The sequence below is a fragment of the Spodoptera frugiperda genome, chromosome 13 (assembly GCF_023101765.2).
Source record: "Spodoptera frugiperda isolate SF20-4 chromosome 13, AGI-APGP_CSIRO_Sfru_2.0, whole genome shotgun sequence".
Taxonomy (NCBI): Eukaryota; Metazoa; Arthropoda; class Insecta; order Lepidoptera; family Noctuidae; genus Spodoptera; species Spodoptera frugiperda.
In genome coordinates, this window is record NC_064224.1 from 5,117,448 (window position 1) to 5,179,527 (window position 62,080).

At 34.9% G+C, this 62,080-nt stretch overlaps 2 protein-coding genes across 2 annotated transcripts in view; one reads left to right on the top strand and one right to left on the bottom strand.

Moving 5' to 3' along the window:
• Positions 1-25,891, bottom strand: part of LOC118270289 (lateral signaling target protein 2 homolog) — a 58,954-nt gene extending 33,063 nt beyond the window's left edge. The window contains exons 1-2 of the mRNA XM_050698159.1: positions 25,653-25,891; positions 9,790-9,930 (exon numbers count right to left, since the gene is read on the bottom strand). Of these exons, the coding sequence (XP_050554116.1) occupies positions 9,790-9,930; positions 25,653-25,715 (204 nt within the window). The 5' untranslated portion in view covers positions 25,716-25,891. The remainder of the gene's footprint in view (positions 1-9,789; positions 9,931-25,652) is intronic.
• A 12,844-nt stretch (positions 25,892-38,735) lies between these two features.
• On the top strand, positions 38,736-50,245 carry LOC118270481 (pro-corazonin). The gene is made up of 3 exons (XM_035586077.2): positions 38,736-38,882; positions 49,115-49,341; positions 49,649-50,245. The coding sequence occupies exons 2-3, from the start codon at positions 49,123-49,125 to the stop codon at positions 49,739-49,741; spliced, it is 312 nt and encodes a 103-aa protein (XP_035441970.1). The 5' UTR covers positions 38,736-38,882; positions 49,115-49,122; the 3' UTR covers positions 49,742-50,245.
• Positions 50,246-62,080: the final 11,835 nt, after the last annotated feature.

The window sequence follows — 62,080 nt, forward strand, 5'->3', positions numbered from 1 at the left end:
AGTATAATTTTGGGGATTTTTGGTTTCCAATTCTTTAAACTGTTTAAGTACTTGTAATTGTAAGTAACTGACTGATTAAGTTATTACTGGTAAATTAACATAATGAATGAATCATTGTAGTATTAAGTACTGTTTCTTGCCTTGAATGATAATGGCAACATTTAGTGCTGAATAAAACAATGTAAGGTATTTTAGTGTTGTTTATATTGACACTTTTTGTACATAACTGCCCCTGTTTAACTATTTAAACAACAGAATACTTACATATTCATAAAACGAGTTAAGGACTTACACAACAAAGAAAAAAAGACAAAGAGATGTATGAAACAATTTTTGCAGAAGTTTTGTAGCTCATGGTATTGCGTATACACGGCTGCATATCAACCTACACAAAAACCAGTTTATCGTGGTCCCTCTCTGTATGATCTTTCCGCACATTCGACGGTCAGTTTACACTGGTTATGTGTAGCTTGAAGTGTTGCTGGTGTACAATGACGCTACCGTGGCCTCCATGCATCGTGCGCATGAGTCATATGATTCATTCGAACAAGAAAAACTACGCAAATCCCCATTCGGAACGCACGATTCAAGGTACCTTACCTACACACTGCGCGGCGTGCGTATCACACCGTAGCGTAATTATAATAATGATTGTAAAATGTAATGTAATTAATTGGTGGAAGTACTGTTATGATTTTAAAAGATACTTATCGATGTAAGTACACCTTGGAAAAGTATTTATATATTGTTACTCATTTTTAATAACAGGTTATAACTTATAGTGATAACATAACATTAATTACTAAAGACTTTGTTGATGTTACAATACGCTAATTTTAATGGAGATGGATGAATTTCGCAGTTGATATTAGGTACTAGATGGACGATTTGATTAGTTAGTGATTATTCATATCCGATATAGACAATGTATATTTTTTAAGAGGGGAAAATCTTCCAGTGGCTTTTCTTGCCTTGCGCGAGGCAAGAGGGAGTGACTCGTACTGACTAAAAACCACCTCGTTCCTACTCCTGCATTTCGAGCTGGAGCTCTGGTAAACCCGCTGGTAGTCCGCAGCTCCGGATAGACTATATAGATACTTATGTCATAGATTCGTTACTTAATCCAAAAGTTTATCTTAAAATTATAATAACAACACGCCCTTGATACGATGATTGACTAACCGAAATAAACAATTACATAATTAGATAAGTTTTTGCTTCGTTAGTTATTTTTATCAACATGTGAATATTATCTCGTTGTAAATCATTATTATCGTGAATTTTGAACAGGCTACAGCTGCTGTACGTCCCATATACCATGTGTTACATATATTGATGAGCTGTAAGTCACACCCTCTAATAGGTAATCCACATATTTGGTATCATGACACGTGCTATAATAATTAAGATTGACATTGTTTATATTGCTCCATTTGATATAACGGTGTGATAAATTTTATTTATTAATGTAATTTAATGAATTAATCATAATTTATTCAATTTAATCAATTTAATTTCCAAATGAATATTTTTTATGATACTTATATATGTAATTTTGATTTTTATTGTTTTCTAAATTGTTATAATTTTATTTATTAATGTAATTTAATGAATTAATCATAATTTATTCAATTTAATCAATTTAATTTCCAAATGAATATTTTTTATGATACTTATATATGTAATTGGTAATTTTGATTTTTATTGTTTTCTAAATAATTATACACTTTTTTTTGTTGTATGTTATAAGTCCGTTTTTGTGCATGAGGTGTTAACCTTTAAGTAATTGTTGCACTTATCAATGTCACCCTAGCCATTAAGTTAGAAATGTTCAGTGTAAACAGTTGTTGGTTGACCTAAATAAAAATAAAAAAAATAAACGGCCTTCAGGGGCAAGGCGAGACTATGTATTAAAGAATATGTATTTTTGTTGATTACGTATACATCAAATTATGAATAATTTATCACATAATATTACACTATTTTGCATATGTAAAAATACCGTAATCTTCTTGGATTTAACTATCGCAAGTTTACTTGAGCAGATGGATCACCTGATGACAAGCAACACCAAGAACTTACTAAGTACGTTGTCGGTCTTTTCGGAATACGAAGATTGTAGATATGTCTGGGTTTAAGGAGTATGGGTGTCTTCTTCCACTTCCCCTATCAAACATTTATTGTACAATTTGGAAGTGGGCGACATGAGGCGGCAGCGGACGACGTTTTGTCACTTCATGTCGCCACGAAAAGTCGTTACTACCTGTCACTGCAGTCATGATTTCGACCTATAACAACACTACCGAGTGCCAAGCACGAATAACTATCGCATTCGTAATGTAAACGTATCGAGATGACGATACGTCATGAGACGTTAACGGAGTGTGGCAGCACGAAGCCTATTCTTTCAACTATCGAGAGCTCGAATCCAATTCGATAGTGACGTCATGCTAATGTAAACTAGAGAAGCAGCCAAGTGAACGATTTGAATGACTTGTTGAGCATAAAGATTTCGTCTAAAACTAAATTAAATTTATATATATATTTCAACCTCTGTGTACACGTTTTATGAAATAATATTTATTAAATAAATATTAATTATGTGCAAAAAGTTCTTAAAGCGAGTTAAGAGAAATATAACGTGACATTATCTATGAAAAAAAATAAGTACTTAGTTTCATAAATTTATAATTTTTTTTATGATTTCCGAACGTCGTATTTGACATCACATTTGTCATGCCGGTTGTTTGTTTGTTATTTTATCTTATGTAAAATGTAAATAAGATAAAATCACAATTTTAACATGTTACATTTAAAATGAGGACGATTCAACTCCAATATGAGCTAATGGTGGAATTTATACAAAAGTAAGTAAAGATTTCTAAATGTTTCTTTGATTAGCCCCTTTTTTATGTGATGGACAATAGTTTAACGGAGATTTGTCTAAACCCTCCCCGGGGTGGTAGTTACTAGTGGTTTGCACCGGAGCGAAATCTGGCGTACTGGCGAAATTCACCTGTGATTTGCCGATCTCCGGAGATTCACCGGTGATAACCGGTGATGAAAACCATTAATTTCAAATCAAGTTTTTATTAATTGAAAAACAAAACAAAATAGATAATTGGACTTCAACGAACCCTGAACTCTTTGGAAAGCTAGTAGCAAGTGAATTGTGCCACATAAACTGCCAGGAGCGCTTTGATTTGATGACCGAAATAAATAATATAATTCGAAAGAAGCAAATCAGTAAATAAATTATCTTAATTATGTATTAAATTAAAAACTGATGGTTAATAAATATTTCTATTATTTTAGTAGTATTAATATAGTATTGAAAAATAATATTATTTACATAAAAATATTCCAGTTAGATATAATACAATCACCAGAGTTTAATCGGTTAACAACCAATTGATTTCAATCGAGTACTTTTACCGGTATATTACCAGTTATTCTCCGGTACTCACTGCTCCGGTGCAAACCCCTAGCAGTTACATTCAGGCTAAATGGAAGGAGCCATTCAGGCAGCAGCGGATACTTAAACAATATTTGTAATGTAATATTTGATGTATTATCTTTTTACAGATTGGAATTTTTGTGGGACCAGTCCAATATTTCTGGGAGCAGTGGGCCTACTGTATTCCTACCACACCACTCACTGTTCCTCACGAAGCCTACCCTTCGCCAGCGCCTCCACCAAAACCACCGATCCTCCATCCGAGGAAGATAGCTGGAATCCTCCACCAGTGAAAAAACCTAAAGCGAGTTTGATTAAAATGTGTATAGATAATGACAAGAATGCTATGCTAAGGAGCATGAGAAAAGTTATTATTTTTTATTAGTTGATTATTTTTTATAACTTACTGTTAATTTTATATTTATTTGAATTTTTCTGTTTTTATGTTATTTTAAAATATTATCAAAATATTGTTAATGCCATTGTATTTATAATAATTATTCTAACTGTGTCAATACTGTGAATGTGGTGCATGTCTATAATTGGCATAAGCACATGATCTTGTGTCTTCATCTTGTTTTTCATTAATGTCTTATAATAATAAATAAATAAATTATATATTATTGGGATTAAGATTAGGATAAAATAGTTTTTAAGTTAGTTAAATAATAATAAATAAAAAAATAAAAATGTGTTTATTGACAAAAGTTAGTACAATAAGTTGCCGGGGCTACCCAAAAAGTAATCCGAAGATACTTGTGTTGGGATAAGCCTCACTCTTCCTTGTTATACAATTGTTTCGCTAATTATAACTACGTTATTAGTTACATATGTATATACATTTTATTAACTATAAAAAGAGGATTTTGTACTAAAAAGTAATAAAACACTTGAAATAACTATGGAGTCTATTTATTCTGTCCACCAAAATGTTTTTTAGTAGTAGTTTTCTTTACTTATTTCCTATTACTGTGGATTACATCCTTCGGCATGAATGGGCTAGCTCGACCGGAGTGATACCACGGCCTCACAGATAACCGATGTGAAACAGCGCTTGCGTTGTTTTGTTGTGTGAGTGAGGTTATCGGAGGCCCAATTTCCCCCTTCCTAATGTTCCCAATCCCCGATTCCCCAACAACCCTTAAACGTATTCGTTGTTGTTGGTACAATCGTTGTTAACGATCTTAAGTACTTGTTGTAGGTACTTTGTTGGTACAACGACGGTCTTGGCATTTTATAAAAATCACTGCAAGCACTCACTGACTTCACAATATAATAATTTTTGTATTATTACAAATTTCGATACCTTTCTCACCGACAAATTCTCAGTGACAAATGTGTCGAGTCGTTTCGATAGCCAGCTTTCGAAATTTACGTTACCGTACGTCAAATGCTCGTTCGTGCTTCCAATTTGTGTCAAAATGTTCTAGGTTTCGATACCAATACGATACGATTACTATACGATAGTTATCAAAAACATTCGTGCTTGCGATATTTAGTTCCTTTTACGCACGGTAGGGGCGCTGTTCAAATCCCATAGAAAATTCTTTCGATTGCGATACGAATACTTTCTCGATAGTTTTCGTGCTTAGCACACTGATCCGCAGTCGTGCAACACCATAGATACAATTTTTTTTTATATAAAGTTTTTAATATGTCTGTGGGCGATACTATTATGCTTATGGGGCTGTCGCTCAACGAGGCTTCGCTAGCATCGTTTCGCTAACAACGGAGGTAATAACTATCATAGAAATACTTAGAAACCAGTATCCTTAGTACGAATTTGGTTTACGTTTAACGAAATCGAAACGAGAACGCATTCGGTGATAGGCCGGCTCGAATAAACTAACAAATAAGAGCGCCGAACGCACTCTCGTTTTGATCACGTTAAACATAAAACAAACTCGTACTACGCCCTCAGTAGTGTCGCTGCGACACGCGACTGCCTCATATCGCCTGCTTCCAACTTGTACTTTTAAACTCAACACTCGCTTTGTCACAAGGTTTTCATAACACGAACTTTGAGTAATAATGTATAATATTGAATAACTTAATGAAAGATCAACAATAAGCAACGAATAATATACCTAACCAAAACTCCTTTTTTCATTATTTCTGAATACACTGACTCATTGACATAGCGGTGTTATTAAAAGACATAATATTAATATATACTACGTATGCTCAGACGTCAATTTTAAAAATAATATCATTGCTGTTATTTTCCTCTACGTAGGTTATGAATATATTAATTCGTATTGGGCTTTTATGATGTCACGAATGTAATTAATACTTACGTCTTATTGGTTTTTTTTCCTTTACAGTAGCGAATAGTAAACATTAAACAAGCCAGTTTACTTGTGGAGAGTTAATTAAAATTGCGATTTATTTTATTTCTAAGGTAATGTTATATTCTCACATCAAATGAGACATACGTTGGTATTCAATCAAATGAAATATGGGATTTAATACAAATATAAATGTTCCAAGGATATTTAGCGTATTTACCTATACTAGTGGTCGCCTAGTGGCCGAAATTCGACCATATATGATTTAATTTACAATACCACTTAACGTACGTTGAAGGATAATTTTTATTTAATTCAAACTCTTTTATAAAACTCTTTTCATATGAGACGTGAGAATATCATCGCAATGTCTATCGATTTTGACGTTTTGTCAAATACGATCAGATACTATGCATGTGTGTGTAATGTTTTATTTATTGATTTAATGTACTTTATAAGCATTATTTTTGAAAAATATTAGCGCTATGCACTTCTCCTACACATAAACTATAAGTATACCAAATTTTATGCTCCTACGTCCGCGCAATTTTCGTAAAATGCGGTCCAAAGTTTTTGCATCACGTATTAATATATAGATTAAGCGAAAATTTAAATGTAGATGTATAGGAATTAAGTGGTCCAAAGAATTGACTGCACGGTTAGCGCGGTGGCTGAGCAACTGGCTGCCGTGCAACGTGTAGCGAGTTCGATTCCCGCACGGAGCAATTCTTTGTGTGATCCACAAATTGTTGTTTCGGGTCTGGGTGTCATGTGCATGTGAAATTGTATGTTTGTAAACGCACCCACGTCACAGGAGAAAATCCTAATGTGGGGAAACGTTTTTTCAAAAGAAAAAAAAAAAAAGAATAGACATTAATCCGTAATAAAGAGAATCAATGACGTTTAAGTAGGTCATTAGATAGTTTAACGTTCACCATGTCGGTTGTCTTGGTTATGGGCCCCTGTCGTGACTTGAAACTAGTCGAGTAACTGCGTCAAACAGGTACGTCAATAACAACTTAACTAAGTAATAGTGTCGCTTACAACGAACAATGTGGCAATAATAAATGCGATTAATTTATGAGAACCTAGACCGCAATTTTCGTCATAAATCCTTGAGTCACGTTTATCAAAATACAACGCACATAATGAAATATCGATATAAGTAACTATGTAGACATTTATTGTACCTATGGAATTCTTGTCTCATTTAATAATGAATTTATTAAGAGTCCTATCATGCCGGCCGTTGCTAAGGTCCCCTAAAACATGGGATAAAGGCAGACAGAACAGAATAATAATTACTAATGTCTTAATAATTACATATTTCTTTGATACACCATTTTTTTTGACGGGGGAAAATCATCCAATGACTTCTCCCGTCTTGGGTAAGGCGAGAGGGAGTGTCAGACTCTTACTGACTAAAAACCACCCCGTTCCTTCTCCTGCTTTTCGACCCGGAGCCCCGGTAAACCCGTTAGGTAGTCCGCAGTTCCGGATCAGGATTTCATACACCATGGTCTCATCATGCAACCGTGATATGGCATGTGATGTACAGAGAGACACTAGATCAAATTCTAGGGTTCCTAATCCTCCAAATCTTATAACTAGTTACTATCAGCTGAAAAGTTTGTTTGTTTAAACGCGCTTATGGTGCGATTTTATTTTAGTTAGTTAGTCCATTCATTTCATTAATCGAGGAAGGTTATAAAACATCACGCTACAATCAAAAAGAGCCGAGCAGAGCTGGTGAAACCGTGCGGAAGTAGCAAGTTATACATACTATAATACATTTTATTAATTGCGTAACCGAATTGAATGAAGTCGAAAAGATTATTTTTAATTACGTACTTTATCCAATAAACACCATTCACCAAGTACTAAGACAATAAAACAAAAATAACTTCTCACATTACAATTTCTGGGTTAACGGTTATTTCATATTTTTATTACAATCATTTTTATATTATTTTGTAGTTACTCACTACATCGGACGGTCGATCTTGGACATAATTACGTCACACAGTTGTTATTAAAATCGCTACCGGTTACGTTTTAAGTAGGTACTTAACTTATGTAGATACAAAGTAACTTGTACTGAATACTTTATTAAATTGCGCGGTAGGTATTAACAAATAGTAAATTTTCGATTCATTAAAATTGTAAATCTTCGATCAATTAAAATTGTATCAAGCAAGCATAAGCTTGCTTGATGCAATTTTTCAAAATAACTATGTTGATTCTTAATTTCTTACTGCGATAAACTAATTTAAGTATTTACAAACATACGAAAGTAGCCACGCTTCGACCAAAATAATACTTGAGAAAGTTTCTCCCCTCTATAGTAATGTTCCTCTTATGTCTGCCATCAAAACATGAACGTAAGATTTAACAAACATAATAAGTACTCGCCACACGATATTGCCTTATATGCAGGTATACATATTACGAATCGCATGTAATCAGCATTCATCACGATAACTTTGATATGTTCAGTTCAAGTGGAGTTGAAACGTCCGCCAAAAGGTTCCGTGCATGTTAATTTCTTTGCATTATATTGGCCGATGCTTGAAGGTGCCGATGCACGATTAAAGTCTTAGGTAGCCGCTGGATAGGTAGTACCCTTGCATTAGTATGAGTTTGCTTTACATTATTTAAAGTAATCGAAACGAGAGTGCGTTCGGCGCTCTGATTGGTTGGTTTATTCGAGCCGGCTACGGCTTCCAACTTGGCTTTCAAATCATTGGGGAAGACCTATGTTCAGCAGCGAACGTCTTGTAGCTGATATGATGATGGGAGATGATATAGGCCGATGAATAAAAAATTAAACAATTTAACATAACAACGTCACGCTTTAAAATCCCCCGAATAGGGTAAACCGTTCCAACACTCCACTTTTCACCAGTAATGTTACCTACTAGTCCCATATGAAAATACCTAATATCTAAATCCCAATTATTGCATAATATAAACCAATGTAAAATAACATTAAGCACAGTCCACAGCATATCACTCTTGCGAGCAGAACCCAAAAAAAATAACTCTAAAATTATCAACGATCTTGGACTCATAACATAACGCGATTAACATTACATAATACATTCATTAACTTGAACAACGTCGATTTTTAATTCAGTAGTAGAGCGAAGCAAGATAAATATTAATAAACATTGTATAATAAGAAAAAACTCGTGGAAGATAACACATTAATTAAATATAGTGATAATGCCGTACGTAGATGTAATTATTATGCCTTGTATTTTGTTATCTGTGGCACCAAAATGACAGATGTCAGATAGAATATGTTATGACAAACGCAAAATATAGCCAAGGTCGATTATGTGGATAACATATGTTAGCCGCAGTGGTTAGATAATCACAATAGTTGTGGAATAGTCGACGAATCGATAAATTGTGCTAGTTGTATTTATTTTTTTGAATAACTATAAAATATATTCCTTAAGTAGTAACTGTGGAATATGTTTTGACAACGAAATGAATCATAGTATTTATTATGAGGCTGAACAGTGCCAAAAGTCTGCCTTTCCCATATTTATGATGTCAACTTTTCTATGGAACAAATGGGTTTTATTTTTGGGATCACACTAATATTATAAATGTGAAAGTTTGTTTGTTTGTCCGTCAATATCGCAGAAACTACTTAACGGATTTCGATGAAATTTGGTATCCAGACAGGATATGAAATGACTTGGGTGATATGATACTTTTTATCCCACGGGAAAGCGGGCGAAAACGCAAGCAGAAGCTAGTGTGTATAACTAACTATAAAGTCAAAGTCTATTTATTAAGATAGGCAATGTTTTACACTGATAACGTAGCAATAAAGTTCCTTATCTACTGTTCCTTGTCTGATATCTGTTCAAACCTAAATATTGTGAAGAGTCATATCAAAGATAAGTCTTAGGACTAGTTTTTGCTTAATCATAACTGTTAGTAAAATTGCCGAAGCACCGTCCACTAAAATAAATTAAACATGGTAGTTACTTAATTTATTCCCTTCATTAGTGTTTCAGAAAGACCAACCTGTGCATGTCTCAGCTGATTGACGAGTGTGGAGCACCTCTCCGGGTCTTTTCGGCCGTCAAACGAGTCCAATTCTGCCGCGACCATGTTGAGTGCGTCATCGGCGAAGAAGAACTGCGCTAGAAGCGACCGGTCGTCCCTCTGGAACAAAACAAAAAGATTTTATAGATTTTTTGTAAAAAGTAACACTCTAGTAAGTATATGTATTTGGAACAATTGTTTAATTTATTTTCATTTAAGAAAAACACTGAGCTATAACCACAACCTGCTGTAATAAGGGGCAAACGGATCGCCTGTACCCTTAGTACGAGTTTGCTTTACATTGGTGGCCGTGACGCCCTCAGATGGTAAATGATAATCAGCGCCACCCCTGTATAAAAATAATATGGAGGAAAGAGAAATGTCACCTACAATGGCCGAATAAAAACTTTGCGGAGGGCAAATGTTTTTAAAGTGAGTCGCACAATTAAAACCGCGTACGAACCTACTGCGAATGATATCAAGCAAAGGTTTTTTTTATAAACAGACAACATTACATAACACCTACGAAAAAATATCGTAACACATACTAACAATAGGAACATAAATAATCTACGGTTCGCATCCACATCATTAAAGCTTCATTCATGTAAATAAACATAATAACTAACTTCAGTGTATTGACAACACACAACAATGTGAAGTTATAAATGAATGAGTTGACAGGTAAATTACGGTCTTAGGAACCAGGTGTTTATGTTAAACTGACATTGTGTTGAACTTACAAGTCATGGTGGTTTAATAGCTTAAAATAAACTTGTATAAAGATGGGCAACGGTTTTAGAATTAGGTAAATAACTCAGTAGTTAGAGCCGTTTGTTTTCGTGCAAGTCGCTGCCCATTTGGAAAGTGTCTTTTTTTGAGGGGGAAAATCATCCAATTACTTCTCCCGCCTTGGGTGATGCGACAGGGAGTGTCAGACTCTTACTGACTAAAAACCACCCCGTTCTGTCTACTGCTTTGAGCCGGAACCTGACCATTTTGAAGGTGCCTTAGTTTCGTTTGCACAAAAGAGAGACTGCTCTGCACTTTTTAAACAGCATTTTCAGAAACATTAAACTAATCCCCCTCGGTTAAGATTGTCAAAATGATTATATCTTTTTAACACACCATGTATGATGGTCATGGCAAAATAGGGCTTGGTTTCGTCCAAAATTATTACAGTAAAACATGGTTAAAGCACTAAAACCAACAAATCAGTATTCGGCCTCATGGCTAATGAGTGCAAAGACCTTAAAAAAGGCCGTAATAACATAAATAAATAAACACAACCCCACCATTTTGGGCTCATTCGATCCTCGATAAAGGTGAAAATGTAAAACAACATCATTAATATGAAACCAGTAATAATAATAAAAACTTGAAAACGAGGACAGACCTTCGGCAGGACAGACCTAGGACATTAATTTGCACTTCAGCGCAAAACCAGTTTTAATTTGAATATGCCGTTTCCAATTTTTATAACTAACTACTTATTTATTTTGTCGCGCGGATGGCGCCACTGTTGAATATAATCCCATAGAGTAGTTACCACTTTACCAGTAAGAACCTTGATTGACACGGATCAATATCCTTTATTGACCATCTTAAGTTACACTGACGATTCTAACCACATTAGTTCATACTAATGGATTGAATATTCAAAAGCGAAAGTCTATTCATGGTATTTATGTGAGCTGTGTCTTAGTAAACCACTGAACCCATTGTCGTGGCACAAAGACGATTAGATAATATATTTTATACGCATTTTTAATATAGTTAATGTATAATTTTACTCTGATCCAAGGTCTTATTGTGAATATTCATTTGTGTAAATGCAAAGGTCATAAAAAAACATAACTAGTTATTTTAAAACATTGCGGGAACTGGGTGAATGATTTTTTCTCGATTACCTATTACCTAAATTAGTTATTGTTACCTCTTGTAAAAATGAAATCCCAAATAATTAGTGCAATATTTATCTACAATCACCTAAAACTAACGTTACCACGTAACTTAGCAGACTTATTATGTCATAAATTTATAATTATACGACCATCTTATCAATTAAGTAGTTTTTGTTGCATAGCGTGAGTAAATTACGTGCACCAGTGCATCAAAAGTCAAGTTACTCAACGACTTTTTACTTATGAATTCTAGTCTTTAAATCAAATTAAATTGACAAAAATAAATAGGTAGTTAATAGTTACTAAAATTACGTATGAACTCAGTTACTGGAACTAAATTATGGTATGATCTAATAAAACAAACGGTAGGCACCGCATTTAACGAAATATTAAAAACCCTAAATGGCAATGAGCTCACTATTACATAGGACTTAAAACACAAATGGTGAAATGTGGATGTACATTGTATAGCGGCATTACGTGCCGTAATGTGCACCTCTGTTTACCCCTTCGGGGATAAAAGGCGTGACGTTGTGTGTGTGTGCGTGTGTAAAAAACCACTAAAATGATGAGTCAAAAAATTGTTTCCTACATGATTGGAAACACAACTGTGATTCTCTGGCTTCTGGGGTAACAAATGTCTTATACTAACTATTCATTGAGTAGACTAGTAAAATCAACGGCCCGTAAGCTTTATTGATACCGATTTAGTATAAAAAAATCCTGAATAATAGCACCCATAGACAGACTTTTGTATAATAACAATGTTGTTTAAACACAAAATAACTAACTAAGGATTAAGTGAATGGCATGAGATCAAGGTGACAGACGTCACACCAAGTTGAGCTGTCGCCTCAGTCACTTTCATCAACCTTATGTAATCCAACTCGTGCCATTACCAACCTTAACCTCTAACACTAAAGTTCAAAATTATACCAGCACTAATATTTCGCATTTATGATGTTACACGTAAATGCAAATTGTATGGACGAACAAAAAACTGTGCAAATAAATAAGTTTCTGTTATTTTTTAGTTTCTTTGATGCAACGTTTTATTTTATTACGATAGAATTTCATAGATGTGCAATAATACGTTATCTTATTACTCACGCTCGTATTGCTAAATCGATAAAGAAAAGAAATTTTGATAACATATTGTTATATTTTGATGTATAAAATGACAATAATATGAGGAAAAATTTTATATTATTCAAATCCAGTTATAAGTTCATTCACACTGCATGTGTATTTTTTGCTGACTACAATGTAACTAGAGTAGAGTAGTTACCTACAAGTTAGTTAGTACCGTTATAAATAGGTATCGTCAACATTGTTTTCACTGGTGTCCACTGCTCGTATATCGCTAAAATATTATTCTAAGAGAGAATCTATTGCAGTTAATTCAAACGTTACATTAGATTTCAGCCATGATCGTCCCACTGCAGGGCAAACTCCAGCCTACCCTCCTTCTACTCCACTCTGTTTAAAGCTTTCTTTTGAGCTATTTAATAAATAAATAGGTACAACACTTTTAATTACGTACAAGTGACAAGGAAAGTAGGCACGCAGCGGAAAAGCAGAGGGTCTGTTTCTCATTAAGGTAAGCTCAAGCGACAAATTGAAATTGAAACCTTTTGTGAAGAAAATATAGTTAGTTATAGGTAGTTATATCAAATTATTCGTCAGTGATAGTTTAACTTCCAGTAGGTACCTTCAATCTGAAAACTTTAATATTATATCGAATACAGCATCTCGATTCGATCGTAAATATGTAGCACATTGTAGTTATTATCAGTTATCGAGAATCATTCGACAAGGGTTTCCCACTAGGTCAAGACGATTGGACGTGAGCCAAGCGAACGGCTCGGGAAAATTGAGGAGACGAAACAAAACCAAAGCGCATCAATGCACCTAACATTTCATCTTAAATTGAGCGCAAAATATATTTAATTGCACTCAATTGTGTACGAATTAGAGCGAATCGCCTTAGAATCTGCGATTCAGTACAATGACTCATTACATATGTAAACATATGGATGTCGCAATCGGAATACGCGAGCCGGCTCGTTGGACCGCCATCTGTTGCCAGACAAGTTTTTGTTGTGTGTGAAATCTTTACAAATATGGCAACACGTTCGTAATTGAACGACGAAAAAAATATATTAACATGGGTACGTAGTCTATAGGAACATTTGACTACACCGCAACTATTTGACAGGTTCTTGCTCAACTACAAATAGGTCATGGCGTATTGCGCTGCAAACAACACAAACAACAAATGCTACTGTAAGACCATTTTACTAAATAGTTTCCATTTTCCAATCTATTTAGTTACGGTTCACGTTATGAGAGTATTTGTTCTAGTCGACAAAACAATACAAAGTAGGTAGAGCTAATTTTGTTGAACTTGGTCGTTGAGCAACTGATGAAACAATTGACGGAACATTACTTGTACCTAGTTGCAAGTCTACCTGGATAGACGGCAGCGCAATTTTCCGGCATGCAGTTATCAACGGCACCTTGAATCTCCCTGTCTGAGACGAAACAAGTCTACAATAATTTGTCTCTATTAAACTCATTGCAATCTACCAATTTGTGACGTAGTTGGGGTGCGCAAATGGATGCGTGCAACTGATTTATAAATAAAGACGTCTATGTCTGACTACACACGTAACCGCAATCTTGATGAGATCCCATTAATAATAGTTATTTTAGTCATCTTGAGCAAGTAGTAGTTATTTTCTTTCTTCATCTTTCTTTCAGATGCTAATCTTTAGGTAATATTTTAAAAACACCTTCGTGTTTAGCTGCACTTTGGAACAGTAACAACATAATATTAGTATTGTTAGGTAAGCAGGTACTCTCGTTCACTATTTCACAAAATCTTGCTGAATCAAGAATCATACCAAACATTTTTATTGATATAAAAGTTGGCACAACTACAAACAATCACAGCAAAACGATACTTAAACTGAATTTGGAATCTCGGTGGAAATTTTAATCACATCACAGAATTTACCCACAGGAAATCAACGCGAACCAGGCTAGCTAAATAATGTTTATTATTGCTACTTGTAAAACCACCGCGACAGAACACTGAAACATTTAGCTTTGAGGAAAACAACAGGGAAACCCCTATACTAGCTATGACGTAAAAAAGTAAATGCCATCCAAATAGCTAAAATACTTTAATGATATTAAGTCAATGAGCTTCATCAATTAGGTAGATTTCTTTTAGTGGAGTCTATCAAAAATCCTAAACGTTCTTCCACAAATAATAACTAATTTCAAAATCTCAACCAGAATCACGAAATGTAGCACAAAACCCACGCCTCGTTATCTCCATTTGACTTCAGACTTCAGAATAACAAGTTCTAAACGAAACATAAAGAAAAGATAAACCTACATTGAATATGACTAGTACTCATCATGCCTAAACTAATCTAACCGACGTTTCTCCTAGAATCAATTAGCCTCGACATTGGCATTCGCTGTACAAGATGTCTGTTTCAAAATAAGTAGGTACCTACTTTTTATGAGCATACGAAGACTAGTAATGAGTCACGGTATAATTGATTTGATTGGCGGACAACTAGACTAGCATCGGCTTCTAGATTCGTCTTCCATTGCAAAGAAATCGGTAACTAACTAACTATAGTTTTTTTTACATTTTCGTCCTGTTACTTCTCCCGCTTTGGGCGAGGCGAGAGGGAGTATCACTCTTACTGTTACTGACAAAAAATCCCCGTTCCTACTCTTGATTTTCGAGCCGGATCAGGCAGCATCAGCAATTACGACTGAAGCATTCACTAGCAATAACTTTTTGGTAGGAAATGAAACTACTTATAACATTATTTGTTCTAAATAGTTAATATCTTTACTTTAGGATAATCGTTAATACATATTTAATGTGTGTATCTACTGTCTACACAGTTGGTATTAGAAAATCAGGTCACGAAGTTTGTCTGACTCCTCATAATATTGTGTCCTCATTTTCTTGAAGCTCAATATTAGAGAGTAATTTACTTACTGTACTGGAAACTAAATATTCTTAATATATTCTTCGTACCTAAATAGTTAAGTGACTTGCCAGAAATTAACTAGTAGACGCGAAAATGGAAGCAACTCATTGGGTTTAGGTGATTATTTTTAAACCTCACCCTATTGTTATTGATAAAGTTATTGTTTTCTATATTTCATATCTGCGAACTGATTCATAAAGATGATTTAAAGATGTAGGCTGCATTCTTGTCAAAAAAATCTATGTGTCATATCTTCTCAGTGATATCTTATGGATATCTGACACAGTTTGCTAGGTACTTTCGAAACTTAGATTGAAGCGATTTCGCTATCAATAAGAGAAATGAGCTCATACAATCGGTAAGAAGCCGTATCTTTAAGAATCGTAAATTCAGTATCACGACTTACTTAATATTTCCACAGAAATAAGAGGATATTAAAAATAAATATATCTGTACAAATAACTCTACGATTGGATTAAACGCCGTCAAGTAGGTAACATTTATGTAGGTCCTAAGAACTTTTGTTAAATTAACTAACAACCTATAAGTATTTCACTAACTAGGTAGGTTACTAATTAGTCTGAATAATATCTATTACTTAAGTAGTTTATTCAATTAACTCTTTTCTTAGTAACTAGTTATAGTTAGAAGTATCATTTCCACCTTTACTCCACTTATGTATTTCTAAACTTATGAAAACTTATGTATAATCTAAAAAGAACAGTAGACCATTTCTGACTATCCCTTACAGAAAGACCGCTGATAAACGTATGAAATTACACAATTTTAACTCAGAAATCAGAAATAACTAGGTAGTTAAATTCACTTACAATCCGATACCATTGAAAACGTTCCATTTAAACATTTTACTGCCACTTTTATTCCGTAAACGTCATACAAACGGCATTGACGTTCATCGGAAACATGGAAGACAGGGTCAACATCAAACATTTTTGACAAGCGTGAAGCATCGACCTCATTTCCAGATATTTACAACACCGGCACACATCTTATCTTAATAAAACATGGAAAGCAATGAAATAAGTGGCGGTGGCGACAATATAATCACATGACATTATAACTATACCATGGTTCAGAGATTCAGAGAGTTCGTGTGAGTTTTTTTACGCTGACGCGTTCGATACGTCACAGCGTTTAGCCCTCTGATTGGTTGGTTTATTGGAGCTGGCCAATCAGAGCGACAAACGTCATAATCATGTCGCGTTAACGTTAAACAAACTCGCACTAGGGACTCAGTTAAGAACAGTTAACCTTGGACAAAATGCAAACAGTGGGCAACGGCCGACAATCTGTATTGAAGATTAATTCTTCCGGCAATTAGATCATACCAGCTCACCAATTAGATGCTCTTGAAGATCACACACATCAGATACGGAAAGTTACATCGAAATATAATTATTGAGGTTACGACTGCCTTGGTACAGTCATGAACATGATTACATCGCGTGAAGAACTTGAATTTCTAAATTCTCCATAACATTAGTTAGATTCAGCCAAATAATTGGTGGAAATAGGTGCGGTGCTAAAGAACGGGGTATCGAGTGACGTCATATGACACGAATAGTCAATAACGCAAATGACAAGCTGTTTATGAAAGCAATGACACATCAGGACAAAGCTAGGGCGTTACACCTAGACACGAATGGTGTGGTTGGTGTAGGCGAACATCGATAAAATCATACATATTATTATAGTCGGATTTATACAAAAATGAAAGGCGTAAATAACTAGTTAACTCTTTCTTTTTTTTGCCCCAGACTAAGCCTTTTCTCGTGTGTCGTGGGTGCGTTTATAAACATACAAGTTCTCATACACATGACACCCAGACCCGAAGCAACAAATTGTGGTTCACACAAGTTGTTCCGAGCGACAATCGAACCTGCTACACGTTGCATGGCAGCCACCGCGCCAACAGTGCAGTCTTTGCAATTTTACAGTTTTTGAAACATGAGAATAGATAACTATCAAGTAAAAGGCAATGATTTAGACATTAGTTGGGCATCTATTTTCTCAGCAAACGCAGCGCCTATAACGGCTTTAATGTTCAATTATCGAATAACTAGAAAATAATGATCATGCGCAACGTTGCAATTGAAATGGCCATTGCCATTACTTTAACAGCCTTCCATTCAGTCTCAACTTTCATATTACACAGCACAATAGAAAACCTCAAACATATTTTATACATTTCTGAATTGAATTCAATTTCCAACTTATTACTTAACTGTTGATGACATAATAGACGCTGCGTCTGCGCTATGGATGCGCGTGTCAACTGTAGCATTCCATTATTACCCAGTACAGAACATAATGACCGGCATTGAATCAAATAACATGCCTAGACATTCAATGAAAATGGCTACGATACAGAACCTTATCGCAATATAAATAAAAACTTAATACAGGAAGTAAATAATTGGTTCGCGGAGAATGACTTCATCTTCGTAGGCACTCTGAGATTTGAATCAGAATGCTTGCACAACGTAAACATTTCTCAACAGGCAACAATTAAATGTAAGGTCTGAGACCCGTATAGTTAATTAACTAGACCTGCTTGATGCTCCATCATAATAACTAGTTACTCTGTATTTTTTTTTATGAGATAAGTCGGTAAACGAGCAGACAGATCACCTGATGGTAAATAATCGGCACCGTCCATATACACCCGAAACACCAGAAGCGTTAGTTAGAAGTGCGTTGCCAGTCTTTCGGGGGTTAAAAATTTGAGGATTGTTGGGGATTTGGAGATTGGGGAGATTGAGGAAAGGGCAAATCCGGTGACTTCACACACAACGAAACACAATGCAATCTTTGTTTCACGTCGGGCTCTCCCACACTTTTCAATTCGTAACTAATGTCCCTTTGTTAGTTTTTTAAACTCAACACTAAGAACCTAATTTGTGATAGTTACTTGAGCCCAATCATTTTGAAATAGGACCTCATTACAACTTAAGGGTCCTCATTAACTAGTTAATTTTCGACGCGTTGATAGCCAAAACCAAACTTACCTAACAAGATTACAAAAAATAACAAAAGCAGGAAAACCACAATTATTATCTGCTTGACAACTATGAAAATTAAAAATCCGCTGTTATCAACACGGTTCAATGGCTAATCAAAGGTTAATGATATTGTTTACAAATTGATAACTATGAACATTTACGAGATTTTCGATCACTTTTTGCAACAGACACTGAATTTTAGGCTGTAATTCTATCTACAGAAGAAAGATTTTTTTATGTCACGAAGACGAAGATCTTAGTTGTCATAGGTACCTTATTTACTTTACATCTTTTTAGTCTAACCGAAAGAGCGACTTGCAATATAAAAGGCAATCACAGTATAAAATTATATCGTATTGTTAAGCAAGCTGATCAATGCCTAAATTGTTAAATGAATTGCTAAACAATCTCACGAAAAGAATTTAGATTGGCTGTTTGTCTGTCAACCATTCTTATAGTTAATAGGAAGTTAGTTTGACGTGACCACCGATCGACCAAAGTACCTTTTTTTTTAATGATGGGGGGAAACCTTCAATAGGCGCCTAGCTTTCTGGGGATAAAAGACTAGGGAGTGTGGGATTTTTAGCTCACTAAAACCACCCTGGTGACCGGTGGTAAAAGTAGGTAACCTAGTAAACAATTGAAGACCGAACACACTTATTTATTACGGTAACATGTGAGAGGGAAAAATACATAAATGATTACATTAGGTATTATACGTTACGTAATTAACTATAAACATTTCATGAAAAACACAACTAAAATAGGATCCTTACCTAATGCAACCACATCATAGTTAGGTGGTTACATCGATCCAAAAGGAATGTGGATTTGTTAACAACTCTCAAAACCACTAACAATTGACGCAGGTACAGCTTAGGTATAGAAGCAAAATATAAAGGTAGTCAGGTTTGTAGTTTTAGTCATAATAGTCCTGTGTTTAAATCAGATACCTACATAAGTTTGTAGGTATTACAGTTAAACAAGAATATACACGGCTTCATTTGGGATAGGTCATGGATAAACATGAGCATAATCTCATAATCCATCAATCTAATCTAACCTCCAAAAGCCTACGATGCCCAATCAATGTAACCATGAAGGGCATCCCTAGCAAGGTTAAAACTGGCAACACCCGAGTCTAACGACACTTGAAAAAAAAACAAACAAAATATTATTCGTGCCAACTATTTCACTCATAGATTTTTAGGTTATTGAACTTTGCACACGAATAGGTACAGAACTAATGTCCTACTGTTACATTTCTCTTCAAGGAAAACAATATTATCTTATCTGTATTACAAATAACAACGGATGTCTATGGTCAACTATCAAATAGGCAAGTCACGCGTTTTTTGTCAACGCATTGTTATGATAAACAGGATAGGCATTTGAGGTTTCATATCCCAGTAATGTTTGGCTGTAGTTAGCATCAGTTTGAACGACTTTTGAATGAAAATTGTTAATCAATGGGATTTATAAATGGTCAATTTTAGAGATTAACCGTTAAGCAATTTCGGAGTTTATCGCGAACGCACAATCGCAACGTAGCACACTGTTTTATAATTGTGGACCACTTTATCCACTAGTGAAAATCGCATTACAACCCGTTCAGTAGTTTTCAACTTTTCAAAAAACAGGTGCCTGTTAGCTGTTATAATGACGTGAGGATGGTAAAGAATTAACCAAAATGTGGTTTGTTATAATCCAGAATCAGAATAGTAAGTAAACGACTAAAGGTAATGCAATTGAAAGGTAATGCAAATACAAATTCAACCATTTCTATTAACAAAAGGTACAGGATAAGTTTGCAATTAATAAATGATCAGACAAAGTTCTTGCTCTTTGCGCCAAGTTCGCAGACACGGGACCCATGACCTTTCTAAATTCTATCGTGAACTTTACGAACTCAAACAGATAGAACATCGACCTTGTTTAACTGGATCATGAGTTGATGACGCAAATCTGTCATTCACCATCCTAAACACGCACAGACAATCGCACTCCAAAAAGTGAATCACTTCACTAGAGCGTTTGGGGTTAATAAACAAGCAAAATAAACATAAATAAACAGGCTAAACCAACTAAAATATTGTTCATTTTCGTGGTAATAAACGGATCATCGTCAATCCAAACCAAAAGGAGCCCTGGCTGTTTACATACAACCATTCTTAGAATATAGAGCAACTGCAGCCACACAGTCTAAAAACGGAAAGATTCACAATCTACCAACATACAGACAAGCATTGGATGTGTTACGAAGAAAATACCAAACTTTTTTTATAACAGACGGACGCAATTAAACATTTAGAACGCACTGCCACTACGTAATAGTACGAGTATGCCAGTAATGTTTACTAATAGTGCACGCAGTTTCAACCAGAGTGTAATGCGATGGCCCATAGGCTGCGGGCGTGGTGGTGTTTACGTCAATTATCTCCCGAACTGATAACCGCAATGACCAAGCCAGAACAGGCCATACAGTCATTTACAAGGATTTTATTGGAACGACAATTTACTTATCTAATTTGAAACGTAGTTAATTGGCAATAGAACTCAATTTTCAATGTCTAGGGTAACGATAACACGTGATGGAAAATAAACGTGACTGAAGTCTGAGGTTCGATACATAGTTAGTAGGGCAAAGTGTATTTAAAGTATGGCTTTCCGATTACGACATCTTTCGTAGCGACGCAAAAATGGTCTATTGATGTTCTGATACTTATTAAACAGTTAGTGGACAAATATCTAACTAAACTTCAAAAGCATATTTCAAGTATGTAATGATCAAAGCAGCAGAACGATCTAATAAAGAAGATTACGGACATTACGGTAAAAAACTGTGCCAAAAACTGTTTACCAACACAATACTAACTTAACGGTTGCCACGATTTAGAACAATAGGCTATAAAAAACCAAGGTATAATAGGTAGGTATGGTTCAAGACACCCACAAGCTTTAATCATTGAATGGACAGACTGCATCCATTCGCAAAACATTTGGCAAAGACGACCGAGTTTCGCCATTGGGAAAGCGGTGAAAAAAAAGTGAAAGTGCACAAGCGAGACGAACGAATAAATCGGCCTTGTTGAAACGAGACGGAAGATTTGACGTTACAATCCGATAACGCGGATTAAGGATGTCAATATTAAATTGATATTGAATAAAATTGCGAAATTTCGCAATAACTATTGATAACTGGAGTTCTTGGAGTGCTGATATGTACACCTAGATACTTTTTTTTGAGGGGGATAGACATCATCCAGTGTCTTCTTTCGCCTTGGGTGATACGAGAGAGTGTCCGATCCTTATTGACTAAAACCCACCCCATTCCTACTCCTGCTTAGAACCCCGCTTACTCATTAATACCTAACGGTTAGGTGATATGAGATGGTTTAACTAATTCTGATGTTGGGAGATTTCGGGCGGCCCCAGTAAACGTGCCAATTGTAATGCAGCACGCGACTCGATTGTCATACCTTTTAAGAAGTCAAAATAAGGAAAAATCGTGTAACTGTAGACACAATAACTATGGATTAAAATAAAATATTTAGGTATCAACATTATACCTAGTTTATCAAATACAACTGCTAAAATAAGTCTTTTATAGTTCTGTTAAGGTCGAAAACGTGGTTGGTGACGACTATAGTTATCATTTCCGAAGGCTAACGCGTACCTTTGTCTTTTTGCTGTTTCTCAATTACATATTATGATGACGTCACGTCGTTTATAGACACCAAAAAAACTAGCTGAATGATACTGGCGTGAACCAATCCACAAATCCGTATTCGTCATCTAATTGAACTCTAATTGTGACAATACGGGACAAAGGCCTTTGTCAAAGTGCACGGAACAATTTGTCAGTGGTGATAAAAGTACCAAAATGACGATTAACTAAAGGAAACTGACCGCTAGTTACTAATGATTCACAATAGAAAGTTTTCAAATCAATGAATGTAATCTAATCTAGTACAAGTATTTTAGATTTAAAGACACTTAGACAAGATGTTAAACCACTTGTCTGCAATTATGAGTTCGACTTCCTGTGGTAGTTACCTAAATACTTTCTTTTTAGATCTTTCATTCTTCAATATTGAGATGACTGGCCAACTCATAAGTTATTTGACTTCTTCGTTAGAGGGTATCCTCCTTTTCAGCAGTTTTCTGTTTATAGTTATGTGCCTAGTTAACTTCCTTTTAGTCTTGTTCAACAATAGGAACATAAACAAAATCATGAATCTGTATTGAATTTGCAAGTCAATTTAGTTTTTACTTTATTTTCAAAGTTGTGATTAAACTTTATATTCAGATACATAATGGAATCGGATTAAGAAAGTTAAACCGTAACAACAATCATAAAAAAACTATCCATAAAGGTGTAGTATGTATAACACTAACCATTTTACCATTTATATTAACTATGTATTACCATGTGAAATGGTGTTTAAACATGTTTATAAATAGAATAATTAAACATTATTAACGAAAGGAGACTAATAATGAGTTGTAACCTAATGATAATGACATATTGACAAAATTCTAATCAGTCTAAATACATAAAATTAAAGTTCTAAAGCTAGAAAACAAAGAATACACAAATCCTTATTTATCGTTGAAGAGACGGAAATTAACTCGGTGACATTATGAATCATGGAGAATCATTGTTGTTTGAAATAGAGATATGTTATCACAATTCTAGATAAATACAGTACATTTTAAGTAATATGTTGTTTTTGCTTACATGCTTTATCTATTGATAACAACAATCTTAAGACTGTGAAACAAGGAACTTTTAGTGCAAATCTGTGTAAGATTCTATTGAAGACCATAAATTAACCTCTCGTATATAAGACAACAATAGATCAGTTTTTAAACAGACATGGTCACTAACACTATTATTAGAACTTGAGACGGGATATTTACCATGTTTCATCCGTTCATCCGCTTGCAACAGTGCCGAAATATCGGAAACTCATCGACATGAATAAACATGGTAAATATCCAGTAGTAAGTTCTAATAACAATAGAAAACATATTGTGTCTACTGTATATCCACGTTCCAACGAACGAAGGGTTAAAGCATTAACTGCAGAAAGAAAACTGTTGAAGGCAAATCCTCTGCTAAGCTTCGGTCACCAGTGACGATCACCGTAGGTGGTTAAAGTGTTAAGTTCAGTTTTGATGAGTAGAAACAAGTTTTCTTTAGATAGGTACCTAAATAATAATGATTAATGAGACCTATTTATAATGTGTGAAGGTATTTTGTGTACTTACCTAATATATGCTTGTATAGGGCAAGATAAATTAGGTAACTAAGTAGTTACTATATTAGTTAACCAATTACCTAATTAATATTTATAACAGACATGTTTTTTTTTTTATGGTACTGTCATGCTTGTGAATCATAAAATACCTGTGATTTTATCTTTGTCTAGTAAAAAATTAATTAATTAGCATTATCTACCTGTTATGTTAACGTAATACCTTTCACAGTATCATAGTAAATTGATTTTTTTTAATCATTATTGTTAGAAATGACAACAATTTACATTTTACTAATACAAGGAACATTATAACTATAATTCTTTATTATATTTGGTATTTATAAATAGAAATCCAATATTTTATCTGCCAAATAAGGACCTGCTATGTCCGTAGCTAATGAGGAAAACCATTATTAATGAAAATGTCAGTAGTATTACCTTGATTAACCAATTACATAGTCGTTTGGGAATCCCGAAATGTTAAGTAAATTTGAACTAAAGAATTGTTTATATTATACACATCAAAATAATGTTTGTCTTCAATGATATTTTACTGATTGTTGTAAATTGAAAGTATAATGTAACTGTACCATAAGCCAATTAAAAGTTTGCTTTAAAGAGTAAAAATAGTTATACATATTTGTTTATATGTATTTTATTTTAGCTTACTTAGCAGCAACCATTAATAAATAGCATACAAAAACAATATTTTAATGAATCAGCAATCATGAATAAGCATTTTATTTGCCTGATAACATCACTATTCACTGATGCCTAAGCGATTTTGAATATAATATTGCAATACTGATTATTTATCATACAGTGATACAGTTATCAAATTATGAATATCAAGTTTAATATACATAAATATACTGTTATCAAATGACCGATACTTAGGCTTTAAAATATTAAATTATCAAAAGTAAAATGACCTTCATAGGTTTCCATTCTGATACTATTACAAAGAATAAAATAAAATGATAAAAACTTCATGATATAATAACAATAGACAAGGCAAGGACTGGCCACACATCATAAACTTGACAGGTGGCAAACATTAAAAAAAGAACGCCAATTTGTGACGATGTCTTTACGAGTGAAGACCAAAACAGACGTCGCAAAACAAACCAGTATGGCGAGCTAATCTTTAAGCAACTATTTAACATAACAACTCGTATGTTTGCTACAGCATCACATTATCGCGGCCACCGAGGCGCTCACTGCATAACATTTTCATACCAACATATTATTTACTATTGAAACTGATTTGCATATGTCGCTCTGGCCAGACAATGCAAAACTTGCGAGTAACGTGACGTAAGGACCAACAATCGTACCCTAGTGATTTAATATGACCATAATAGTAATAGGAAATTGTACTGCACACTTTAACAATCAGAACAATGGTAGGTAGTAGGAAAATCAAACAGAAACATTGACTGAATCATCCCAATAAATGCCAACAAAGAATGACAACTTCTACAACGCGATTCATGAATACGACGCGTACGAAACAATAAAGTAACATATGTTTGCAATTATAAACACTGGATAACACGTCGTACTTAAATGTTATAATTTATTTAGCACAGAATAAAGGAATCATCACAAAATATCGTGTTGACGTACCTTCGGTTTATAGAACCACTTTCTTAGTGACTCCATTGGACCTGTTTTATATAGCAGCCTCATATGAACGGATCACTGCACATCCACACACATTATAATAATGAAATAGCACCGATAATCACTACGCAAATGAAAACAGAAACTTGATTTTCGTCAATATTTACGTCAAATAACACAAACGGCAGACATGTTTCCACTAACCGCGTTCCGTTCACGTTACGGAGTGAATGACATGACGAAACTTTTGGTCAACTCGAATGAATGACACGACAGTGTTGCATGTTAAAAATATTTCTTTTAATTTTAGTAGTTTTTAATGATTCAGCGTAGAATCAGTAATATTTTTCGTTAAGTAAGTTTTACTTCTCTTCTTTTACAATAATAATTGTTCATTATATTAATAATAATTTTAAAACCACAAGTGATTTTAATATATTTTTATTCGTACTGTGTTTTATAAGTATTCTCAAAGCATATATTTCAGTGAAAAATATGTTATAATAACTTAATTTCAATATGCAAAAATAATTTCTATTTTCTAATGAAAATAAGAAATAAATAAGTCATCGGGCTTCGGATTTGTTATTTATTTTAGTATATTATTTCGTTCATTTATCATTTTTAACCTGTGGTAAACGAACTAAATGTAAGACGCGGGAAATTCAACTTTTTCAATATTTAAGTTCATCTAATTTATTATTTTTACAGATTTTGAAAGAAATAATTTGGTGAATAATATTTTTTGTGCAGGGCAGGCGTATCTTTATTAATTAGAGTGTATTATTTTTTAATTAAAATACGAATAGGCATTGTAAGTAATTATAATAATTTATTAAATTGGTAATATTCGACACTTAAGTAACATCAAATTTATTTTTAATATCCTCCTTGATTATCATTATATTTAATTACTTTTACTTTACTCGACCATAACTTGAAGCGTAACTTTTGGCACGTATTGGTAACGCCATCTGTGATCATTACAGTAAACTAAAATGTAAAGGTTCCTCCAGTGTAATAACTGAGTATGGACCTCGTTTAGTACATTTTCAAAGTAATAAATAGATTTCACGAAATGGCCACTAGAGTCGCTTAGGATAGGAGTGAGAGAAATATTTTAGCCATAACTAAGATTTATCTGTCGTGTTTTTGTGGGGAGCAAAACACTATATTTTATTAATAAATTAAATTATAAGAACTACCTTTTAGTTTTTTGATGAAGCTGAGGTATTTCAAACACCTTCGTAGCCTTATTGCCCCTCTACTCCGTAGTTATCTCGATTTCCAACTTTATTTATTTAGTATGAAGGTCTATATTTCTAACTTCTAATTTTATAAATACATACCTATGCCGGTGTCTCTATAAAAGTTTTGGTTTTGCGAATTAAAGACGAAGTTGTTTAGGTTTCGCCTACGCGTTTTAAATGCGTAGGTGAACAGTAAGCAACTAAGTACTATGTGCTTAAATTTAGATTTACCTAAACCATTATGTCTTCTACCTACATTTTCCCGAAGGGATGCGTTATATTGGTTAGGTATGTGAACTTAGTATTTAATGTAGGTACCTACCACCTACATCAATTAGGTACATCTTTGTCGCATAGATTGACGTTGTAGATTGTCGCATTTGTTTTTCTACTTCTGTTCTGTCGCTTTGTTCTTAGCAGAGTGGTAGTGGTCACCTTGAGTCCTGTATACTTACAGTTACCTAAAGCCGAACATGCATTTTCCTCACGATCTCCCGACTTGAGAGTGTCAAGTGGTCACAAAAACCTAGGTACCTAAGTACCTAAGTTCGAAAACAGACTCTGAACAATTACTTTGTAATTGTGCATCTCCACCTCTACAGCCCTTTCATATATTAAAACACGAGGCGTTCTGATATTGCTTCGGCGCGAATGGGTCGCTCGATCGGAGTGATACTACGGCTCTACAGAAAATCGACGTGAAACAACGCTTGCGTTGTGTTTCGTTGTGTGAGTGAGGTTACCGGAGGCCAAATTATCCCATAATCTTCCCAATCCCTGATTCCCAAACAACCTTTAAATTCATAAATCCCAAAAGACCAGCCTCTGGTATTTTGGGTGTCCATGGGCGGCGGCGATTGCTTACCATCAGGTGATCCATCTGTTTGTTTATCGGCTTATACCATAATAGAAGTTTGACGCATGTTATTGTCTTCTCAGAAAACTCTCACATCTACACAAAATATAATACATAATATTCAGTTGCAGAAACTAGATACAAACCACACACTGTAGGTGTATAATGCCGAAATAATGACAATGGATTCTACCACTGCGATCATAGAGTTACAATCCCTTTGAACGCCACAATCGTATCAATTTCAAATAGAACTTTTATTTTGCTCGTTTGTCATTTGTTTTTCTTTATTGCCAAATTGTTGGTTACCTTTGATTCGTAAGATACGTACTATTTTGGGGGCAGTTTGTAAGATAATCTTGACAAGAAACAAACAAGTAATTAATGGTAGACAAGTAAGTATTTTTGATAAAGTGCTATTATTTAGTTTTATATCTTTTAAATTTGTGTTTTTTATAATAAAAGTGCGAAAGTACTAATGTTTCTTTGTCTTTCTTTCTCGTCAAAACAAAGCGATAATACCTATGATTTGATTGTTTTTTGTGTCTGGAAAAGGAAAGGCGGGTTGAGGCTACTTTTTTTCTTTGGCCACGGGTAAAACGATTATAGGTTGACCATGCTACGACCAATATTCAAGCATAAATAAACATTACACAGTATACATACTTTTATAATCAATAGGGATTATGACGGGGTATTAAAATTATTTAATTAAAAATCTAATTAGTCCATCAGTCAGGCAATGAAAAAATATTAGACACGTATTTTTTATTTTGTTATATAAGATAACTACTTAAATAAAACTAATCAAAGTTTAGAAGTGGGATACATAATTTCTAAGTATAAAATGTACATCGTATTTCAAATCGAAATATCTTCGAAAATATTCTTACAGTTACAGTTACAGTTTTTGCTAAAAATAGGAATTTTCTATGAATTCTGACTCGCACAATTCTATCCTTTGCATTTAGTGGAATTTCTTACAATTAAAAATTGACACAAAAAATAAGGAACCCAATTTCATCGATACTATCCGATCGCCAATGAAGCGACCATAAAGATGTTAAATAAATTCTTAAAAAATAATTATGAATAATAGGGAGTACGCCTTTGGCGCCCACAAAGTGACTTACTGGCCCTCAAGGATTAAAACAACAATAACAGTTACGAAAAGAGACGAATTTCAATGTAAATTGATCGACGAATTAGAGTGCTAATTCGCTAGAGGCCGATTATTTTTTTACTTTTAACTTTTTTTTCTCAATTTGAAATATAGCGTGGGCAAATTACTTCTGATGGAATTAAATTACGTACCTATGCTTGCAAACTTTCGTTTCCCTAGGGTTAATAAATGGAGAAGTTTTTAGTAAGGTGTTGTTAAATGTATGGAGGTTGTCATTACGAAGTTAAAGTTAGTCTTTGTATGCACTCTTGAGGATAGTACTCAGTTCATTGAAGGGAGGTCTTAAGTAAGTTATGAAGTCCACAAATGGATCATGCTTTTCTAGCAACATTTGTTTAATGTTTGTATTAGGAGTTGTTTTTAAGACAGACATTAAGTACATTAACTAAGGCTTAAACTTATTCGACACCTCAAGGTTGGTAGTATACGTGACAGTCACTCGAATAACAAGAAAGAAAAATAAATATACGTCTTCATTTTGTCAAGTGTGGGAGTCATGCTTCTTGACTCGACCGGAGTGATACCAAGGCCTCACAGAAAACCGACGTGAAACTACGCTTGCTTATGTTTCGTTGTTATTGTTGCCGCACATTAGGATTTTCTCCCGTGTCGTTGGTGCGTTCACAAACATACAAGTTCACATACACATGATATATATTTGACAGAGACCGAGCAGTAGCACTGTCTGATAAAGCCGAACCGTTTAAATTGGGATCTGCACCACGCCAGTTAAATATGAAGATGGCAAAGCGAAGACGCTTTTTTGTTATGACCATAACAAAAAAGTTGCGACTAACTCAGGTATTAGCCTAAGTGATGAGGACGATAATAAAATACAAGTATGTAATTATAACATTAAAATTATAATTCCATCAAATAATTAAAAAGAAATCTTCAACTAAAAAGGTTATAAAAGAGTTAATTTAGTAACAAAACGTTTCGTGGATGAAAGGTTTACAAAGCAACGACTTATCAATCAATTTTTCAGTGAAAGAAATAATTGGGGTTGGCTAATGATAGGTTAGTCAAATGCTTGAAGCCTTTCTAAGGCTTTTTAAAGAGTTCCGATTTTCCGAAACACTTTTCCGGCGGATGAGAAATTTTTCGGTACAATTTTAATTCGTTCGTTATCTTTCTGGTAGATGGAGACGATAAGCCAGTTGTTTCAGAAGTTTCTGTTGATACTAATCTTTGTGACATTGAAATTTTGAGTTTTAATGTTATGGTGGGTTGGTAGGTGGGTAGAGTGGTTGTATGTTTTGTCTATATTTTTTTGGTATTTGGAAAATTCAGTCAAAGTAAAAGTAAATATAATGAACACAACACAATAATAATTGAACGTTGTTCCAAATAGTTCATTAAATTCAAATAATTTCATTCATTGTAATATGTTCAACTAAATTAATTATTTCCATGTTCATTTGGCAGAAGGCGGTTCTCTAGAGTATTCTAGAGCCTGTGAAATCAGTCCTAAGTTAGTTATGCTTACATATCACACCGCACATCAACAACCTATAAGAGAGCACTGCTGACCAAATCTCTCATGGAGAAGTTTTGAGCATTAATCACTACGCTTGCTCAATGCAGGTTGACGATTTCAAACTTTTAATTAGAAATTATAAGCCCAGGTTTCTTTTCGATGCTTTCTTTCACCGTTTATCTAATATTCTGAGAAAGTACAAATAACTTGGAAAAAGTGACATTGGTACTTGCTGTTGGTAGGTTTCGAACCCACACTCTCATACATGAGAAGCGGACATCTTAAACCACGATATTTTACAACACTTTTCAAAATTTTTATTACCTACATTTAAAATTACAAAAGCTATTTAAAATATGATTAAGTGAACTAAAGGCACAGCTAAGAATTTCCTAATCCACAACCAAAAATAACTGACTGAAAATCTGAAACAAGACAAACTAAGTTTATTTTTAGCCACAATCACATTCAACTACAACTGACCCACGCATCATTTACATGTAACCTATTACAAAATAGACATTAAACAATTAAACCCAGAGGCTATAAACCCTACCCAAAGAGAACCACTAGTTTAAAGTAATTCAAGTAATTCAAAGCTCCTTGCATAGTCTCAGTAGGGATATCAACACTACCACTCGCAGTTATTAATTAATATGACGCGTTGGATGTCACAAATTATACTCCATGGAATGATTAGAAGATTATAAGCTGTCCCTAGATCATTAACAACCCCTCTCATATCGATGTGGATAGTTTTCTAGATGTGCTACAGAAATATGTACCTAGTGTTATTTTTCTTAGGCGTAATAATATTTTTGTCGTATTATCGTCTTTGGTCGAATGGTTGGGTAGTTAACTGTTGGCTGAGCAAGTGGTCTCTCGTTCGAATTTCGGGTTTGACAAAAGGTTACAAAATGTTTAGCACGGTGACTATACTAAACACATAATATAATATATTTGTAGTTTTGTTTAAAAAAATACGTTGCCCGACATTAGGATTTTTTCCTGTATTATGGGTGCGTTTACAAACATACAAGTTTACATACACATCACAACCCAGACACGAAACAATAATTTGTGTATCCCACAAGGAGATGCTCCGTGCGGGAGCCGAACCCGTTACACGTTAAGCGGCAGCCAGTTGCCTTGCCACCGCGCCAACCGCGCAGCAGATTTTTGGTGTATACGATAATATTAATTTGCTTTCTCTTACTACATAATATAAGGCAAAAATTGACGTCGTTTTATTTTCTGGCACATTTTTCTTAGTAAAGCAAGAACGTCTAAAAATGGTTACGTGATGAATTTTTAACCTTATTACTTGCCTATAAAATGCACATTTCCATAAAATTTTAAAGAAAGACCATATTTTTTGTCAACGTCCGTATTGTTTGATAAGTTGATAAGGTTAAGTAATTTTATTATTTTATCAACCTTATGCTTCAAAATGTTTGCTGTTGACATTACGTAGGTGTAGGCGTAAGGCACCGCGTAGGCTTTGCGTAGCGGTTACGGCGTAGCGCGTGAAAGCTACGAGCTACGCGCTACGAAACTGTCTAAAAAGCTTTACATACAACGTGAGAGAACTGATGAAAAGATATTCTGAATGCCTAGTTCGAGTTAGTTTTACACATTTATGATCTTTGGCGCTCTGATTGGCTAGCTGCAAGGTACCAAATCAATTAGAGGGCTAAACACAGTAACGTAAGGATTGCATTAACATAAAACAAACGTGACCTAAACACCCACAGGTGTGGAGATCGCGTCTAGGCAAACATAGTCTAGTGTGCCCTTCAGTTATAACTTGCCGCTCGATCAGAACCAGACCCGTGTGTATGGCGCGTCGCGTTTCCGCACCTGAAAGAGCTATCAGACTATCACGGATGGAGCCCAGTAGGGCTGCTACCTGATCCGGAGCTGTGGACTACCTAGCGGGTTTTTCGGGGTTCCAACTCGAAAAGCAGGATTAGGAACAGGGTAGTTTTTAGTCAATAAGAGTCTGACATTCCCTCTCGCTTTGCTCAAGCTGGGAGAAGTCATTGGATTATTTTGCCTCCGCAAAAAAAAGACGAAAATTCAAGCCAGTTTCAGTACCACGTCTACATCAATGTAACTTCTATACATATCTTAGAAATACGTAATCATAATAACATCTATGTAATTATCAATTCCATGAGAATAAATAATTATAAGGGAGACTAGTTCGCTATGAGTATATTAATTTGGATCAACTTGTTGACGTTAACTAATTATATTATTGTATTAGCGTATTAATGTGTGTGTGTGTGTGTGAGTATGTGTGTGTGTGTGTGTGACGTCAATTCATTAACTATATCAACAAGTTTAAGATTATTAATTTATATGTTTTTTTCTTCGCCCTAAAATACAAGACTATTTTATGTATATCTAGGTATCAGAAATCATGTTATCCTGCCTCATATAGTACTTTTAAAACATTTAATTGTTATTACCTGATTGGTTGGTTCATTCGCACCGATCAATCAGAGCAGCGAACGCGCTCTCGTTTCGATTACTTTAAACGTAAAACAAACTTGTACTAAGGGTACAGAAGACTAAAGAAGTATCTGTGGATTTTTTACTCACTAACACCATTCTTATACTTACTAGTTCTACCAGTAAGGGGCATCAGGTTATCTAAAAGACTAGTAGACAGAGTATTCTCGCTTCACAAGTACATTACAACAATTTCCTGACTCCCACAGTATAACACGAAAGTGAACTAGCAAAGCAATTTATTGGCAACGATAATTGATGCAGGATGTCATAAGGTTTCAACCACAGGTGCTACAACACACTACTACACACAGTTTGCACCACTCAATCAAGTTAAACATTGAAATTAATTAACCAATAACCATATACATGAGGCAGTTTAATTTAGTTCCATATTTCATGTTTTGGTAACACATGTATGTAGCTACCTCCAAATAGTTTTTATTATGTAACCCTCTAATGAGTTTCGGTTCAGAAGGCGTTTTGTTTTGGTCTTCGTGGAATGTTTGTGATATATTTGTATTTGTACCTATAAGTATTATTAGGCAGTGATTTCGTAGGGTTCGATGTACTTAAATATTTGATTATTTTAATTTATTGAAGAACATGTCAATGACCGCAAATGGAAACTAGTAATTTTCTTCGCCTCAAATGATAAATTCTGATTTGTTTCGTTGTAGGATCCAAGACATAGTTGTTCATATCCCTGGGATGCACTAGTCTTAAGTGTGGGAGAGCCATGCTTCGTCACGAATGGGCCGGCTCGACTGGAGTGATACTACGGCCTCACAGAAAACCGACATGAAACCGGCGTTCTGTCAGTGAGGCCCAATTACCCAACAATCCTTAAATGCCTAACCCCCAAAATGTCCGGCAATGCACTTGTAAACGCCTCTGGTGTTTCAAGTGTGGGCAGTGGCGATTATTTATTACCATCAGGTCATCTGTCTGCTCGTTTACGCATATTCCATAGAAAAGTCTTCATTGTTTCGGTGTTTTCATAGATGATTTTTATTAACTGTAGATCCCAGCTTAAAGGAGTTTCAAAGAGTTGCTTAAGCGAAGTTGCTGATTACATAAAAAAGTTGCACTTATGTCATGTGTGTCTATGTCTTTTTTTAATGAGTTTCTCATTCCCAAATCTGTCAGAAAATGGACGCTGAAAGTCGTGACGTCAAAGATCCAAAAAAATCTGTAGTAAGTATAGCGACAAAAATTAGAAAAAAGCAATTTGATTTTGTTAAGCACTTAAAATAAGAAGTGAAATAAGTCTTCTTATTAATCTTGAAATTATATCAAAACATTGAGGCTACGTGGTTTTGATTCTAAGCATGTTGTTAACTTTTGAAACAATTTGTCGTGTTTATGTGACACGATTTTCTTTAAGATGTTACGGTCGACCACGAAATAACGTAAGGTAATTATTTTAGCGCAAAGCCAAAGAAACACTGCTGAGACGATGACGTCAAAACAAGAGCGGTAGCCTACGTTTTAAATTAAAATTAACCTTAAGATAACAACACTGGTTGACTTCATTTCTTTAGTATTTAGGTATATGAGTGTGTAAGTTTAGATTTACCAATAAGTATTACTAGGTGTCCAATTAACTGGAAGAAATCGCCTTGTGTGATAAACGTCCGTACCGAAATTACTTTTATGTACAATGTAAACTAGTAAGCTTTTATATTTTTGTAATAACTATCGTGAGACATAATAAAGTAACTAAAAATCACGGTTTACTCACGTATATTAATGAAGAAAAGCTCTACTAGTTTCGAGTCACAGAGGGACTCTTCTTCATGAGTAACGTCCGCAGACGCGGCGACGTCGCTCATGTAATTTAATAAGTTGTTGTAAATGTGCAAGAAAGTTTAAAATAAATACCTACATGCATACTATCGTGATTTTAAATCAATATTCTGCGTTAAGGAGTAACGTATTAAGTTCACTAAAAAAAAAAAAAAAGAAAAAAGAAAGTAAATTATCATAAGTTTAACTTCTTTTAAAGATGCCATTTTTTATAATTTCCAGTAACTTGGCTGCCAATAACCCGTTCTTATGCCATTATTCTTTATTTAAAAACAATGACGAATTAAAAATTACAGGCAGCGTGGGAGGCAAATGATTCCTTTCTTTTTCTTTTGGTAAAAAATTTACAATCTTTAACGTAAGTTGTATTTTTTTACAAATAATTTTTGTTAGTTAATTTTGGTAAGATTAAAGTGTAATCCCGGAGGTTTAAGACGCCTTCTCATGCATGAGAGCGAGGGTTCGAAATCTACCAACGGTAAGTACCAATGCGACATTTTCCGAGTTACATGTACTTTTTAAGATTATTTAGACACCACTGACAAACGATGAAGGAAAACATCATGATGAAACCTGGGTTTTATAATTTCTAATTATAAGTTTGAAATAACCAACCCGCATTGAGCAAGCGTGGTGATTAATGCTCAAACCTTCTCCGTGTGAGAAGAGGCCTTTGGTCAGCTATGGGCACTTATAGGCTGATGATGATGATGTATTTAAGAGTCTTGCATTAAGTACAGTGCATTCGTTCGTTTTACTATAAATTCATTCCCCTATCTAAGAAAACAAAAGACGTTATGGAATGGTTCGAGTCCTTGGTCCCATGGAATATTCCATTATATTTGAGGGAAAATGCAACAAAAACAAACAATATTTTTACAGGGTATTATTTTCTCGTCAATTTTTGCATAAATGTCCAGGAAACATTGTATTTTTTTTTTTTCAAGTTTTTTAGAGCTATATACCAATACCTCTTCTATTTCCAATCGTCAAACTTCCAAAAGGTTGGCTACGTCCTTGTAGGTAATTCCTCTAGTGTTGTCCATGATGGGTGGTCATGATTGCTTACCATCAGATGATCCACCTCATTTGCAGATCTCATAAAAAATATCTGTATTTTTAATACTTAGGTACAAGTTTATTGTAATAGGCCGTTAATTTTAGTAAAACTGAATAGTACTTACTTACTTCCCTTTCTTTAAGGGGAAAATCATCCAATGTCTTCTCCCGCCCCGGTAAATCTGCAGCTCCGGATCAGGCATCAGCCCTACTGGGCCTCATCTGTGGTGGAAAAGTCATCCCTAGTGATTACACTATAATTGGTAAGTTTAAAATCCTTGTTAACTAAAGGTAGCAAATGTTAGCAGTGCACTTCCAAAGTTATTCCATAAACACAATTTAGGCGTAAGTGGCTAAAAGTATAACACACCTACCTATCTTTAAAATCTTGATATTATCAAGAGAAAATCCTTGTGACATTTTTATATTTTCTTAAACGAGTTGAGAAAGGGTTGAATCAGTATCTAATAGAACTTATTATTTCACGTTTGGGCGCGTGGCGTAAAGTTAACCGCGTGCGCGACTTGTTCCATAATGGGCACAAAAATGATGCTACGAATGAGTGACTTTTCGTGTATGAAAGTATGACTATGAATTTAAAGACAGTAATCTTTTTTTTTATTGTTCAAAACATAATTGTTGGTTGGAAAAAAATACGGTATCTGTTACACTTCTTTTGTAGTAAATAAACTCATTACCTATTAGATGCGTAAAATCATTTAAAAAAGTCTTTGTGTCAAATAAAATATAATAATATTATCTTCCAAAGAAGTCCAAATATCATCGATGCAAAATTTTGAAGAGGTATGATAATTATTGAAGTGAGGAAGAGCCATGCTTCGGCATGAATAAGTCAGCTCGACCCGAGTGACACTACGGCCTCAGATAAAGCCGACGTAAAACAACGCTTGCCTTGTTATGTTATGTGAGTGAGGTTATCGCAGGCCCAATTACCTCTTCCCAATCCCCGATTCCGCAACAACACTTAAATTCCAAACCCCCAACAGGCCGGCAACGCATTTGTAATGCCTCTATAGTTTCGGGTGACCATGGACGGCAGATCGTTTACCGGCCATATAAAATGCCATGAAAAATAATACAAAATTTTGTACGATGACAAGTTCAAGAGCGTTTCCGCTAAGTAGGTAAACCACTTTAAAAAATTAAAATTTGGATCGTAAACGCTGCATCACTTCTCTATTTAATTAAAAGCTTTTGGGGTCTTCGCATGATGGGACAATACGTTATATTTTGGTACGTACCTATAAATAAAACAGGCTTTAAATACTATTTTGATTTACTGCAGTTAACGGGGCATCTCATCTAATTAAAAATGTATACTCCAAGCCAGTAAGTCCAGTCTGGTTAAAAAATTCTTAAGATTCTTAAGGTTCTTAACTATCATATCGTGTCGTGACGCCTTTTTATCCCCGAAGGGGTAGGCAGATTATGGCACGAAATGCCACTGTACAATGTGCACCCACATCTCACCATTTGCGTTATAAGTCCCGGTATTTGCGTTATAGGGAGTGAGCCTATTACCATATACTGGACACATTTCCAGGCTCCGTGTTACGACTGAGAAATGTTTGAAAAGCCGGCAGCAGCAGCAGCCAGCAGTACTTTGCCCGACCCGGGACTCGAACCATCAAGACCTCTTGCTCGGCAACCGCACTTGCGAACACTCGACCAACGAGGCAGTCAATACTACTCTAGAGTCTTTTATAGTAGTTTTAACGCAATACAAATGGATAATTAATTTATCAGGACACATTAATTACTGTGACATAAAACGAAATAAGTATGGGATAAAAAAGAGCATAACAAAATATTTTAGAGGCAGGCAGAGGGTAACTCACCACCTATTACATGGGACTTACAACATAAATTTTGAAATGTGGGTGTACATTGGCATTATTTACCCTTCGGAGATTAAAGGCGTGAAGTTATAAAAAAATATTAATTATAATATATTATTATAAAATGTATATTTTTTATACAAGTATAAAAAGGAATTTTTTGCAACTGTCTCTGTCAACTGGGTTATAATATTTGATCGTTTGTCACCAAAAAGTATTGCACCCAGTACCCAAGGGGTATCTAAAAGCCGGTGACCCTGACTAATTGAATTACCTGCGGAAAGGGGAGTTAAACATTTCCGCGAATTGAACTTTAACTCCTTTATAACAATACTTATACTTCGGATTCTGAAGAAGTCAATGTTTTTTTTTATATTTATTTAAAATCGTCTTAATTATGTTTTTAAATACTACTTATAAAGTACAACATTAAATAATATTTAAAAATATAAAAATAGGGGCCTACCGATAGGGCTCCAGAGACAGAAAGCTCCTCACAATACTTGCTGTTTCAAGGAGCACTGCCTTGTACTTTTTTATTATTATTAATAGGTCTCCACGGACTCTTGGTCTGTATCCTCGTCATACACTTTTTTACAATAGTCTAATCAATATTTGTAGAGTAATTGTTTTATTTGCATTAAAATCAATATGGTCAAACTTATAATTAATTTCACATTTTAAGTCTAACTTCTATATGTTCTCAATTTTGTATTTTTTACTAAGAGAGATAAAGTAACTTTGTGTTTGCTTAGTACAAATATAAGACCTGCTGGTACAATGCATGCAACAACTGTTTGAAATTGAAAATCTCAACATACTACCTATTTCCAAGATCGATCTCTCAAATCCTTCAAATAAGCAGCAGTCGTGGTTACCACTAGCTATTAACTAAACGCATTCATAATAAAATTTTTCATTATTAAAAAAAAAACAGAAAATCGTAGCATCGACGAAATTATAAGCTCATGGTAAAATAAAGGAAATATCAATTGAAAATTACACCCTTTCATTTTGCGTCTATTGTATAACAGCCCTGCTCATATAAAAGGGGGCGACGGGCCACACAGCAGCACAGTCAAGGCATACCTCCTAAGGAAACGGTCGTATAGTATCGCTCAACTGATTTCGAATTTCGAACACCATTTGTTTTTAAATTACATTCCATTCTGTGGACTTTGTGACGTCGACGAATTTGATTGGCCACCTTTAATTGAACGGTGAGTTGTTTTTTTCCCTATTTTTTTTTTGAAATAGGAATTATTGTGCAGTAATTGAGTTTTTGTATTTTTTTTTTTCAAAAAAGGAATCCGAACATTGAATCCTGTCTTAACAGAAATTCTTTTTTTAAATGCATTCTAAACGACATATTACATTGAAGTAAATAAAATTGCATTTTAATGCCCAAGTCATAAGATACTATTTGCATTAACAGCTTAACACCAACCAATAACATGTAGAATTGTCATTAAAAGCATGAGGCGTAAAAGCAAACAAAACACACAAATGGCGAATAAGGAAAACCAAAAAAAAGTTTGTTTGCATTCCCTGAACTCAAATTAATAAAAACAAAAGAACAAATTGTTAAAACAAACTCTGTATGGTTGCAATTATCAATATAAGCACAAACATGTGTATCGGTCTCATAGCTAGCTTTTCGCCTGCGGTTTTACTTGTGAGAAAAGATATAAATATTATATGACTATTGTTAAACATACATTTAGTGCTAAAGTATTCAATTTCTAAGATATTTCAACTGCCTTTCTCGGAGACAATTAATGATTAAGTACTTAAATTATTCCTTAGTAACGATTTTGTTTCGAAAACGATTGCTAAGGACAGGATTAAGTAATCATTAATTGTCTGTGAGTAATGCCGTAAGTGTGATCGAGTAGACTATGTGTATAGTTTTGTTATACATGGTGTAATATTATATAACTTACAATGCTTCTATTATTAAATAAAAATTAAATAAATAGAATATAGACGAACATAGAAGCTGAAAGCAAACGGTTATAGAATTTTCGGATCATCATCATAAGACTTCCACAGTTGAATATAGGCCTCCCCCAATGACTTCCAGATAGGCCGGTTGGAAACGACCTGCATCCAGTGGCTCCCTGCGACCTTAATCAGGTCGTCTGGTCATCTTAGGGTGAATTTTCGAATAGTTCTGGAAAATTTGGATTCTTTGTAATCGGTTTAAAAATATTTGGAGTCACAAACAAACGATTAGTTACGTCTTTTTTATAACTAGGTAAAACTTATTCATATATCGATACCAAGTGAAGAAATTTTCCCATTTTACCAATTAAAAATTGAGAAAAAAATGTAGGTTTATAGATATCAGACGAAAAATTTACCTAATAACAGTTCCGTGATACCCAAACCAACTGCTCAACATGGTGATTAATGCTCAACTCTTCTTCGTGTAAGAAGAGGCCTTTACCTACTCAGCAGTTCGGTTCTTTGTTCAAATATTCAAGTATTTATTGCATCCATCATATGCATAGGTGGGGGAAATACAGTATTAAGTCACAATTATTGACAATGTCGGGCACAGCTAATTATAATATTTGTAAAATTCGTAAGAGAGAGGAAGGGCATTTTTATCACATTAGAATGAAGACAAAAGTTAGTCTTGGTAGCCCTTTGTAATTATTTATACGTACTTACTTCAAAAAGTTCCAACTCTCCGTTTCAATTATCCTGTAATTATTTATATTTACTTACTTCAAAAAGTTCCAACTCTCCGTTTCAATTCAGAATTGAAATGTCACATGCAAAACATTTTTTTCAACTTCCTAGAATAATCGATGTGTAGGTAAAGCTTTTCAGGATATTGTTTACATATGTATAAATAACGTAACATAACATCGCGTTTTTTGCCCTACACTAGGATTTTCTCCTGTGTCGTGGATGCGTATACAAACATACAAGATCACATAGACTTCTAAATGTAACACCCTAACTTTAGGCAACGCACTTGTAACGCTTCTGGTGTTTCAAGTGTCCATGGGCGGCGGCGATTGCTTATCATCAGGTAATACGACTGCCCGATTACCGGGGTGTTTAAAAAAAAAAACCAATTTTCTCTAGTTGCCACCATGAGTATTTCCTTTAAAAGCAGCTTATTGCCATACGCCGAGAATAATTTTATACTCTGAATTAAATATTTAAAATATTAAACATTTATGACAGAACTGGGAACTGAACTGAAACACTCGACCTACGAGGCAGTCAGTGAATATTGTAACTTACAACTAAAGCAGATTAAAAACAAAAAGCTTCCCAAAACTGCTTACGAAAAACTACTGTAAAGGGAACATACACCCATGGGTAGTACTAACCCACGTACAAAGCAAAACACAATTTATATCATTTAGCATAAGGACTAAATCTAATTGCCGTCAGCACCATCATAAGTTGGAGATTGGAGTGGTCATTTATATGAGTTACGTTAGCAGAGTCCGGACTTTGAACAAATTACTCAGTACATTGTGTAAGTGAAGTACTATAACTAAGTATAGTGTACTAGTTGTATAACTACCTCATTTGTGGTCGCAAGTCTGATTCCGACCAAGGGGGTTCTGATTCCCGATATGAAACGCCAGACCCCTTACATGAGTGGACAAAGTATAATTTGACCTCCTTTAGTCGAGTTTTCGAATATTCTTAGTGGTTAATATAGCATGAGTTCGGGATTGGACTTGGTAAAGCTTTAGTTTTACCATTTCTTTAATAAGGTTCATGATTTAACTGGTGAAGATTAAGAGTGTGAAAACAAAAAAATATCGAATGATATTAATGTATACCATGTCAAATTGTATAAAAATGTAACTTTTTACCCTCTGCCTACATTCAGCAGGCTTACTACGAGTTTGTTTTGGATTATTGGTTTTTCAAAAATTCATAGTAGTAGCACGAAGTGTGGAATTGTGCCCAGTATTTGGGAATAGGCTCACCTACTATTACATGGGATTTATAACACAAAGGGTGAAAACTGAATGCACATTGTATAGTGGCATTACGTGCCGTAATGCGCACCTTTACCTATACATATACGGGGATAAAAGGCGTGACGATAAAAAAAAAACTGTATCAAAATCCACACAAAACACGACGTTTCGACCATCAGTGACGTCACACGGAGACATCTAAGTGAGCCCAACATTCCTTACCACCATTAAAGGCTAGTATTGCCATGAGTTAATAAAAGTCGTCTATACACTCTATACAAGTATACACCATACTTCCTCGTTAGAAATCTGATCCCATTCCTCCTTGGATGACCAGAGGTAATTATTGAGGAACCTGCGAACTAATCACGTAGTGGGGACGGGGTTTTGTGCAACTAGTGTAGCATTTTCTTATGTCTGTTTTAAGTAGTTAGTTAGAGTAATTCAGTTAGTATGGTATGTCTGGGTTTAGTCACGTTTTTTGTGCATCTCAAGGCTCATCGTATTTTAACTTTTAACAAATCTAAATACTAGATTGCTTATTCTTGAATCTAATACTAGTGAATCTCAAGCATCATCATCATCAAATTTTAACTTTTAACTTGAATCCAATTTCGATCGGTCGACATTGATAATATGAGTCGTAGTGGCCCGGATACCAAAGACGATTCTCATGTATGAGGTCGCGGTTTCCAAACCTACCAACGGCAAGTACTAATGTGACTCTTTCTGAGTTGTGCGTACTTTCTCAGATTATTTAAACACCACTGATTAACTTCCAGTCCCTGATTCCCCAACAACCCTTTAATCGTAATCCACAAAACGCCGGCACGCACTTGTAATGCCTCCGGTGTTTCGGGTGTCCATGGTCCACGGTCAGTTTACCATCAGGAGATCCGTCTGCTCATTTATCGGCCTATACCGTAAAAAATTGCCGGCTAAGGCAGTACCTACAATGTATCTAACCACTACTTTCGAAATGTCAAACGATCTGAACAAAAACCTCTTTAAAATTACCAACAACAAACAAACAATGTTATGCAACAAAATCAACACACCTAAGAGAAAATGTGAAGTTACAGAAAGCCATTAACTCGTTCCATGACGAGTATCTATCGTAGCTAAACGCTGAAGTAAATATAATACGTACACCCCTTTCTTTAGGCCTATAATTGTATAACTTACTATTGTCTCCTTACAATTGCGTTTCCTGATTGTCTTACGTCTATGAATACATAATTATTATTATGAAGCTGACAGCTTTACATTTGTTTATATTAGTCTATGAAAGCGTAAGTACGTGTAAGATAGGTAGTTTGCTAATTTAGAAGGGTGATTGCACGTAACGTGAATTTGACTAGAGGGTTGCTGCAATGTCTCATGGATTCAACCTATGCACAGAACTTCTCTTTATTTTTAAAAACGTTATACGTATACTCGATCACATACACACACATCATCAGCCTATAAGTGGCCATTGCTGGCCAAATACCTCTTTTCACACGGAGAAGGTTTGAGCATTATTAATCACCATGCTTGCTCAATGCGGGTTGGCGACTTCTCTTTTTAAAAGCGTTGTCCCGCGTTTCGACTTTCTCCTGTATTGTGGGTGCGTTTATAAACATACGAGTTCACATGCACATGGCACCCCAGACCCGAAACAACAATTTGTGGATCACACAAATAATTGCTACGTGCGGTATTCGACCAGCTACACGTTGCACGGCAGCAATACGTTTGTACGGTTGTACGATTATCTCGCATTTGCATGAACCGATTTTCAGCATAGTATATTTCAGACTTAGGAAAAGGATTTAAGTATATTGCCAGACCTCATGGAGGTTCGCACTTTAACCATTGAAGACGGATCAATTTATTTAAAACATTTTTTTTATATTGAGAGTTCTTTGAACAAGATCCACCGTGCTCTAACCGTGATGTCTTGTCTTGAAGTCCAATACTAAAGATGGACCTTATCATGATGTTAATATTTTCCTACAATTTGCGAACTCAAATCAGTAGTTTAACGTTATACAAGTAAACATCAATCACATTTGGGCGGCTGGCTGTTACGCAAAATAGTAAAACGTGACCAAACACGATATTTATTTGAGTGCTTAAACGTTTTAGTTAATTTTTTGGAACGAACCTGAGCTAACCTAGTTTCGAATAAAAATCACGTTTATTACTTTCGTTTGAGAATATTATTTGTATGTTTCTAGAAAAAAGGTATACTGATGAGTAACTAGCTTTGTAATATATGTGCACATAATTTGTCAAATCGTCAATACTTGGGACATGGGTGTAAAGAGGTGGTTTAGTTAATAGTCAAGAGTCTGATAATCTGCTTATATCTTTCTTCTATATATTTTGTTTCACCCAACTGAAAAGGCTTGTTTTGTCCACCTAGGGCGGATAAAACATATCTAATGTTAAATCTCTATTAGATAGGACTCAAAGCTTATTTAACACTTTCAGAAGAAAAGATGCATTTTTACCCGACTGCCAAGGAAGGGTTATGTTTTTCGCGCGTATCTTGTATGTATGAGCCTAATATAAGAATATTAGGCTATTACATAATTGAGTGTAACAGTCGGGACCCATTAAATAAACTAGACTAAAATCATTCAATATGGGTCCCGACTGTTACACTCAATTATGTTTCGCATAAGATTATTATTTTTTGGGTATTGATTATGAAATTATTTAATTTTGTGGTAATAGCATTGCTATCTACACTTTTAGACTAAGCTTGTTTTTTACTTTTCAGTTTTTATTTAAAGTGTTTTTTATGCAGTCGGGTTTTTTAATTTTTTAAATTTATTTATTTATTTGGTAGATATTGTCCTAACATCTTTGCTAACGTCGAAAACTTCAAGCAAATCGTAGCCTTATTACTATAAGGCTACGATTTAAAATTACATATCTACGTCTCCATGACATAAAATGTAAATACCATATACATATTTCAGACTATGTAGGTATACATAAGGTTAATATGTATGCGTAGGCGACTAATTAGTTCGAGCGAACCCACGCCCTCGAGAAATTTCTAGAAATTGGCTTCCCCAGTCCCATTTTGTAGACAAAATAAATCCTAACTACGCAAATATATTATAGCACATACATTCCAACGACCACCATACAGGAAAATTGGCAAGTTAAACAAAAATCAATCGAAAGTTGTACGTAATAAAATCTCATATCGTTTTTCTCTCAGCAATTTTGTCTGGAGATAGTTAGGAGGCCGTAGTTTTTGACTTTAGAGTTTCAAGTAGCAGCGCGACAGTCGTCATTTCGTGTGTCGCGGAATTCTGCTCATGAATGTGAGCTTCTGGTATGGCTCAAGCTAGTTAAACCATAAATACGTACTACAGTTACCAAAATACTACAAAGTCCGATCGATTTCGATCACAGTGGCATTTCGATCATAGAATACAAACTCTACATGTTAAGACTTGATCTGACTTCGGGTATTACGACTTCAGTGATGTATTACTTCAGTAAGTAGTATGGATAGGGGATTAGGAATATCAAACGACCTAAAAAGTAATTAGGATTGCCAATGAGTTAGTCGTATATTTTATAACATTTAGTTCAGTAAAGGACTATACTATTGACAGAGACTGGGCAGCAGCGCTCTATGATAAATCCCAATAAACCCAAACCTTCTAAAATTGAGATCTCTAACTCTTATTGTGGAGATAAAAGCAAACATTACTCTCGACATATAAAGTATATTATCTATAATCTTCACAATTATTGTCTATTAAAGTACAGTTTATATTAGTTTGAGAGGCAGGGCTCATGAACTGTCTACAGATTTCTTCTGATTCTTTACATATTAGGTAAAAAATCCCTTAATAAGTATCTGCAACTACCTATCGGGTTACCGGGGCACCGGCTCGAAAAGCATGAGTAGGAACGGAGTGATTTTTGTGTCAGTAAGAGTATGACACTTCCTATCGCCTCACCCAAGGCTAGACATGTCATTGGATGATTTCTCCCCTTAAAACAATAAACAGTGACAGTCCACGACCAATTGAGCTTCAATCTGTAATCAATTTTTTAAATGTTGTAAGCTAAGCTAAGATACTTTTAAATTAAAGCCAGATCGAACTAATAGACAATGTTCAGGTATTCTACAGTTTTAATTAATCACGTAAGCGTCTCATTCTCAAAGGAATACCATCGCAACACACAATATATTGGAAATAAATCACACAACTTTTCTCTTCGCTGCGTCTGTTATATTTGCAGATATACAGCTATATGTATATGTTGTAATTACATATTTTTATTTTTAGTAGTACTGTACAGTATACAGTTTTAACTGAATCGAATCAAAAACAGATAAAACTATTCAATAAAACCATAAAGTGTGTAGGCTGTATGGACCTACGATTTAACTATACAGTCCGACTGTACAGTTAAAACTGCACAGTTAAATCGTAAGGTATTATATGTAGTGTGCAAGTGTGCATTCGTCTATTCGATGTCAATGAAGCAGCAAAACGTCGATCCTATTCATATTATTAAGACCTATTTATTTTATAAGTTATAATATTGTTGTGTTATTAGAGAAAGGTGTGGATTCAAAGACGATGTAGTAACAAGGATTGAAAAGGAATGTTACGATGTAACCATCGTATCCGTCATATAGAATGGATGGATGAAAGCAGATTTAATAAATATTAATAAAATAATGGGGCCGTCTGTAGAGGGCATCCCATACAGTGACCAGATTGACGATATATTAAAGAAGAATAAAATTAAAAGTACCCTTAGCCGACGAGCATGCATGAAAAGACTGATGACTGTTGATGAAGCGAAAGGAGTATGTAATGTTTGTAGCATTTAGCGTTCCATTGTCTCTGCCTAACCCCATGAGAGATAGACGTCAGGTTATGTTTATATGCATGTATAATTTATCCAAATACTATTAATTAATTTTAATGCTTTTCTAAACAAAATAACAATACACAACAACTAATAAACCACGTTTAAAGCCAACATTCATCCCATTAACCCAGAAGGTCACTTACGCGAAGCTAAAGTAAAAAAATAAATGAGAAAAAATGGCGTGTCACTTCAGGAAAATTGAAAATTGAATAAAGAGTTTTATAAAGGCTTTAGATCAGGTGCTTCCATGCATATAACAGTTGTTATAGCTCTTGTATTATATTATCAAGTGTAGGAGGAAACAAAATATTTTGTGAGCAAACAAAGGAGGTTGGTTGTATGCTGTGTTAATACAATATGTTAGAAAAACTTACGCATTTTTTGGATTTTAAACTAGTGTAGGTAAGTTTTTTTTATGGTATAAGCCGATAAACGAGCAGACGGATCACTTGATGGTAAGCAATCGCCGCTGTCCATGGACACCCAAAATACCAGAGGCGTTACAAGTGCGTTGCGGTCTTTTGGTGGTTAGGAATTTAAGGGTTGTTGAGGAATCGGGGATTGGGAAGATTGGGAAGCACAGTAACCTCTCTCACACAATGAAACACAACGCAAGCGTTGTTCCACGTCGGTTTTATATAAGGCCGTGGTATCACTCTGATCGAGCCGGCCCATTCGTGTCGAAGCATGGCGCTTCCACACTTTTTGTAAACTTGACTTGCACGTTTATAATATTTTTAGCTTTTAAATAGTCTCAATAACGACTTAATAACGGTACATTTGGGCATGTTTTTGATCTTTAAGGACTTTATGTCAAAAATCCATCTTTAGTAGAAAATTATAGTTAAGAAAAAGTAGAAATTAGTAGCAAAATTCATACAGTGAAATACCAACTCTATGTAAACGCAATAAAATTATTTTTTACATAACACCCCCAACATCTATTCATCGTGTCTTTTACAAATTTGGAATACCGCTCAATAAAAAAAAAAACAAAATCATTAAATCTTTAAACTCTCTCATCATTCTAATTTCAACCATTTCACTCAACATTTAAGGTTTCAAATAGATTATTAGGTGTCCTAGCTTGCTGCAATTTAACGCAATGTCCTAGAGTCTGATTTTCCAGCCAGTATTCCATTTATGAAGTGTGAAATAGCATGTAATAGGTATGCTATTTTATGAGGCTTCGTAGGTTTTATACAAGTAATTGAACTTGTATTTTGTATTTAAGATTTCCCATTTCCGACAAGTTTAGTTTAAAGATATTTCTTTTTTTCTTAGCTGGTGGATTCGATTTCTGAGTCAAGTAAAGAATTTTCGGGATATATTTCGGTATCGATGTTGTCTAATTGTGTTTAAGTAGGTAAGTATAAAGCACTAGTTCATGGGCCTATTATACATCTTCAGAGGTTTTGTTGTAATGACCACGATATCTTTTTTAAAATCTTCCAATGTCTTGTCCCGCCTGGGGTGAGACGAGAGAGTGTCAGACTCTTATTGACTAAAAACCAACCCGTTGCTTTTCGAGCCGGAGCCCCAGTAACCCGCTAGGTAGATCCAACACAAAATGAATTATTCCAATTATTACTTATCCTATCTCAAGAGCATAGAACACTAGAAGATCAATGTTTCTTAAGAAAGTACCTCACACCCATTCAATTAATAAGACAAACATTAAAAACATAAAATAAAAAGAACGACGAAGATAAAACGCCTTCAATAAAACCCGAATGCAGCTGTTCTCAATAAAATCGTCTGGTTGCAATTCTGCTCGAAAAAAGGACGAACAAATAATTTTATCGTTTGCATACATTACTTAGGACTTGGTTCTGTCCTTGAGCCAATACCTATCTACGGCCAACTGCACATGAAATAACTTCGTTTCTCATAGGTCGAATACCTATATCTTATGCTAAGTGCACATGACTTAATATCTTTTCTCATAAGTCGATATAACGCATGTAAAACATGCGTTGTAAACCAGTAACTTTTTAGATGACTTTTTTATTTTATGTGGGGAAAATCATCCAATGACTTCTTTACCTTGGACGAGGCGACAAATAGTGTCAGACTCTTGCTGACTAAAAACCACCGTTCCTACCTTGTTCTTTCGGCCGGAGCCCCGATAACTCGCTAGGTAGTCCGCAGCTCCGCGAGATGATCAGCCTAACAGCTGAGACGGGAGTTTTTGAGCAAACAGAGTACAATTTTTTATTAGGTTTGGGTTGAATTTGGTCAGAATCAAAACTTTAGAATAATAGCACGGAACTGCACGATGTATGGCAATAGGCTCACCCTTATTTTATTGGACAAATAGCACAACATTTTTAATCTAATTCTCGCCCTTCCCAATCCCTGATTCCCCAACAACTCTTAAGTTTCTAACCCCCAAAGGCCTGCAACGAACTTGTAACACCTCTGGTGTTTCAAGTGTCAATGGGCGGCGGCGACTGCTACCATCAGGTACCGGCGAGTTCCATAAAAAACTTGCCGAAAGTAGGCCGGTGTTACATTCATCCCTTAGGAAATAATCTACGGCGCCGTTATGAGTTCTGAAGTAACAACAATCCATATTTTCTTACTTCCAGCCACCACAATGGTTACCAACACGACCTTACTCCTCATCTTCGTGACCCTGGCGTCGGTGACAGCCCAGACCTTCCAGTACTCCCGCGGATGGACGAACGGCAAGAGGGACGGCCACAAGAGGACGGAGGATCTGAGAGAGATCGCCAATAATATCGACAAGATCCTCTCGCCCTGCCAAATTAACAAGCTCAAGTACATTCTGGAAGGAAAGCCGGTTACTGAAAGGGTTTGTACATGCTTTTACATAAGGTAGGTAGCTAATGTAAGATTAACTGGACTTATTTGGTGGTGATTAACGGGACATTTTTGGTGGTGATTAATGGGACTTACTTGGTGGTGATGGTGATTAACGGGACTTATTTGGTGGTGATTAATGTGTCTAAGAGGAGGGCAGCGGGCTAGGCATGAAGAACTCTCATTTATTAGTCATAACTTTGCTGTGGACAAAATTTAACCAGAAAACTCACTTAACATTATCTCTATCAGTTTTCTTAAATAAATAATTTACTAATAAACCTTTCTATTTTACACAGTTGCTGGTACCCTGCGAGTTGTTAGACAGCGAGGAATCTCCAAGGAGGTACACGGAAAGAAATCTGGACGCGCTCATGGAAGCTTTTCATTGAAAACCCCGTACTCTAGTAATGTGCCAAACAGAAGAAATATAATGACATTATTGATATTATTATTTCATAGTTATTAGTTAGGTAATACAAGGACCATTTTGATAGATTTTATTATTGTAATAATGTTTATTAAATCTCTATAAGTATTTAATTATTTACTCTTCTAAAGTAATGCATTTATGGCTGGATTTGTGCATTACTGAAATGTGTACACAGATTATACAGGAAAGAATTTAATTCCATTCGTTCATTCGTTTCGTTCATTCTTTTTTTATGTATTCTGTGGTAGGCGGGAGTTTCTATGAACTCTATGAATTAGATAAGAAATAAATTATTGTTTAGTAATTTCAATAATCATGTGGTTTGGCTTATTATTATGTAATATGTGCTATTTACTACATCCTACATACGAGTACATACTAAAAAATGTAAAAGTTAAACGATGTTAAAATGTTGACAACAATATTGTATTGTAACTTATATTGAAAATAAAAAGGTGAAAAATAGCGTCTGTTACCTAATTTCTTGGTTTACTTTTATTAACCAGTTACTTCCACGCAGTTTCGCCCGTTCTGATCAGCTCCTATTAATCGCTGCGTGATGTTTTATAGCCTAATAATTATACAATTCGGACTAGTAGTTCCGGAGATTAGCAAATTCCAACAAACAAACAACTCTTCAGCTTTTAGCAGAATTTAGCTCTGAGGTCCCTGGTCCGAAAGTAACTAGTTTCTGAGAATTTAACATTGATTTTGGTAAAAAAATCCCAAACTACAAAAATATAAAAAAATGCTGCTCAATAATTACCTAAGTGTAGATATAACAAAATTCACAACAGTTGTTTTCTCAAGGTACGTATAGATGCCTGTTCAGGGTTGCTCACCAGCAGTGGAGGTTACTGAGTATAAGGGTGAAATAGCTTTTACATACGTTCGTCATACTATGATTAATATATTATAACAGCGAACAAGCACTGCATTTACTTAAAAAATACCAGATTCGTTTTGTTACTGAGAATTACAAAATCACAAGAATGTGGTGTCTACTAGTAATAGGTAATTACGTAAATAAAAATAGATTTAGATTTAATACAGAAACAGTGGCAATGGGTTTAATATTTTATTGATATTGAAATAAAATATTCATACTTATTATTGTTAGTAAAATTACCTAAACTAATAAAATTAAATATCCTCTGTTCCGAGTACCTATTGAGTTAATCTTTGCTAGTTATCTTACCTGAAATGATGAAGAAAATAAGTCATAAAAAGTTTTTATACCTAGGTAGATATTTAATAAGTATTAATCGGTAATACTTTTGAGAAATTATTAGTCTTTCAGTTATGTAGCCACCTGTTATAGTTGGGTAGGCAACTATCATCTTAATATACTTTGTCCCTCTCAAATATTTTGTTTTGTTCTCGTAACCTTTCTGTTAAAGGGTTAAGTGCAGCTTCATTAACTTTAATTAAGTAAGTAAGTAAGCAAGGACCTACTAAAGTTTACAAAAACACGTCTTTCCCAAGAGAGTAGGTGTATACGTTATTATATAAGTATTTTGTTTTAATAATTCCCCCAAAACTCAAATACAGTAATTGTCCCAAAAGCTAACTACAATATACGGTACAGGAATTTTGGTACCTGATATGTGAAATTACAGAATTAACGTCGTTGTTTTATTCATTAAAAAGGTATGAAAACAATTATTAAAAAAAGTTAATTCAGTGCCATCTATGGGATTAAATACTAACTACGTACTTCAGTACTTTTACAAATTTAAGTTTGTGCAGCGCCATCTTGTATCAAATAGCAAAACTAAGATGCAACTTAACGTTCAAGTTCTTATAATAATACAGCTACTCGACACTAGATGGCGGTAAAACTGCAGTAAACATTTCAGTATTTATAAATATTACGTCTAGTCGTTTAATTGCGTAATAAATTGCAATTTCAAAACTAGGAATTAAAAAATTTTAAATTCATCGTATTTAAATTGAAAATTAAAATACATAACCACTGAAATACAATTCTTAAACTTAACTTCATAAGCATAAGGCTCAATATCGCGTAGCACACGACCAGTTAATTCGTGCACCATCCATCATTAGTGAACAAGCATCATTAGAGTTTGAGGGCCACAAGTTATGTGTTGGAAGCATTTAAAAGCAAATTAACTTGAACTAACTTCCATTGTAATTGCACTTAGATGTAGTCCCCACTTTTTGTTTTAAACTCATGAAAATAAAGTTGATACGAACATTATGTGGATACTAATGGGTACCTATATGTTAGAGGGAGTAGACAAATGAATTAAAGCTAGGTACATAATATTACGACAGTAGGTAAGTCAGTAAGTAAGTATGAGTACATACTAAGTGTTTTAATAAATACTCCCAAATACTAAGTACCTATATCTTGTTCTATGTTAAAATATTTACTAGATATCTTAATATTAGTTTATATATTTTAAGGGATAGGTGCGAACGAGCAGACTGTACCATGGATCGCCTGATGGAAGTGGTCAGCACCGCCCATAAAGAGGAGACGCAGTACTAGTGCGTTACCGTTCTTAGCAAAAGATTGTTGAACCGTGCATGATATTTATAAAACAGGTAAGGTTTTAAGAATATTTAAAAATCGAACGCACGGCTTACGCATGCAAAAGGCAGTCGCATATGTACCACGGTACGGTCAACATCAACACGGTTATACTTCACTTACTTATGTACTTACAAATTAAAAAAAATCCTTATACAAGATACATAGATAACCAAAATAAAAGACCCACCTACATAAATACCAAAACAACCTCTATTAAAAAAAAACCCCAATCATCAAAACCTATTTAAGCAAAAAAACTACTTAAAGTGTAATTACTAGAGATCAAAATTACGTAGCGTAGTTATAGTTTATGCGTGATTACAAGTAAATTGCTTGTATATGGCTCAACGAGCGAGTAATGATGGCTCAATGTGTAGCTGATGAAATTGGTCGTCTCGAGACGTACGGTTGAGACGTTTAGCTTGGTAGGGTTGGGGATGTGTCGATTAAATGTTTTCGCAATACCAACAGAATTTTGCAAAATGATGAATGAAAAATATATCAATGATCAAAGTGTAAAAACGGGACCCTATTACTATGAGCTTGTATTTAATTAATCGTTCCGGAGCTGCGGACTACCTAGCGGGTTTACCGGGGCTTCGGCTCGAAAAGTAGGAGAAGGAACGGGGTGGTTTTTAGTCTGTAAGAGTCTGACACTCCCTCTCGCCTCGCCCAAGGTGGGAGAAGTCATTGGATGATTTTCCACCTCAAAAAAATAAAAAAAAAATGAATCGTTATAGTTATAGGCAGTTACAATTTTCAGAAATGTTGTTTTACTGTTGATTTTATAACAAACAACAAATGAAATGAGAATGCATTTATAATGGGGTCTCCATTTAACAAATTTCGGTTTTAATGTTTTCAAATGATTGTTGTATAGGAACTGTTGTCTTCATCTTATTTAGTAACATTAAACAAAATTACCCAAGACACAGGAGAAAATCCTGGTGTGTAGCAACGTTTCCTTAGAGAAAAACCAAATACATATTTTAAATGGAAACAACCAAAATAGTGCCCGGTATTTACAATTCCAGTTATTTGAGATCTCAAACAACTGAAAATAATAAATTCCAAGTAACCATAAATAAATACGAATAATAATTTGAAAGTATTCGTGATTACGATCACGACGAAATGAAACTTATTTTACTAAAAACTGAACCGTAGTTACCGCACCACCAATACCGTAGACAATAAAATGTATAAAAAACTATCATCTATTAAATGGTATCATTTCTATTCTTCTAATTTGTAACTCCAAACGCGTCCATTAAGAGACAATTAGGGAAATAACTAGCACACTAATTAGAAATCGATATCGATACTTGGCGTGCCGCACTGCCCTGTCGATTGTAAGAATGAGATGCCATAGACTTAAATCCGTTTCCCGCCATCGCACAATCTGTACCACGCACCGACCAATCGCGAGCGCGGAGGGCGTTGCGCGACCACCAACCGGCGCCGCTGATTGGACGAAAATATTAAACGGGTTGCTCATAATAAAAAAGAAAAAAATGTATCGCAGCGTAAACCTTACAATTGAGTGCCACTTTTTGCTCGTGTTAAATTGATGAAAAAAGACTAGGAAAAATTGGTACAGAAATGTAATACAAAATGATTTATTATAGCAGTCTCTCAACTTTTTAACTTATTGGACATTAATGACTTTTGATTTTCCACGTTATTTTTGAAATTCGTTGTTCTTTTTTTTATTTATAGACACAGTGTTGCCAGTAATTTGGATATCTAATTTGGTAGATTTAATGCAGCGTCGGATTGCAAATAACTTTTTATTGTCCATTTTTAAATGGAAATGTAAGTGTGTCGTCATTTCTCTGTCAATTTATATAATTTTATGTTGCATTGCAGCCATTGAATGTGATGCGATAAGTTATTTTTATATGCGTTTTTTATTTATTTTTGTTGCTGAATTTTTACCGTTTGTCAAATTATATTAATGGGATAAACGGTACGGTACGGCGATGAATATTTAATTTCGGACGAAGGGAATAGAAATTGTCAATCTTATTTAGGAATATTTTACTGAAAGGCTTTGGAACTTTTGTGAATGTTTTAATGGTGTTCAATAGATTTATTCAACGTAGACTTCTACCCAAGAAGTATGGTGAAAAGTGGTTGTACATTGTATAGCGGCTGCCGTAATGTGCATCTCTGCCTACTCCTATGGGGATGAAAAGGCGTGACGTTGTGTGTTGACTACCCTAGAAGTATGTCTACTTATTTATTTCAACGTTTAGCACAAACACTTTATTTAGAAAAGAATTTTGGTAGTTAGTTTGTTAGTGAATCTCCTCAGTACCTAACAGTACTGACATCTTAATTTAATACTTTACTTGATGAAGGTGGTGACGCCAGTGCTGCAAACCTAGTAAGGTTTAGATGATTGTCTATTTTGGAGAAAGATACGGTGTAGCTGATATGAAATCTGCCGCCTAATATAGGAAATACTAATATAGGAAATAGTATGCAGACAAAATTGTGTGTGTATAAACTCTTGCTCGCAAAGGCAAACAGACAATGACAATAAATATATCGATAGCAGAACTAAAACCTTTGTCTACAAAACCTTATATTATATATGTCATAGTAGAAATGTCTTACCCGATGTAACCTTTTTAGGCCCCCTTAGGTCTTTCAATTTATTTCGGCATTATCTACTTCTCGAAGTAGTCCGGCGGTATAAGAAACTATTATGTAAAAGTGTTATCTAATAAACAATTAGCAAAAATAAATATAATTTCTCACTTATCACCTAGTTTAAAAATTTCCAAAACTCATCTCATTAACTCTCTAAAAAGCTAAATGAACGTCTTCATTTAAACCGCAGCTATAAAAGGTTCCCTGATCGATACAATTTACTCGGTCACTGATAGTCGGTAGTCTACTGAGTACCAGTAGCATTCACGTTGACACATTGTCCGCACGACATTCGGTAATTTGCTCGATTTTACCGACCGTCTACCTAATGTGGTGTGGTTATAGGAACCTGGCGATAGCGACAGGCGATAGGCGATGTACCTATTTATAATACTTATAGGTCACTGCTTCTATTTACCCACTTCGATATTATAAGACCCAATTTAACGAGGTTTATAAACAATTAAAAGAAACTGGACAGCAGTAGCATCTGGAGTTACCTATGGAGTTTCATGCTCGTTGTTCTCCATAAGAATCTACACTTTAAAACGAGCAAATAGCTTCACTAGAGAACTGATCGAAAGACAGACAATTTCAATGTTTTAATATTTGCTTTGACGTTAAAAAGTGCCCTACCTACTTAACTGGTCTATTTGAATTAATATATAAAATTAAATATAAAAATTGTAATCTTTTACAGGTATCTTAAACGTTCTGATTATACACACACTGTCGGAGGAAACCCATAGCGTGACAGTACACTGTCTCTCTTGATTACATAATACGACCAAAGTATACCTAAAAATGTACACACAATATGTGTACATTTTTAGGTACCTATACTTACCTCAAAAGACCGGTAACGCACTTGTAATTCCTCTGATGTTTCAGATGTCCATGGACGGCGCCGATTGCTTACCATCAAGTGATCCCTCTGCTCGTTTACCGGCTTATATCATAAAAAAGGTATTCAATAGTTTCACCCGCTTCTCGCTCCCGCTGCATCCTATGTCCATGGTCCGACTATTAGGGAACTTACGTTTACCGTCTGTCATTGAGGTTGACGCGTTTAATGTTACAGGGGACGGAGTCAGCCATTTTGTACATAATAACTAAATAGTAGTTCGAGTGGCTCGTTAGTCGATTATTGGGGCGGTCTGAGTATTGTTGGGCTCGTCACTTTTCCATTTTTTTGTTAGTAATTGTTTTGAGTTTAAATGTCTTAGGGTATAATGTACCCGGTAATGCGGACTACTTAGCGTGTTTACCGGGGCTCCGGAAGGAAGCAGTCAGGAAGAAGTTAGGAACAGTTAGATTTTTAGTCAGTAAGAGTCTGACACTCCCTCTCGCCTCGCCCAGAAAAGACATTGGATGATTTTCCCACCTTAAAAAAAAAGTTAAAATATAAAATGCCCACACCCTGTTAATAATTCATAATGAATCGGTAACAAAACTAAGGCTTTTAAAACATGCTTAGATGTGCCCTACACTGATCAAATTAAACAAAAAAATATGTGATGATGATTAGTAGCTACATTTAAGTACTTTTCATACCCATCCCAAAAACTTAAAAATTGCAGCCGTTTATAATGACCAATAGACACAAACTACACAACCGCCAAGTAAAGACATCACAGAAACAAAAGCCACATACATTAAGCTCCTACATAAAACCTTACATACCATTTCAAACACTACAATACAATAATATAATATAACTAGCGGACCCGACAGACGTTGTCCTGTCTACACGTCTTTAATTTGAAAATTTTAAATTTTATTAATAAGCTAAAACATTCTGGACCATTTTGATGAAAATTATTATTCAAATGTTATGACAATATCTAACGTCATTAATATTTGACACTGCGATGGTAGCGCCGTCTGTCGTATCCAATGTAAAACATTCCAAAATCAACAACTACTAATTAATTAAAAATGAATTAAAAAAACATTGTCCAGCGGACAAAATTGTGAATCTAAACCATTCTCAGATCCCCTTGAACACACACAAAAAAATTCATCAAAATCGGTCCAGTCGTTTAAGAGAAGTTCAGTGACATACACACGTACAGAAGAATTATATATATAAAGATATCATAGCAACAATGTGTATTGACGACAAACAACAACTAGTGATAAAATGAGACGTAACAATTCTCCTAACATTTGATTATGTGCGCAATTTATTTTACTAAGATAAGGTTCGTAGTGAACTTGCGCCTAACTTAGCCGCGCAGATAAACTTGAATTCAGATGTTGAAGGTTAAGGCCCGTGATACACTGCGATTGGTGACACGGATACTATGAGTAGGGATGGTTACGTAGGTATATAAAGACCTTTTTAGTTCAACATTTGGAAGGATCACATCACATCATTAGCTTATAAGAAGCCAGAGCTGCGGACTACCTAGCGGGTTTACGCTGCGGCTTGAAAAGCAGGAGAAGGAACGGGTTGGCTTTTAGTCAGTAAGAGTCTGACACTCTCTTTAGCCTCACCCAAGGCGGAAGAAGTCATTGTATGATTTTCTTTCCCTCAAAAAAAAGCAAGAGGTATTTACTCAGTCTTGGACACTGCTGGAAGGAATAAGCATGACTTGAATGAATTCCTTGCTTAAGGCGGATTGGCGATATTTTCAAAAAAGTAAAGACGTGTCTAATGTTTCAAAATAATCTATCAGACGAACATTAAAAAAAAATAGGATAGCACGCCATTTAATCCGGAGCTGCGGATAACGTAAATGGTTACCGGGGCTCCGGCTCAAAGCAGGACAAGGAACGGGGTAGTTTTTAGTCAGTAACAGTCTGACACTCCCTCTCGCCTCGCCTAAGGCGGGAGAAGTCATTAGATGGTTTTTCCTCCTCAAAAAAAAACTATTTAATAAAGTACAAGAAACAACATTATACTCCAAGTGCATCACAAGCTTTAACCCGAAACTCAGTCCTCGTATACCAGTCGTCTGCAAGTCGTGGGCGCACCGATACCGATACGATATAGTGACGACTTTATTCTGCGACGAGTCGCGCGATTTATTGTCGGATGTCGCAGATATGTAATCTGAATTGAACGTGCGCGATGCAGATTGAGTTGCGTTTTCAAAGCTATCTCTCTATGAAGACTTTCAATGGAGTTGCAACTATGTTGCTTGCTTGGTTGTCAAATATGGGTTGAATAAGTTTTTGTTGCAAATATGATATAGTATCACACCTTTTATCTGTAAAAGGGTTAGCTCCTTTTGGTTTTTGGGAAATTGCGAGTAAAGATTCAGACATCACATAGGTCGTTCCCTGGTTTGCGTTGGTCGGTAACCGACGCTTGCGTTGTTTCGTTGTGTAAGTGTGGTTACCGTAGGCCGAATCTTCCAAATCTCCGATTTGTAACTTGTAACTGGTGTTTTGGTTGTCCTTGGGTGGCGGCGATTGCTTACCATTAGGTGACAATCTGTATACAAAAAAAATCTACTACAAATCAAAAACTGTTTAACTTTATCATATGGGTATATTCCGTATTGTATGTACAACTAGCGACTCGCCCCAGCTTCGCATGGGTGCAATGGTGATGTGTTATGCCTGTATTATACATATTATAAACCTTCTTCTTGTATCACTCTACCTATTACAAAAAACCGCATCAAAATCCGTTGCGTAATTTTAAAGATTTAAGTTGTTTTACACTATGTAGTGATGAAACCTCAAAGTATGAAGTTACGCCCGTTGTATAAGCAATAGGCTCATCGACAACTAAACATGGATCTCCTAACAAAACCCGGTGGGTGGTTCCATCTAAACACTCTGGTTACCTCTTTAGAGAATAAAATGTGTATAGTTATGTACTAATGCTAGTACAGTATCAGAATATATGCGAGTGTAGGCGTAGTGTTCAAAGCACATTCATTAATACAGGCCCTGTTTATCGCGCTTTCATTTAAATGCCTTCGTCTTGTAAGACGATCCGTGTATGGGTGGACGAAAGTCCCGTCTGCATTATTATTGGTACATTGTTGTTATATCTGTTTCATTAAACTTCCCAATCCATTCCAGCGAGTGATGGAGACAGCTATACCCGGAGGTTCTTTGCACGACAAAATTCAATATATGGAAATTCGCCAAAGAACCAGAATCACAGACAAAGCTCTCAAAATCTGCAAACTGAAGTGGCAATGGGCAGGCCACGTCGCTTGTGGAGATCGAGTGGCGACCGCGAACCGAAAGACGTCAGAAACGTCGGCAGATCTTCTACTGGGTGGACCGACGATACCCTCATAGTCGCGGTGAGCCAGTGGATGCAAGTGGCGACTTGTCATTCAATATGGAGAACTAAGGAGGAGGCCTTTGTCCAGCAGTGGACGTCTTTCGGCTGTTGATGATGAACTAAGTAATTGTCCTATTAATTCAATAGTTTTTATTTGTTATTATATTATATATATCTTACATTTAAATAAACTTTATTTCTTCATAATAAAAATAAAATCAATAGTTATCCTCATCTTAAAATCAGTTTCAGAAAAGATAGATAAATAGCAATATGGCAATTTTTAATTAAGTGCCACTTAATAATTTTACAACTAGTTTATTTAATGCTGCAGTCAATGGCACTTTCCTCAGTCCAAACCAGAGTCCATAATAAAGTTTGAACAGAACATAATATTAAATAGCTTTTAACATTCCACTCACTATCTTAATGTTCTCCCGAGACATTTATATTTAGTCCTCTACGTGTTCAATGTTTACCTTTCTGCCTCCTTATCGCAACCTTTTTTCTCATTTTTTTTTCAATCGTGTTTTGGGATCTGTGGCAAAAAGTGACATTGTTTGCAAATGGAGTTTGGCGGGAATGTTTTTCTTTTTTAGGTTAGGAAAGTGTTGTAATGTTTTTTTGTCTAAGAATGATTTATTGTGTTAATCTGTTTAAACGGTAGTTTAAGTTATCTGTTTGAAGTTTTTTAGATGCTAATTTAAATTTATGGTAAGTGAGTAAGTAAATAAATACCACACATGAATAAAAACATCGTTTCGTGAAATTACATACATACTTATAACCAGGTGAAAAATATTGTAATTTCTTTATTGACATAGAGGTTTATAGTTTTTAAATATGCATAAGGATAGTAGATACTATTTAAAATAACTGTTAATTATAATATTTATGTTAGAAAAAAGACGTTATTTCTTATATCTTTAGCAGTTACTAATAATAACATACGGACTTATTAATTCCCATTTGATTAACATATAATATCAATATTAGCTTACATTTTACAAAACCATCTACAGAACCCACACTCTGGCATGCTCTTAATACATTTTTAAAGTTCCATGTGATTTGTGAGTCCAAGCCTCACATATTGAATGTTTTAAAACCTTTTAACTCGGATACTGAGTTCGATAAAATTGTTATAAACTTGTAATTAATTGGACATATTAAATAGAAACATTTTTTTTCGTCTTTCATGTTAGACAATTTTTTATTTTAAAAGTTTTTTGAGATTTGGTGCGTATGTTATGTTTTCTTACGAAGTTTTTTGGAGTTTTGTGTGAAATTTGGTAAAGAGACATTTTTTTTTATGATATAGGAGGCAATAAGCAAACAGATCACCTGGTGGTAAGCGATCAGCGACACCCATGGACACCCGCCACAACAAAGGTGCATTGCCGACCTTTATTTTTTTTAAGAGGGAAGATCATCCAATTTCTGGGAGGTAGTGTCAGACTCTTACTGACTAAACACCACCCCGTTCCAACTCCTGCTTTAAGCCGAGCCCCGGTAAATGTTTACGTTGGTGCATTGCGGACCTAACAACTCTTTGTGTCTATCCACAGATTGTTGTTCCTGGTAAAATTGTTTGTTTGTAAACGCATCCACGATACAGGAAAGTCTTAGAATGGAACAACATTTAAAACACGCGATAAGTAGTGAACACATAAAGTTCACCCAGTATATAAAACCATCACATAAGCAAACTATACATATATTTGAAAATATTCTATCATACACAATCTAACTCTCCAATCCAAGTTATTAAAGATACACTCCCGCTATATTCGCGGCACAACTCTAAGGAATAAATATAAAGAATAGAGGAGTGCTGTGTTCAATATCGATATGACATTCGTACCTAAACATGGTGCCCACTTCGATATAATTTTTATGAGATCTCTCATCTTTCTTCTCACTACGATCATGTAGTTTTGATACTTTTACTTTACACAGTGAAAAACAGAGCCTGGAATTGTACCCAGTATATGGCAATAGGCTCACCTCCTATTACATGGGACTTATAACACAAATGGTGAAAAGTAGGTGTACATATTGTACAACGACATTCCGTGCCGTAATGTGCACTTCTGCATACACCTTCATGGATGAAAGGCATGACGTTGCTCTGGCTATGGAAAACTTCTGTCTTAGAAAGATAGGATCAAGTTGTTGCTTTAAAAATCTAAATAGTGAACTCTTTTTGGTAGATGACTCAAAAGACCGTACAGGTGTGGAGTCTTGATGATAAAATTTTCTTCTCGTTAAGGTATTTGTATTACGTACAATCGTATTGTAAAATAATATTATATCTATTCGAAATCTAAAATAGTATCTACACGAAGCCTCATGATGGACATGTAGACAGTCGACGGTTCAATAAAAAAATATAATCAAAATCCTATGAAGTTAATTCTGAAGAATAAAACCTACAGCCTCGTAGAAACCTAAAAACTCCTTCAAGTATCAAAACCATCCACCGTGCAAATATCATCCGAAACGCAATAGGAACGTGACCGGTTTGCAAACGGCACCGTATCCGGATCGCGTGTGTTCTTGTTATTGTTATGTTATTTGTCAGGGACGTTTACGACTCTGCGGTAACCATTCCTTATACGATATATGTTGTTACACGGTTTTAGAATGTTCGGAAGCAAGTGTATACGGTTTTGTAAAGAATTTTAGATTGAAGACGTTTGTTTGTAGTGTTGGAGTTATTGTTTTAATGATGGGTGCTTTTCCACTAGAAATGTGCTGTATAGTTATGCTACGAAGATGTAATAGATATGCTGTGAAACTATGTGACTGTTTCCAGTGGTACTAAG

Coding starts and splice junctions, on each gene's coding strand:
- LOC118270481 (XM_035586077.2), top strand. CDS start 49,123: ATGGTTACCAACACGACCTTACTCCTCATCTTCGTGACCCTGGCGTCG. Junction 49,342..49,648: donor GAAAGCCGGTTACTGAAAGG/GTTTGTACATGC, acceptor TATTTTACACAG/TTGCTGGTACCCTGCGAGTT.